Source organism: Oryza brachyantha, chromosome 3 (genome assembly GCF_000231095.2).
Source record: "Oryza brachyantha chromosome 3, ObraRS2, whole genome shotgun sequence".
Taxonomy (NCBI): Eukaryota; Viridiplantae; Streptophyta; class Magnoliopsida; order Poales; family Poaceae; genus Oryza; species Oryza brachyantha.
The window spans coordinates 8,319,189-8,388,679 of NC_023165.2; the positions used below are offsets into that span (position 1 = coordinate 8,319,189).

General features: G+C 41.7%; 8 protein-coding genes across 10 annotated transcripts; 3 read left to right on the forward strand and 5 right to left on the reverse strand.

The window, feature by feature from the left end:
- Nucleotides 1–6,593: 6,593 nt before the first annotated feature.
- LOC102701245 (50S ribosomal protein L10, chloroplastic-like) lies at nt 6,594–7,634 on the reverse strand. Its single transcript, XM_006649823.3, has one exon. It carries the CDS (start codon nt 7,563–7,565, stop codon nt 6,894–6,896), a length of 672 nt encoding a protein of 223 aa, XP_006649886.1. The 5' UTR covers nt 7,566–7,634; the 3' UTR covers nt 6,594–6,893.
- Nucleotides 7,635–8,331: 697 nt separating this feature from the next.
- Nucleotides 8,332–13,163, reverse strand: LOC102701523 (uncharacterized protein YKR070W). 2 transcript variants are annotated; one of them, XM_015834862.2, is made up of 12 exons: nt 12,662–13,163; nt 12,148–12,183; nt 11,611–11,684; nt 11,464–11,504; nt 11,262–11,333; nt 10,976–11,177; nt 10,676–10,771; nt 10,501–10,568; nt 10,074–10,094; nt 9,893–9,986; nt 9,550–9,633; nt 8,332–9,040 (listed from the first exon to the last, which is right to left on the reverse strand). In XM_015834862.2, the coding sequence occupies exons 1-12, from the start codon at nt 12,891–12,893 to the stop codon at nt 8,981–8,983; spliced, it is 1,080 nt and encodes a 359-aa protein (XP_015690348.1). In that variant the 5' UTR covers nt 12,894–13,163; the 3' UTR covers nt 8,332–8,980. The 2 variants fall into 2 exon arrangements, with proteins under 2 accessions (XP_015690348.1, XP_006649887.1); XM_006649824.3 differs by having other exon boundaries at nt 9,893–10,094; nt 12,662–13,160.
- LOC102712711 (DNA topoisomerase 6 subunit A3) lies at nt 13,086–19,128 on the forward strand. The gene is made up of 10 exons (XM_015834364.2): nt 13,086–13,406; nt 13,500–13,650; nt 13,756–13,801; nt 14,235–14,294; nt 14,744–14,780; nt 15,414–15,493; nt 15,568–15,659; nt 15,769–15,829; nt 15,969–16,004; nt 17,295–19,128. The coding sequence occupies exons 1-10, from the start codon at nt 13,196–13,198 to the stop codon at nt 18,681–18,683; spliced, it is 2,163 nt and encodes a 720-aa protein (XP_015689850.2). The 5' UTR covers nt 13,086–13,195; the 3' UTR covers nt 18,684–19,128.
- Nucleotides 19,129–19,667: 539 nt separating this feature from the next.
- On the reverse strand, nt 19,668–27,328 carry LOC102712978 (pentatricopeptide repeat-containing protein At5g02830, chloroplastic). 2 transcript variants are annotated; one of them, XM_040522658.1, is made up of 12 exons: nt 26,726–27,328; nt 25,412–25,499; nt 25,002–25,206; nt 24,066–24,173; nt 23,672–23,782; nt 22,980–23,534; nt 22,372–22,437; nt 22,203–22,283; nt 21,480–21,577; nt 20,927–21,128; nt 20,629–20,689; nt 19,668–20,523 (listed from the first exon to the last, which is right to left on the reverse strand). In XM_040522658.1, the coding sequence occupies exons 1-12, from the start codon at nt 27,246–27,248 to the stop codon at nt 20,213–20,215; spliced, it is 2,409 nt and encodes an 802-aa protein (XP_040378592.1). In that variant the 5' UTR covers nt 27,249–27,328; the 3' UTR covers nt 19,668–20,212. The 2 variants fall into 2 exon arrangements, with proteins under 2 accessions (XP_040378592.1, XP_015690809.2); XM_015835323.2 differs by having other exon boundaries at nt 19,669–20,523; nt 23,618–23,782.
- Nucleotides 27,329–28,595: 1,267 nt separating this feature from the next.
- LOC107303928 lies at nt 28,596–31,454 on the forward strand. The gene is made up of 2 exons (XM_015835325.2): nt 28,596–28,940; nt 31,018–31,454. Exons 1-2 carry the CDS (start codon nt 28,832–28,834, stop codon nt 31,284–31,286), a joined length of 378 nt encoding a protein of 125 aa, XP_015690811.1. The 5' UTR covers nt 28,596–28,831; the 3' UTR covers nt 31,287–31,454.
- A 23,891-nt stretch (nt 31,455–55,345) lies between these two features.
- LOC102702265 (L-ascorbate peroxidase 1, cytosolic) lies at nt 55,346–58,524 on the forward strand. The gene is made up of 9 exons (XM_006649827.2): nt 55,346–55,563; nt 55,672–55,846; nt 55,938–56,003; nt 57,170–57,218; nt 57,575–57,660; nt 57,747–57,826; nt 57,915–58,017; nt 58,104–58,162; nt 58,246–58,524. Exons 1-9 carry the CDS (start codon nt 55,445–55,447, stop codon nt 58,259–58,261), a joined length of 753 nt encoding a protein of 250 aa, XP_006649890.1. The 5' UTR covers nt 55,346–55,444; the 3' UTR covers nt 58,262–58,524.
- Nucleotides 58,525–61,149: 2,625 nt separating this feature from the next.
- On the reverse strand, nt 61,150–63,605 carry LOC102702542 (mitogen-activated protein kinase 5). Its single transcript, XM_006649828.2, has 6 exons — nt 63,412–63,605; nt 62,996–63,125; nt 62,753–62,890; nt 62,271–62,603; nt 61,989–62,172; nt 61,150–61,505 (listed from the first exon to the last, which is right to left on the reverse strand). Exons 1-6 carry the CDS (start codon nt 63,561–63,563, stop codon nt 61,333–61,335), a joined length of 1,110 nt encoding a protein of 369 aa, XP_006649891.1. The 5' UTR covers nt 63,564–63,605; the 3' UTR covers nt 61,150–61,332.
- Nucleotides 63,606–67,762: 4,157 nt separating this feature from the next.
- Nucleotides 67,763–68,894, reverse strand: LOC102713256. The gene has a single exon (XM_015834365.2). It carries the CDS (start codon nt 68,882–68,884, stop codon nt 68,021–68,023), a length of 864 nt encoding a protein of 287 aa, XP_015689851.2. The 5' UTR covers nt 68,885–68,894; the 3' UTR covers nt 67,763–68,020.
- Nucleotides 68,895–69,491: the final 597 nt, after the last annotated feature.

Genomic DNA, 69,491 nt, shown 5'->3' on the forward strand with positions numbered 1-69,491 from the left:
AAGTGAGAAGAGTTGCTGAGATGAGAATAAACAACAGAGGGGTGAGAGAGATCGAGTGATCAAATTGTGCCAGTCTAAGTGATCAGAAGCATCCTCCCCTGCCTTTTGTTTTTCCGGTTTGTTCAGATGATACTCATTTGATAATTTACAAAATTGAAACTTGTGTATAATTTGGATTTTCTGTTTACTTTGTTTATTTAATTAAACAAATTAAACTTCACTGCTATCGATATTCGATACCAGTACCAATCTTCTATTGAAGTGACTTAATACCTCTTTCCAAAAGACAACAACTTAATACTAAATATGAAACGTCTGAGGAATGTTAATCTGCACATATCTTATTGTCATATTCGTAATAATTGAATATGTTTTATTCAGTAATAGGTTTCTTTGGTTCAAAATGGACGAAGTAAATTCTAAATCCAACATTCCATCAATTTTACTTATTCTTTTTCGGGCCCATGACGTACAAGATGGGCAAGAGATCATCCTGCACATTTGATCGGTTGATCCTCCCGCGCCGTTGCATCATTGCTGTTATGTAAACCCGTTGCAGCTTACGAGTATTTTGCTAGTAATAGAATAACTTTATTATTTTCTCTTACATCTTACTTATGTATTTCACCTTATCTTTTCGCTTATACTTCTGCTTTTAAGCTAAAATTTAAATTTTCAACATTAAATTTAGAGTTGATTTTGTAGTTTTTTAATTAAAGTTTATTTTTATCATGGACTTTTAGATCGTTGAGAATACGTACATAATTTTTTTATTCACAAACTATTTGTGTTTCTAAATATGTTATTTGGTTTTTTATGAAAAAACAACAATCACCCCTTTAACACAACTAGAGTAGGTGTACAAATAGCTCTAGCCATAACTCATTTTTTACGTTCTCTCTACTTTATAGCATGGTAAAAAAAAACAGACACACCAATGGTTACACTTGAAAAAACCGGAACCGGTAACCTTGACCGGTCGGTTCTGCTCAAGACCGCCCCTGCAATGGAACCAGTAAGAAACATATGAACTGCTTAGTTTTCCAGTGACTGGCTGCTTTGTTGGTATTTGAACCAATTTTTTAATGTATCCTATAACAATATTGCATTATGAACTTATTAGTTTATCATACTATAATTATTTTTTGATGTTGTAGCCATATATTAGTTTATTTATATATTTTTTATAAGTTTGTGAATGTTTTATATTAAAAACAATATAATAAAAAACAATATAAATATAATATTAATAAAAAAACTACGGTTTGACAGTGAATAGGTGGCCAGAGCGGGTCAAACTCTGGTATGATTTTTTATTAATAAATAAAAAACCGTGATTCGACAGGTGAATAGGTGGCAAGAGCGGGTCGACCTCTGGTCCAGTTTGTTGTACTATGCTTTGTGGCTTATGAGCTACTATTGTATTTGCTATTATATACTTTGAAATAAGGGGCATTTAACTTTTTTTTTCACTCTCTAAAATTGGATGATAGCAGATTTGTCACCTGATATCTGTGACATTTGAACCCAATATCAAATCGGTTATGACCAAATATAAGAGTGACAAAAAGTTAATTATTCATCGGAATAGGGCGAGTAATTTGCCAGTTTCGTGAGTGCTCACCCCATTGGATGATTGGCTGGAGTCGTCCGAGAGGTCACAAGGCCGAAAGGTGGCAGCCGTCCGATTTGATGGCGATGCTATCCAGACGATCTAACGGGCTAGCTAGGACGACCGATTGAGCTTTTTTTCTGCTATCTATTGATTTTCGTTTTTCCGTGTCCAACGTTTGACCATTCGTCTTATTTAAAAAATTATATAAAAACTTTAAAAAATTAGTCACGCATAAAGTATTATTCATGTTTTATCATATAGGAAAAACAATAATATTAATCGCAAAACTTTTTCAAATAAGATAAATGATCAAATATTAGACACGGAAAAACGAAAAATAATCTTATTTCGGGACGAAAGAGGGAGTAGGCAGATCAGAATCTGTTTCCTTCCACGTGACATCTCCCTCCACGCCCTTCGTCCACCCGAGGCTTAGCATATGCCTTTTGGAGAGCACGAGTAAGTATATCCAGACGACCAGATTCGTCTACTTCTTTTGCCTCTTGATCGATAAAGGATCTTACTTGCAGCTGAAAAGCAGATCGATCGACGGCTAGCGATCGACACATAACAGCTGTGCACGGGCCGAGAAATTTAACAGTAGCTGGATTTATGCGTAGCTTAATGTCCAGAGCTCCTTTCCGGTGCTCTTTGTAAAATTTAATCAATATATTGATCTTCTTTTAATTAAATAACTGTGATGAAATCTCTACGCTATCCTAAGAGATCTTTTAACACGTTTTTCTTATTGTTTTCTCTCTCTTTTTTATGCATGATCCGTGCAGACAAACATTGTACATGCACCGAGAACGCGCTCCAAGTTGCGGGAATCTTTCCTCCTGCTTTTGAGTTGCATCAAGAAAACATCAGCCATAAACCAATGGAAATGGAGATATATATTCTGGCTACCCCACCAATCCACCACAGCATGTTGGGCTGTTGCCATCACGTGCCGCCTTTCGACCGCGACCGCCGCTAGGTTCACTGTTAATACATGTTCGTTGCAAAGCAGTACCTTTTTTTTTAACTTAACGTCACTGAGTTTTTTATTTTGATCATTCGTTTTATTAAAAATTTACATAGTTATTAATTATTTTTTTATAATTAGATTTATTATTACAGATGATTTATACATGACTTATAATTTTACATATTTATATAAAATATTAAAATAAAACCAATGATAATTTAGAATCCACGATATTAAATAAAGAAACGAAAGGTGGGTAGCAACGACACAAGCTGTATCCGGATTTTTTTTGAGAAATATTATTATTTTAATAGAATATCGCAAAATTATAGGCTGTTCATGGAAAGTCACAAATCTAGCATATATCGAACTGCCGTAGTATGATAGGGTCCATATCGAACGGCTAACGGTCGACTGGGGAGGAGATTAGACGGCTGCGAGTTTGACAGGGCTTGTCGAACTGCCCCTGTTCGACAGGCCCCTTGTCGTTCTTCCTCTGTTCGACAGGCCCTGGTGGGAGGGCCCACTCGACCTGCAGAAGTTCAATAGGGGACGTGGGAGGGCTCTGGGCGGCCAGCTGCAGTTCGACAGGCCGCGCTGTGCTAGGTGGTGGACCCAATCGAACGTTAGGTGTTCAATAGGCTCCCTGTCAAACAACAGCAGTTTAATGGGTCTCAATCGAACACCCACCGCCGTTCGACAGGGAGCTAGATTTGCGATTTTTCGCGGACGGTCTCTAATTTACGATTTTTCACTAAAATAATAATATTTCTCAGAAGAATTATCGTCCATGAATCGAACGAAACACATAAAGGGCCCTCTTTTCCAAATTATTGCCGATGGATAACTCAAAAGCACGACGATTTCCTCTAAAACTTGTTGAATCAGTATCGATTAGTTTGATCTATTCGTTTGCTTTATGATACAGAATATTTAATCTAATCTATCCATATAGACAGACAGCTGCATAGCATATCGATCACCACGACAGCATCGTGCACCTGGCCCTGAACCCAGCGCTGCTTTTGTGAAGAGCGCGAAACGGTATCAGGATGCAAGCTGCTTTCGCTTATCCCCGACCGGGCTCCCTGTGGCCGAGACGGCCTGCTTTTGGCGCCTTTGCATCGCTCCCCGGGCCCGGCTGCTGCTTTCCCTGTGTGGCAGCGGTCCGAGCCTTTTTTTTTTCTCTCTTCTGCCGCTGCGACACGCGCGCGCTGCCTCGCGCGATTTTGCTTGATTTGCTCCGGCTGCGTGCGGCCCGACGACGGATCGAGCCGATTCGCGTCGCGTCGCGTCGCGTCGCGCACCGGCCGGCCCGGCGCTACACGTGGCCGCGGGGCCATGGTTTCCTCGTTGCGGAGGGGAGGGAATGCTGCGGTGTCGTCTAGTGTCTTTCATCTCAGGGTTACTTCGGGTGTGTTTTAGTTGGTAACTGACTATCGTATCTAATATTCGTATTATATAAGCTTTGTTTCTAGCGGTAGAAAGTATTTGAAATTTATAGCAATTATAACTTGTTATTCACTTTATTTATTTTATTGTCTAATCTCTTTGTTTTATATTGTAAGCCTTTCTGGTTTTGACTAACCATAGACCAATATATATTTTGTGTACATGTGTCTAGATTTATTAGCATATAAATGAATGAACGTAGAACGAAAGAAATAACTTTGTTTAAGCTTAATTTGTTATTTTGTTTGCCTCAAAAGTAGAAAGAAAGTTAGTCACCTTAGTAAAAAAAATACGTGGTAATGTTAACTCAAAAAATGAGTTGTTCTTTTCTGTTTATGTCATATTATATTGGATGATACTCGCTTATAGAGTATTACCTCCGCCTAATAATAAATATAGCTTTGTAGTTTAAATTTAAACTAGATAGTTTCATTTATTACGAGAGGCAGGCATAGGTTAGTTAGTTGACGAGACAAATGCACTGCGGCACTGCCTGATCAAGCGACCGGGTGTGATCCAAACCCGTCTGCTCACCTGCCACCTGCCAAATGGGTGTGCCGTGTGCGGGAGGCACATCATTCTCTTTTCGTTTTTTTTCCTTATAAACCAAAATATGTTTTTAATCTTAATTTTAGGGTTGATTTTAGATATTTTTATCGTGGTTTAGTTTTTAGTTTTACCTTTAAATCACTAAGGACACATATATAAAATTTTATTTATAAATTATTTTTTATTTGTAAATATGTCATTTGCCTTTTTCGCTTAAAAAGCGAAACAATGACCCCCGCAGAGATCTGAACCCGAGTTCATCAGTCATAACTCAACACGTTTTGTAGGAAATTAGGAATATTGAGTTCATCTAAAAGAGAAGAAGAACAAAACAAAAATAGTTGAGCGCTTAGTTAATGAGACGACGACGAGTAAGGAAAACTTGGATCTCTCTGTATCGGCCCAAGCCTTTGCTAGAGGCCGCCGGTGCCGCACACAAAAGCAGCAGTGCCTTAATAATCTGGTCTTTTCAAGAGTTTCCCATGGCAACATCCCTTCGTCAGTAAATTGTAACCCCTGCATCCAAATTGGGGGAGATAACGGGTATGGCATTTTGCAGTCCGTCAGGCGGTCACATTGTGCGAGTGCACAGCGCTATCAATACTATGAACAGAATCAGAATTAATTTATCTTATACATATAAACGTAATATTAACATGCATAACTTCAGACCTAATTAAGGAAAGTAAATGCATTGCCAAGTTCATAAGAGCCAAGGTCAGTAGCAGATCGTTCATCAAGGAAAAACCTGCAGGCAAGCTTATCTGTTTGGAGATACTGCTATGCAAAATAAAGTACCATCCGAGGCAATAATTTTTCGGACCCATAAAATAAAGAAAAAATATTCATCTATGTCACTGATGCAATGCTGTGTCAGATACAACTATAGGGAACCGATGTCAAAGAATTGGTTCGTTTTTTTAGACCCTCAGGCCGGTGCACCTTTGTACAAATTGTGCTATGACAACTGGCAAGCAAGAGTAAATAAAATTTATTACACAAGAAGGTACCATTATAGCACATGATGGGATAACTATGACTCCGACTTGTGTCTAAGTATGCCATTGCAAGCAAATATCAAATTAATGTAAAAGCTTAAAGACAAGCATGATGAAGTTGCTGAGTAACCTGAGTTCTATAGAGTAGTTCAGAGATTGAGGAAACTAATTATCCAGATGATACTTTATTTCAAGACCGACTGATTACTGCACATATATTCCACTCCAGGACAAACATGAAGGAGCATATAGTAAATCCTAAGCAACCAAATCACAATTTGTTGCTAGAAGCAATCACTTATATTAGCATACAGACAGTTAAATTAGATACTAAGGTACTGTGAGAATATGTATTTATAGTAACCGAAAATCAACATCAGCAGGAATGGACCAAGAAATAGTTTCTAATACCAAAGCAAATCCACAATCGTAAGACTGCAACTTGCTACTAACAAGCTTTCCTCTGTATTCTCAAGAACCCGTCTGCATCCTTATCCATTGAACGAGTGATATTGGCATATTCACATACCTGGTAGTCACTTCTGCTGTTCTGCAAGACTGCAACTACCACTCAAGTACAAAACCTTAGCACAATACTATGATTACCAGATACTCAGTAGTATTAAATAAACAAGCAACTTTATTCTAAGCCAACTGCACGTTCAGATAAATGACAGTACGAAATAGGTACGTGGTGAGCTAGTGAGCAACAGGAAGATGCAGAAGCTAATTCAGAAGAATTGCGAACTCTAACTACTGTTAGTCTGTTGCTAAAATCTGAATTATGTTAGTTCTATTAGTGGAGTGAGGCTATCTGCATGGTCTGCAAAACTAAATGCAGCAGACTCACTTTTTGTTCACTGAAGGATGTTTTTGCTGTTAACAGAAAGAGCAGAGTTAAGTTTATGATTTGACAAAATCTCAGCATACCGTTTGAAACAACTTTGCTGCAAACCTGGATGCACTAATTGACTGATGTATGATACTGATACCCAAGCACTAGTGGTTAGTAACCATTCCAGTTGTGCATTGCCATTACCCCTAACTCTATTAAACTTGATGTACAAATCAAATTAAATCATCAAGACGCTAGTCTGGAGCAAGCATTCCCTACGTATCCAACCCAATCCTAATAACATCAGAACTCAGTAATCATATGTAGTAACAGAGACCAGCAGACATACCGCATACATTGTAAAAGGTAAAACTTTTGTGATTCAATCCAAATGGGAGGCAGTAAAAATACAGGAATTCTACAAGAAATGTGTGCGACGAGAGAAACGAAGCCACAACCATCTCCCAGCCGTCATTAGGCGGCGCCGTCCTCCTGCTCGAGCTTGCGCACGTACGCCGAGAGCACGGATACGACGTCCCTCGCCGGCGCCTGAAGCGTGGTAACGACGGAGATCGCGGGTCCCTGCAGCGCGCCGAGCAGCTTCGCGTAGACCTCAGCACGGCTGGGCATCGTCTCAAGCGCCTTGAAGTCCCCGGGCGCGTAGAACTTGCCCTCGAACACCGCGCCGACGAAGTCGTTGGTCTCCTCCAGCCGCTCCTCCTTCTGGAAGGCGCGGTAGGGCTTGAGCGCGGCGGGGACCTCCTCGGTGTGTACGAAGAGCCAGGCATTCATCCCCTTCATGCACGGCTTGAGCGCCTCCCAGGGGGTGCCCTCGATGGCCTTCCCCACCAGCGTGTTCTTCGCCACCAGCAGCCGGCACGTCTCCGGGAGCGAGTCGCGGATGCCCTGCAGCTGCTTCACCGTGAGGCCCTCGTAGCGGATCCCCGCCAGCAGGTAGCACCCCTCCAGCTGCTCGCGGACGGCGGCCACCGTGTCCTCCTTGCGGCCGCGGGTGATGGCCGCGCGGATGGTGGAGCGGCGGAGCGGGAGGCGGCGGGGTCGGAGTGACACCGCAGGCGCTACGGCCTGGAACGCCGGTAGCGGCTTCGCGGTGGGGAGGGTGGTGCGGAGGAAGGAGGTCTCCATCTTCGGAGGCCGGAAGCTATGGCGGGTTGGGGTCGGGGAGGACGGCGAGGGAGAAAGAGTGGAGTGGGAGAGCTTATCTGTGGGGAAGATGAGGGGGGCACCTGTGGACTTGGTCTACGTGGATCACTGGATTACGTGGGACCCCGTTGTCAGTGGTGGAGATACTTCGGTAATTCGGTGGAGTCCGCTCGGTCAGAACTCAGAAAGAAGTTCTCTCTATTGATATTGGCCTCGCTCGAGGATGGATTCCTAGCCGTTCGATCTTGATCCTTGGAGCAGCTGAAAATAAGCTAGAGTACAAAAAATTCTCCAGAGCTTTTTTTTATTTTATTTTATGTCTCTGGTAATTGCAAATTCTATCTTTAAGTTCACCAAACAATTCAGATTCTACGAATAGGTATCTATAGAATCAAAAAAATGCCAGACAAACTTCTAGTTTTTCAGATTCCAAGAAGGTGACCAACCGCTTTTTTTTTCAGAATTTTAACTCAGACCCTGTTTAGTTTCCAAATCACATCGAATCTTTGAACATCAAAACAAAACATTAAATATACATAACATTAAAATTAATTACACAGTTATGGGAAAATTATAAGACAAATCTTTTAAACCTAATTAGTACATTAGCCATAATAAATGCTACAGTAACCAACATGTACTAATGACAGATTAATTAGACTCAAAAGATTCATCTCACGGTTTCCAACCAGAATTTAAAATTTGTTTCGTAGTTAGATTACGTTTAATACTTAAATATATGACCATACGTGTCGATGTGACATCTCCCAAAAAATTTTATCATCTAAACGGGGCCTCACCAAACATGGCCCATGAAACAATGCAAGGATGCCAGGGGTGGAACAGCTGTGATGATCAAGCAAGCAACAGGTGAAGCTGCTCTGATGCTATAGTCTGGAGATGTTCCAGAGTAGATATGCTCAATGCAATTTCACGCAAGACCAAACGGAACATCCAACGCTTACTATTCTCTCCATAAATCGTGTAAACTTCAAAGCATCTTTTTTTTGCGGGGCCACCACAAAGAGTAAACTTCAAAGCATCAATAGAGCGAAATGATGGCTTTGATAATGGAAGTACAATTCATATAAGAGTGTCATTGGTAATTACTGAAATTCAATTTCAGCCCCGCTGATTGGTAATTACTGAAATTCAATTTCAGCCCCGCTGCCTTGAACCTCTGACGATTCTACAGGTAGATTGTCCTGCCTATCTCTCAGCAAAATAAATCTTCTCCAGCCACTAATGTTTCTGATGTCCCAATTTGTTTTAGTGGAATGAATCAGAGATGGAACTCCAGCAAATAATTGTTCCAAACTTGCTACACAAAACAATGGTGGCACAAGATGCATGACAAACAACATGAAGAGAGCATGCATAGTTTGCTTGCACAAGTGTCACAATATGCATTCCTTTTCCAAAATACAGTTAATGGCATCCTCAACAGTATCAACAACCTGCATTGCATAACAACTGTAAATAAAACAACAAGCAGATTAATGAACATAATGGCATGAGACCACGACAATGGATTGCTGATGCTTCTAGTTTCCCCTAGACACTGCGTTTAAAATTGCACCAAAGGATAAGCTTTTGACCAGATGACAGCCAATCACTAACAAGCATGTGCCCCAACAATAGTCCAAGACCGACATTTTTAATGGCCACAATATCAGTATATCACATGTACTAGATTAAGCGAAAAAGAAAATCAAATGATACATTTGCAAATGAAAAATAAATTATGAATAAAACTTTCATATACATGTTCTTAACGATAATAAACTACAATGAAAAAAAAACACAAATCAACTCTAAATTTAAGGTTGATAATTCAAATTTTAGCTTATAAGCATAAGGAGAGTAAAAAAGATGAGGGTGTAAACAAGCATTTATATGCATACTCGTAAACAATGCATGTGTTTATAAGTTTCAACCAAAAAATCAGCAATAAAACATAACATACCAAATCCGCGGGATACTGTGAATCATTTTCCTTTCCCCTAAATACGCCAGTCCTCGTGAGAACGGGTGACCAAGGCGGTCCAGCCTGCAAAGTGTCACTTAACGTCAGTCTTTTCCAGGAAGAAAGGGAGTACATGTTCATCACTTGTTATTGTTTTACTTGTAAGAGCTAAGCAAAGAGCGAAGGAATATAAAGTAGATGACTGTCATTCAACAAGGTATATCAATTTGTAGGATTATATGCTAACCATTCAGCTTCAGAAATATGTACTTAAAACTACAAAATTGCATCACACCATCAACTGTTCTATGCAGTGATTTTCTTAGAATTATCATAGGCTAACCTTTAAAGCTCCATTGATATCAACTTTAGGATTATCCCCAATCATGTAGATGGTAGAGAACCGATGGCCTTCTACTTCCTTTGCCGGTGGTGAACTTGGATGCATGCAAATAGCAAGTTTTTCAAGTATGTTTGCCGCATTCTTGAACACAAAAGGGTTAGGCTTCCCATATGATACGTACTTTAGCTGATGATCATTAACTCTGCAAATTTAAGTTAGCAGGACATGCATAAGTATTCAACATATATATTCCTAGACTCCAATATATATAAAAGGTTAAATTTCACAAAACTACAAATACTTTGACTTAACTGTCACAAAATTACAGATTTAGCACCAAATTTATCTTAAAACTACATATTTAAGATGGAGTACCACAAACTATAAAATTAGCAAATTATCAAAAACTAAATATTTAACACAAATTTAATCCCGAAACTAAAACATCTATAGCACCACGTAACATTAGTGCTAGGAACTTAAACTCTAAAACCTATAATTTTGTGATAAATTTGATGCTAATCAGTAGTTTTATGATACGACACCTTAAATCCCTTAAATCTGTAGTTTTATGGTTTTGTAAAAATTTACTCTATATAAAAACTTACTGATTGAAGATGCTTTCCAGTGCTATCCTGAAAGCACCCATTCCAAGACGCTCAGAAGGAAATGCTGCCTACCATAGGAGATCATAAGTTACTAATTTCCTAATGGTTATTGCATGTATGCACTGAAACAGTAACAAGCTCATAGAATTGATTCATTCTTAATACAGTATATTACCTGATATTCAAGATCATCAGCCGCGAAATACAAAGGAGGTTGATCTCTTCTTCCACTTCCAGGAAGTCCACCAGTTGATAAGATGTCACAGAGTACCTTTTATGTTAAAATGAACAAAATCTTGACTTACTGAACACCTGTATGTCAGACACTTCAACTAAAAAAACATTCATGTGATATGTTTATTCACATACATGTTTCATATAAGAGTGTGAACTCATGCATTTACTATTTTATACAAAGCCAAAATAATGGCATGAGAGGATTTCTTTTGCAATAACAAAACATGGAAAATACTACCTGTAGGTCTCTTCCCCAATCGACAGGGTCACTAACAATCAGAACTCCTTTAACTCTCTCTTCAAAAACATCATATGATGGGTGCACCTTTTCAGACATCAAGTTTTGATTGTCTGCTTGTGGCACTATCCATTTCTTGAAAGGAGCTAATGGGTCAATTTCTCTAAAATATGACGAATACTCATCTATAGATAGAACTTTTCTGCAAATGAAAGAGAACCATGAGTGTTGAGAAATATATACAGTATATTTGACCTGAAGTTCTAACAGAAGCACCCAGAATTACCTAAATCCATATTCAGCCAACACCGCTGCAGGCTCTCCTTTTCCTACAGCGATAATGAGGTCATTTTCAAAGCTGCAATAACATGAAAAAGGCACAGTTCCCTTGAGGTTCCAACATGTTAATGAAAAATTAGGAAAGGTGGAATCACAAATAGTCCCTCCATCCCAAAATATAGCTAATATGTAATTTAATGGTAATATACCGATTCACCAGCTCTCTGTAAGGAGAATGACCATGCACAACCTGCACCATCAGAAATTTTCAGTTTTTCAAAGATAGAAACTTGACATATTTACATCTTATCATATAGAGAAAAGGGATGGAATTTTTTATATTAGTTATCAGTTACCTGTGTTGGAGAGATATTGACTCCTAAAATCTCACTTAGCTCCAGGGCTCTTTTGTGCTCTGGAACACCACCACCTGAAAAATAGGAAGCATCAGATTACCATACTGCACAAACCCTTAGTTGTGGTGACCATATGTACCTGATATGAAAAGCTAGCAGTTTAAATAGATTTCATATATCAAAATTATCCCCAGCATTAAACATTTTTAACCATTAAACCATTCTCTCCGGCTACCCAATTCCTAATAAGATCTTCATGCAAGCCAAGGTAACAACTTAGTAGAAAACAACAAGATATATATCAAACAGTGCAAAACTTAACAAAACTATTTATTTTCCATTACAGTAAGAAATAAGGTGCACACAGTATATTAGTTATGAAAAGATTGTCAGCACAATAGGGGGACATGCCTGCTGCCTGAATACCTGATTATTAGTCTAGACAGTGGGATCAATATATCACTTGAAACTAATATGGGATCAATGATCATCATCACAGGAAAAACACATGTTTATAGGAAATAGTAAAGTACTCACCGTTGGTTAAAAACAGAAACGGAATCTTCAGGGAACCTGAAAAAAGAAGCAAGATCGGCTATCTGTAAGCTTTACACACCAGACGTTATAGATCTAACTTGGTTTTACAGTACGAATATCTCTTATGATTAACTTGGTTCCAATACGACATTTTGATTGTATCTAAGAGTTGAAAGCTCTGAAACTCTAATTAAAACCGTTGATCACCCTTATGAAAAAGGAAAAATATATACTGTATAATAAAAACCGATTATGCGTGTTTCAAAACTCTAAGCTTCAGATATAATCTGCGAGAAAATAATGCAAGACAAGGCCAATGCTCAATGCGAAAGACCTGCTTGACAATATGCTTCGAAGACAAGAATTATGTAATCACGTCCTAAAATGCTAAAACTCATCGCATGCGGCGATACAAGTACAACGAAGCACTCAACATAGTTCTGATACCTACATGCTTCCTTGACGAAATGCACCAATGCAGTATTGCAGTAGAGTTTGGGAAGAACGATGTTACCATCTTCGGAGTAGAGCCGGCGTATAGCCTGCGGCGAGCCTCCGATAGGGCTGCGGCCCCGCAGTATGACCCCGTCGATGTCGAAGGCGATGCCGAAGGACGGCCTCGCCGGCGCCGCTCCGGAGTGGGACAGGCGGTGGGCGAGATCCGACGGGTGGCGGCGCGGCGCTGCCTGCAGCTCCGCCCGCGACCTCGCCGACGCGCGGGCCAGCGCCGCGCGGAAGCCCCTCATCCCGCCGACCTCGCCGCCACCTCCTCTCCTCTACTCCACTACTACTGTCACCGTGTCTTCTCTTCGCCTCCGGCGAACGTGAGGCCCAAGTCCAATCCGCGGCCCGCGACGAGGCGTCCACGAGTGCGCGCGTGGCGAGTTCTAGTCTGCTTCTTCTACACCCCCACCTCACTGACATGTGGGCCACACGCCGTGCGCTTCGCCTTCCGAGGCTCGAGTTCTCGGCGCGGCCACAGCCGCAGAAACCACGCCTCGGCCGTCGAAGCCCCACGTAGCTTCCATCCAAGCTTGACGTCACCGTCATGGCCGCGCGCGCGCCGCTCGCCGTGCCGGTGCCGGTGCCGCAGGTGGCCACCAGCACCAGCAGCCCGCGACCGTCTGCGACGCCCCTCGCGGCGTCGGGCCTCCTCGGCGCGAGGGGACCTTGCGGCGGCTCCCTACTCTACCGGCGGCAGCCGAAGCGTCGCCTCCGCTTTCCTGTTGCGGTGGCGGCCGCCAAGCCCGACGCCGTCGGTAAGTCTACCGCCGCCGCGTTCCTCCTTCCCCTCCCACGGAGTATGTGGCGCCTCCTCCTCGCCTCGCTGATATATGCGATGGTATGTGCAGAGGGTGCCGCGGAGGCAGCCGCATCGCCGGTGGATGGGCTCGCGAAGTCTCTCCGGGGGGTGGAGGTGTTCGATCTGAGCGGAAAGGCGGTGCCCATAGTTGATCTGTGGAAGGACAGGAAGGCCGTCGTTGCTTTCGCCCGCCATTTCGGGTGTGCATGCCCGCTGATTCTGCCCGAATTATTTTTTTGTGCATTGGGCGATCGGGCGTGGCTGAGATGGTAAGATGATTCATGATTTCTGCTGGTTGTTCGCAGGTGTGTACTGTGCCGGAAGAGGGCCGACCTTCTTGCGGCTAAACAGGTTAGTTTGGTGACTGGTTCTTTCCTGCTGATTCCTAGGAACATATGAAATACATCAAATGCTCGAAGTGATGAATTCCTCTATTTTCAAAAATAAAACAGATGCATACTACCAGATCCTGTTAAACGAACATAAAATCTTTTCATTTCAAATGCTATGGATGACACCTGCTGAGTTGATGTTTCAGTCCCTTCATGGAATCCAAGTAATTGTACCTTGTACGTAGTTAGACAATGCGTAAGCATTTCTAATCTAATTAATGTGAAATTATATGATATTAGTTCCCAATTATTTGTTTTCTGTAGCTTGCGAGCTTTCATAATATTTTGTTGATTTAACTTATGTTGAGTTTTTTTTCCGTCTATCTTAATTCCTACCTTCATTTTTCAAAAAGTCTTACCTTTAATTCCGGTTGACTTACACGCTCATCCAGGATGCAATGGAGGCTGCAGGGGTTGCTCTTGTTTTAATTGGACCAGGTACTGTTGAACAGGTATTACTCTACAGTGTAAGCATCTCATTATTTCTGTGTACAAAATATAATCTGAAGGGTATGGAAAACATAATCTTTCCTGAAGTGAGCATTATTGTGCTATCTATATGATTGTATGTATTGATTGGTACCTATTTCAGGGGCATTTGTGATTTTGAATAATAGATGTGTCGTTTGATTCATGAGCAAGTTTGGTATGCAGTTATCTGAGTTGGTGTGTTTATTTTATTAGTTTGGTTGTCATTCTAATGGCCGATGATAAGTAGTTACTTTCAAGTTGAATTATTCCTGTGCAAAGCAAACTAGGTGTTCCTTGAGGTGCTCTGCAACCTCTGAATAACAGTTGCACACTTGCATAAAATTGTTATTATATATGTTTAGTTAGTTATTTGATGGATTCGATTCAAGCCTGCCAGTGGTTGATGAAATTTGTTTATTTCTTAATCCAGGCAAAGGCATTTTATAATCAAACCAAATTCAAAGGAGGTAATCTTTCTGAACTATTTTTACTCCAGTCCTTCTGACCTTTATGTCGATAACAATGAAAAACATGCAAGTATACACATGAAATAAAATGTTAAGAAAATATCAAATAAACTGTGCAGACTTCATTTTTATGATAGTATTGATGTTAATGTATTGTCGTTCCTCTGTATCTTAAAAGTTGGTCCACTTAGACCTTGAGGTACAAGTGCATATACCTTTTTCATGCAATTTTTTTAGTTTTTAGAATCACCCCCATGTTGCATGCAAATGAAATCATGTTATGATTACCAGATTATGGAACTGTTACTTTGAATTATTGTGTACTTAGCTCCTTAGATATTGGTATGTTTGGTTACTGTTGGCTTATCTGTAGCTCAAATTTCACATGTTAGTATGTTACCACTTACCAAATGTCAAGTCCAATAAGGTTAGATTAGTCGATGTAACACTTTGTTTCCTGGTAGTCATTCAGATCACATTTTTCCACCATCTCTCTAGAAAATGTAAATTGTCTGCATCCCTCAGTTTCCATGAAGTCATTTGACTCTGTTAAATGTGGATTCTGATTTACATTTGTGTTACAACACGGCAACTATTCTATTTTGGATAACGATGTGTGACTGCACAATGCAGAAGTATACGCTGATCCAAGTCACTCGTCATATAATGCCCTTGAATTTGCATTTGGATTGTTCTCCACATTTACTCCATCGGTAATTTCTGCTGGACAAATTTCTCCTTTGTAGTTACTGCTCTTCAACAAATACATAAATATCTGTTTCCACAGGCCGGTCTGAAAATTGTACAGTTATACATGGAAGGATACAGGCAGGATTGGGAACTGTCATTCCAAAAGACTACCAGAACGAAAGGTGGATGGTAAGTTTGCGTCCTTGCTTACAATTTCTGTAACTGTCATTCCTTTTGAATACTGACCTTTTGTGGTCTGAATTCAGATCGAGTAATATAGTTTTCATCTCCTTTTTAGGTATCAAGGGGGACTACTTGTTGCAGGACCAGGCATCGACAATATTTCATATATTCACAAGGTAAATTGTAAGAATAGTTTTCTTTTAGGGAATTTAGAAAGCCTAGTGTCATTATATCCCATTTTTAAGTCTTCAATACGATCATACGATGGGCACCGAATCACTGAGTGCGGTTTTATGTTTGAACCTTTTATTACAGGACAAAGAAGCAGGAGATGACCCTGATATGAAGGATGTGTTGAAAGCTTGCTGTTCCTAGGTCACTAGTGTCTTACTATGGATCATTTCTATTAACCTCCAATCCTATAATCCTAGAAGACACGTGAATGTAATTTTTTTTTGTCAAGTAAAAGCATGTTATGTACATATTCACCACACAAGTTATATATGTCACCGTATGTATATCTACCTTGCAATACGATATTTCTCTGATGCATGCCACAGGAATTGAAACTGGTAGGTCTATCGAAACATATTAATAACAGCAGTGCAAATAGAGATTGTTTTTTAAGGTAAAGCACCTCGTGTTTAATTATTTATGTAAGTTCCAAAAAAAAATCCATCACAAGATTTTTGAGTGGAAAACTTTAAAATGTAGCTATAGTACTTCATTTGAAAATATAAGACGTACTTATTTTCCACAAAATCAATATTTGAAACTTTTGGTTAATTATTAAGCTACAATATGTGTTCTGTCATTTTGTTTTATGCATGCAGTATCATTCTATTGGTATTTGAAAATATTTTTATATGGTGTTAATTTTATAGTTATTGATAAATGAGAATATGTTATAAAACAAAATAATAGTCAAAAAATAAGATTGGAGACAGTGTAGAAATCTAACATTATATTTTTCAAACGAAGGGTGTATTATTATATTTATAATTATACTACAACTATATTATAATTTTTTATTTCTAGACCATCATATTACAACGAGATTTTACGGATAACTATCCTACTGTTACATTTAATAGTTTCTTCACCTAATAAAGCTGCAAGGTTTTTCTAAGATAGTACCTTTATTTATTCTCTCCCAGAGTAATAATCTCTGCGATTTTTTTCAGTTTCAACCCGCCATATAAAGTTTATAAAACTATACCATGTCAATATAAAAGGCACATTCCCTTAAAAGGAAAATATTCAAGGGAGGTCTCTCAACTTAACACCGAGTTTGTCTAAGATCTTTAACTGTAAAACTAAAGAGAAAGAAAAGAAGAAAAGAGGAAAAAAAACTAACATGTGGAACCCAGAATATGCCACGTCAGTAAAACTGGATGAAAAATAAGTCAATGCTGACTAGAGACCTGTTTTAAGTAGTTTATGTGAGTTTTAGAAGTACACATTTCTGTTTTCGGGGGGGGGGGGGGGACAGACTTACGCTTAGTTAAGGGATCTCTACTGAACTTGTTGCTAAAAGGAACCTCAGTGTTTCTACCAGCCCATCTGGCCTTTTTAAAATCTTCCGGCCCAATCCCTCTCCGCTTCTGCTGCAGCCACACGCCCACACTACAGTGTCTCTAGTTGAGCCGCGTCCCGCCGCCGTCTCCGCCGCTCCCCAAATCCCCTAGTTTTCCCCGCGCCCCCGCCTCCGAATCCCTCGACATGTCGGAGAAGAAGCGCCGCGCCGGGGCCGCGGCGGGCTCCTCCGCCTCCAAGAAGCCGCGGGTCTCCTCGGCCACGTCCTACGCCGAGTCGCTCCGCACGAAGCTCCGGCCCGACGCCTCCATCCTCGCCACCCTCCGCTCCTTGGCGTCCGCCTGCTCCAAATCCAAGCCCGCGGGGTCGTCGTCCTCAGCCTCGAAGGCCCTCGCCGAGGACGACCCGGCCGCCAGCTACATCGTGGTGGCCGACCAGGACTCCGCCTCCGTCACATCCCGCATCAACCGCCTCGTCCTCGCCGCGGCGCGCAGCATCCTGTCCGGCCGGGGGTTCTCCTTCGCGGTGCCCTCCCGCGCCTCCTCCAACCAGGTCTACCTCCCAGACCTCGACCGCATCGTGCTCGTCCGCCGTGAGTCCGCTAGGCCCTTCGCCAACGTCGCCACCGCGCGGAAGGCCACCATCACCGCGCGCGTCCTCTCCCTGGTCCACGCCGTCCTCCGCCGGGGGATCCACGTCACCAAGCGTGATCTCTTCTACACGGACGTCAAGCTCTTCGGCGACCAGGCGCAGTCCGACGCCGTCCTCGACGACGTCTCCTGCATGCTCGGCTGCACCCGCTCCTCCCTCCATGTCGTCGCGTCCGAGAAGGGTGTCGTCGTCGGGCGCCTCACCTTCGCCGACGACGGCGACCGGATCGACTGCACGCGCATGGGCGTCGGCGGTAAGGCCATCCCGCCCAACATCGACAGGGTGTCAGGCATCGAGAGCGACGCTCTCTTCATCTTGCTGGTGGAGAAGGACGCCGCATTCATGCGGCTCGCCGAGGACCGGTTCTATAACCGCTTCCCGTGCATCATCTTGACGGCGAAGGGGCAGCCTGATGTCGCCACACGGTTGTTCTTGCGGCGGCTTAAGGTGGAGCTGAAGCTGCCGGTGCTGGCACTGGTGGACTCCGACCCATATGGCCTGAAGATCTTGTCAGTGTATATGTGCGGTTCCAAGAACATGTCATATGACAGTGCCAACCTTACGACGCCGGATATCAAGTGGCTCGGAGTGCGGCCAAGTGATCTGGACAAGTATCGGGTGCCGGAGCAGTGCCGGCTTCCGATGACTGATCACGACATCAAGGTGGGAAAGGAGCTGCTTGAAGAGGACTTTGTAAAGCAAAATGAAGGATGGGTGAAGGAGTTGGAGACGATGCTGCGGACGAGGCAAAAGGCTGAGATACAGGCTCTCAGTTCATTTGGGTTCCAATACCTCACTGAAGTCTATTTACCTCTCAAGCTGCAGCAGCAGGACTGGATTTGAGAACTCATTTGAGCATATGGATGGATGGATAGGTGAATTTTCTTGCATTTATCTGACTATTTCTGTATGCATTAGATTTATTTGATTTAAATTAATGTACCTTTTAGGATCGGTAATCAGTATTCAGTGCACCTTAGTTTAACTCTGCAGTCTGCATACATAACGGAACAACCTCTCCCATGACTCGAAGTTGAAACGCAGCTCCAAGGTGTTGGGTCAAAATGCATGCCAAATCGCAGTTTATGGTAGTTTTTGGGATGATCCTTGATAGCAAGATCAATTGTCTTGTTGTACCATCGGATTTACAAATTTCCTTGTGTCACTATAAATTTGAACAAAAGCTGCTGTGTGTATTCACTAATGTTCAACATGGAAACGATTGCTGAACAACATGTATCCAAAGCGAAGTATAATGACAGGAAATTTGAATGTTGGAACTTGAAACCGCCCAACTACTCATTCTGTACTCCTTATGTTCCAAAATATAAGATATAGCTTTTTCTCTGTTCTATAATATAAAACGCAATTACTTTTTTCATTGTCCAATTATAAGGCGCGCATGCAGGTATGTATTAACTAGCACATCTCTCCGCTAAATTTGATTTGTTTAAAATTATTCATCATCAAAGCATCCAACCATATTATATGCATGTATATATGCACAAAGGCAATCCAAACGAAGATGTGGTTATAAATTTTTCTTGGTCTTTATGTTAGTGGTAATTGTGTTTTATATTTTAGAATTGAGAGATTATCCTAGAACATGTTTGAGATAGATGAGGTTGGTGGATTCTTTGATTTTTGTGATAGCTATTTGAAGGTATAAACGACTGAATTAACTAGTATAAAGTGAAAATCTTATTTTGAAAATATCATATGAGTAATTTTTATATAGAAAACTTTTGCATAAAATGTACCGTTTAAGAGTCTGAGAAAGATGCCTGCAAAAATCTAAAATCTCTCGTAAGATTAGAATGCAGCTTATTCAAAGCAATGTATCTCAGCATTTATATGCTAGCTCAATGTTTGGATCAGTCTACAGCTGGAGCTATTCTATGCAACCAAGCACATCATGACATGTTTCGAAGAGGTACAATACAACAGTGCAGCTATGGGGTACTCTCACTTGCTCAGTTAATCTCAGAGAAAAATGTCAGCACCAGGAGAATGTTGCTTATTCCGATCAGGTTTCAGATCATGAGTGAATAGACTTCAATTTCTATGAAGTGGAGTATAATTCATTGTACTCGGTCAAAATGTTTATGTTTCTATGGAAGTGCAGTGATTACAAGTTTACAGCAACCACCTAAGCACTTCAATTCTGATGTTTTTAGCGCATCTGGAATCTGGATGGCCTGGAGCAGTCACATTCCAGTGGCCATCCACTAATCCTTTCTTATGTAACCCACAAATCCTTTCATATGAAACCGCGTTGGGTTGATGTCACTGAGGAGCAGCAACCTGTATGGCTGTATATGTGTACACACCGCCTTATCCCAAGGATGACTGCAAAAGTTCCTGGGGAACTATCACTGTACAGTCCTCACAGCTTTCCTCTTCAACCAATGATTCAGAGAGTTGATCGGGATCTTTATCATCCCCTGCGGTCTCCTGGAAAAATGTTTAGAAGCTTGATCCAAATGACTCCTAGAACGAGCGGGAACTGTGGGTTTGGATGAAGCGGGACGGCTTCCAGGCCCAATTAGAACCTCCAGGCCCAACTCATCCGTCAAAACAGCAACTATCGCATGCTCCACGTCGACAACACTAGTTTCGGCCTTGGTGCTTGACGCCTTCCCATTACCAGTGATGATTACCACATCATCCTGAACTGCTCGTCCTATTCAAGGTAAGAGGGGAAGGTTTAATTGGAAGTATTGTCAGCAAAAGTCTTTCTATTAGATAATGATTGTAATGCCCGTAAACTGACATAGCTGAACATTACCTAGTATATACTTCTCTTTGATCTTCCGGAGAACTGAGAGAACAACGATGCGAGCTTCAACCTGTGAAACATGTAGTTGAGTACATGAATAAGGATGGACTGTGTAGTGGATGGTGTGGCAGAACACAAAGCATGGCATGTTCTCATGCAAAATAAGCCATCATATTCATGTGAGATGAGAGTTTGCAACAGTTTGTAAGGTCTGTGGGCTGGAAATTGGAAAAGGTAAGCGGACCTTTCGTAAATTTTCGCAAAACAAACAAAAAAACCATATCATATGTAATAGTTGCCAAATTACCTTTGAAAGCCCACGAACATCGACAGTTTGGTTTTGATCAACATCTTTCTGCAAGAATGTTGTCACTTTCTCAAGAACGAGTTTGAATGACTCTTTCCTCTGATCCAACTGGTACAATTCTCTATTTCCATTACCACTAGACAAAACTCCTTCACACCATTCCACAATCAAATTCTTGAGGTAATAGTCATTTGCTTGATACCTGTCATGGGTCAGCTGCAAAAAATTAAAACCAGGAAGAAGCCTACAGAGACATACCCTGTGTAGTGATAGTACGATTCTATCAGCCATTAGATTGTCAGCATGTTTTCTACAGTGGTACAACAGAATTAGAGACAGCGAACACCTATACATGAGATTTACATTTAGGATATATTTGTAATGAAAAATCATGTATGCTCAAACTTGTTTTTTTAATCTAGTACAAAGTTAAGCCTTTTGTTTACTCCTTGATGAATCACCATTTTCTCAAAGCAATAAGGTTATAACATAATCTAGAGGAACTTCAAAGAGTGACAAAGAAACTGTTTAAAGATGTTCTAGTCAGCATTACCCAGCCTTTCTCATTTCTTGATAGATTGCCAAACATTGCTGGACTTCCTGTAATGATCCATATTTATTTCGTGCTGTCAAAAGAGTTCTGTATGTGACCTGAAAAAAAAACTTGAAACTTAGTAAACTGCGTGTATGAGTAAAACTTCAAAAGTGCAATAGTAGTATTATCTAACAATAAAATGATTTTTTTTTAAAAGCAAGTATGCCATGTGTCATATCCTATTGCCTACCAATAGACATTAATCAAGAAATCAACCTGAATAATTACACTGAGATTTCAAGACAAGATCACAAAGGAACTGAGTACAATCAACTCAAGCAGCAAATATCTCTACTCCTATAAAAAGTAGTGGTGGTAAATCTGCCACCTACCCCACCACCAACTCCCTTATATTTTTTGAAAGGAAAAATAAATAACTAAGACCTATATATCAAACCACTTTTATTAGCTCTACTTTAATAATATGTAATGATATTTTTAATAAAATCCCGTTGCAACGTATGAACAATATGCTAGTACCATATAAGAATGAACAGGTCAAAGAGATCATATTAGTACAGAAAATAAAACAAGTTTCTGCACAGAAAATAGAACCTATCAGGTGCCTAGTCATGGGTAACAAGACTCAAAATTTACAAATTTTAACATCACAAAGCACCACAGTTTTGTCATTTGAAAAAAAGATAACTGTCAGTTTTTTACATACGTTCTAAGACTCACCAAATTGGGCTTCAGTTGCTGTGCCTTCATTTCTTCAAACAAGTGCAGTGCCAACTTCAAACCTTTGTTTTCAACACATGCCTGTAAGAGAAAAATGAAACATAATCCTACTGGCAAGCTGCAACATTTTTAATCTTAACTGGGTACACTATGTTACCTAATAACCAACCTTAATAGCAACAGTATATGCAGTGACATTAAGTTTCATTCCAACACGTTGCATTCTTCTGAGTGCCTGAGCACAAACAAAAAGGATAACATCATTGTTCAAACAACTGCAATAAACTATAAGGTAAAAACATCATAACATTTAGCAAGCATAGTAAGCAACATATTATATTTACCTATAAAAAGTGGTTTAATTCTAAGCCAATTCTCATAATTCATATCTAATTGCATATGAATTCTTTAGGGGTAATCTTTATTGTAGGATAGAACATGAAAAGCATTGAAATGCGAATCTATGGAATTCAATTTAGACTACTATGTAGTAAATAGTTTGCACTTGATCCATAGATGGGAGAAGGATGAAGGATTGTTTGTAAGGAAACCCAAAAAACAAGAATACTGTTTAACTGTACAAATAAAATACTTCAAGATCTTCCACATTGAATCTACAAGAGGCATAGTCAGTTGTATAGAATGGAAAATTTCAACATGGCATTGAACGACAAGACCCTATTCAGTTACAGCAACAGGAGTTATTAGGGCAAATTTAATATCAGCATATAGTGTGCACACAAAATATCAACTTCAAGCTTTAGCTCTGGTAATAACCTGAATAGCTCCGTCCCTGTTTTGGGACGAACCATAAATATTCATCAGAATAGACCAGCTAATAAGGTCCGGGCAAAGGCCATTTCGCCTCATTTCATTCATTACAGATTTTGCACGTTCTCCGTTTGTGCCACAGGCCTTCATGAGAATATTATATGTTGTAACTGTTGGCCTAAATGGAACCACTAACATAGTACTGCTGTTACTTGTATATTCTTCACAGAATGTGAAGTTGTCGCCAAAACAACCTTTCTGTTCAGGAGATAGAGATATCCTGACTCCATATTCTTTCCAGTCATGGAACAAGCGGAAAGCTCTATCATACTGGCATGAGTTAACACAACCAGTAAGGATAATATTGAAGCATGGGGCAGTAGGTTGACAGCCATCTCTTGTCATTTCTTCAAGTATCTCTATGGCACAGTCAACTAAACCAGAATTTGCATAGGCATTGATTAATGATGACCATGTGACTAGGTTAAGACGAACATCAGCTGTTTGCATATCCTCTTTGATGTTGGAAGCCAGTTTCCACATTTTTGCATCTGCAAACACCTGGAATTTAAAAGAGAAAAAAACTCTGGAAACCATAAAAAGGGAAGCAAAACTAATGGAAAACAACAACTTAACCTTCATACTTTCATCATTGTACTGTATGTAAAAACATCTAATTTTAAAAGACCGTCCCGTTCCTTTTTCTTAATTTCCTCATAAATTTCTTGAGCCAACTTATACTCCTTAGCATTGCAGCATGTCTTCAGAAGAATGTTATATGATGTCAAATCAGGAGGGACACCAAGATTCTGCATTGATGGAGTAAACTGGTGCATAAGATACACTGCACTTTAACTAAAGCTATCTCATTACAAATTAAGGTAAAAAAATGAAAGGCCTGACCAAATGCACAATGCACATAGTATAGCAAGTAAAAATTGTAAAGAAAAGGGCAGATTATAGCAAGGAAGAATATGGGTTCAAAAATGGAGATACAGGAGAAAAGCAATGACTATTGCAATGCAACATGTAATGAATTTGCTTAAAATGGCCTACCTATGGACAGCAACAAGAAGGTAGAAGGTGCATTACTTGCATATGCTTGTAGACTGAAAAGTTGTAGCTGAAACTATGGGCATTCACATTCATAAGGCTGTTGAAGACATAGACATTTGGTGTAATCTTATCAGCAAGAAGCCCCTGCACAGAAGTCAAACAGACATGAGAGAAGGTTGAATCTAGCTGAATTAGTGTAGCATCAGTGTACAAATAGTTGGTTAAACAGCAATATTTCTCTATTTTATTGGATATAAACCTGTTAGGTAGTTAGGTATTCATTTTCCCTGTTTTTTGTGATTTCCCCTTTTTGTTGTAACTGACAAATAGATGTAAGAGCTTAAAGGAAAATGGAAGAAAGGGAATGAATGGAAGACTTAAGCGTTATGTCCAACTTTTCTAGCCACCTCTAATGAATATATGCTGATTTCCCCCTAAAAATGGCTCATATTTGCCCACTGACATGATTTTGGGAGCACTGACTCTTTCATGTAACATCCTAAAAATAGGTTAGGAACATATTATCTAGTATCTACTCCCTTCATCCAAAAATATAGCTACCTTTAGCATTCAAATTTTGACCCAAAATATAGCTACATTTCCTCCTCTCAACCAATCACAGTCATCTTTTATTTAATTTCTCCACTTACTCTCTCATCTCAACCAATCACAACCATCCCTCACATCATTTTATTTTTCTCATTGATACCCGTGCCAGACTCTAAAAGTCCTTATATTTTGGTACAACAAAGGGAGTAACTGATTTATGAAAGGAGTTTCCGAATTGATAAATCACAACGGGAACATGTTAAAAGCACTTGTGATTTATGGTAGTTTCAAATGTTTTCACATGGATGTGATTTATGGTGGTATGAGATGTTTTCACATAAATTTTCCTGTAAACTTTTCACTTCTACTTAATCAAGGAGAAATGTAAATCATGATCACAATTTCACAAGGGATAACTCATACCTCAAATATTATTCGAGCCTGCACAGAAGAACCACAATAGCCACATATGTCAATTATGCTTCGGCATGCAAACATATTGAGACCTCCAAACTGATCCTTGAGTGCCCCAAAGACTGTTAGAGCATGTTTCAATTCCTTTCTTTTCCCAAACGCTTCCATTGTATTGCACAGCAAAAGTTGGGATTGAGGAAATATGCGTGCATACCTACATCAAAAATATATGCATCAGCAGGTAGCAAGATAACCAAGAATTTATGCCATCTGATACTAATATTAATGGTTTGCAAAGATTTACAGAACACTTCATGGGAAGTATCTCAGATATTACAAACAACCTTGAAGTTATCATAGTTTGGGTAAATTATCAAAAGTCAACACATGATGAAGAGATATGCAACAGGCAGCCTCACCTTATTGCCATATTTGGGTCACGCTTCTTGACAAATATTTTCAGTACATCCATCGGATCCACAATGCCTTGAACAAAGAATCCACACTCTAGGCAATCCAAAGAACAAAGGAAAACCTTAAAATGGTAGATTCAAGCTCAAACCAAAACAGCATATAAACATCCAAAACATGGGGTATGAAGAATCCACAAACAAATTAAACATGAATAGTGTTGAGTGTGAATCAGGAAGCATGCTGTACAGGAAACAAGATAAAACATACTATATATTTATAACCTGTAGGTGATCGCAGTCCATCAGTAATTAATCATACTCACATGGCAGTATTATTGAGAAATACACAACCAGAATGCACAAAGAAACCAACAGCAAACATTAAGGGTCACAACATGTCCACGCTCAAGCATACCAGGAAAATATGTTACTGATTACTACCATACAAATTCAGAGAGCAATTTTAAATAGAACTAGAGCTAGTGGCTCGTACTAGTAATCCAACAGTTGAGATCACTCTATACTAATAAAATCACTCTCGTAGTGCGGGTTGTATACAAAAGTAGTATGTACCTGTACAGGGTATTGTGGAGAAAAATCATGGCATGTATGTAATTTTGTTAGATGAAATTTAGGATATGTGAAAGGATTAACCAAAATCTCACATCTCCGTATCCGAAATAATCACATCATTTACAAAAATACCCACACGAATGAACAGTTAGATTTCTATCACTAGTATGGTGTACTGTAAAATAACCCTATAGGTATATCAATAATATATTAATCATATATGAAAAGAATAGCATCATTAAACTGAAGAAACAGTGCATATTAACTAGTATATCATACTAAAAGCAACACAATGGGAAACGTACAGTAAATGGGAAACACGGTATGACTGATACTAGTCTAACTAACAGTTCTATTCTCCTAGAAAGTAAAATCAGTAGAAACACACACCAATGTATAATGCAGTAGGTAAACATCATGAACAAAAGCTACTTAATGAGAGTACATGTGAATATGTGATGATTAACTAATCGACCACAAATGACTTAAAGCAGCAGCTGTAGCTAATGGTACGACTAAATAAACATAACCAATCAAATCAAACAGATAAATGAACTGTGGAGTGTGGTGAAGTTTACATTAGAACCACAACATAAGTACTTAGCTTTACACACCAACTAAACCCACTTCCAGACACTGATGAGGCTAGAGAAATTACTATTGGTGAGTACGAAAATGGAGAACAAAATCGCGTTTAATAAATGGAGCAATACTAAAAAAAATGGAGGTTTGGTCCGACGACATTACGAGCTAGCGCCTCCACGGCCTCAACGAACTCCGTCATGCTGCACTCGCCCAGCAGTAGCCGGCAGGCCGCCGCGACGGTATCGTAGGCGTCAGCATCGAGCATCACGGCGGCGCGGATCCCGACGCGGTCGGCGTCGCGGAGGAACTCGAGCACGTGGGGGAGGCCGCGGTCGCAGAGCGCGGCGGCGACGCCTCGCGAGAGGAGGCGCCGGCTGATGCGCCCCTCGAAGCCAACGTCCCCGGAGGCCGCGCGGAGTCCCTCGGCTGCGAGGAGGAACTCGCGGAGCCGCCCAGCGCCGGCGAGGTTGGAGGCGACGCGGGAGTAGTACTTGATGGCGGTGGGGTCTCGGCCGACATCGGAGAGGAGCGGGAGTGCCGCCCTGGCTTTGGGGCTGGGGCTGGGGCTGGGCCTGCAACTGGAGCGCGGACTGGGTGCCCCCGGTTGCAGGACGCGTCGGCGGCGGCGTCGGCGGTGGGAGGGAGGCGGCGGTTGCGGCGAGGTGGAGGTCATGGCCAACGCCATGGCCGCGTGGTGGGATTGGAGAGATGGAGGAGAGCCGTTTGAGTGGCGCCGTAGGCGCGTCTCTTTTTGGCTTTCAGATATTTTTCGTTCGGATAGGAATCCGACGGTGCGTGAAGGTGCGAGAAATTTGATAGTATTATGCCATCATGGGTTTAGTTTCTTTCGCTATTTTGAATTTGGGCTTCGACACAGTACCATTGTCGAAGGAGGCTACGTTGGTTTGCTATTTTCTTTCATTTCTTACTATTTGAAAATAATTTTCTTTTTTATAAGTTGCATGATTGTTTTACGTGAGGTACTCGTTGACGGCAATTACGATAGCGTTAAAGTTTATCTCTGATCTTATGGTATTATTCTCTATGTGTTTTGTTCGTCAAGATGTTATGTTTTTAAAAGACACCACTCATTCCACATCATATAACTAGCCTCGTGCTGACGTCATTGGACACGTTCGATGTCACAGCTGTTTAAGTAGAGCCTCACCGCATCCCCCGGAATAAGCCACAATGTACACAGACGACATGTGGTTCGTGACATGGGAGCCGATGAGCGATGTGGTCACGCGGCTAGAGGCACTAACGACCAAAGGACCAGATTTGGCATCATCGTGACCGTCGCCGGTGAGCATCAAGGAGGCAAAACTGTCATACAACACATAAAAAAATATAAAAACATTTTCAAATCATGAGAAATAGAGAAAATAACAAATAAGCGGAGCGGTCTTATTTAATAATGGCATTTTAGCAAAACTTAAATCTGAAATGGTAAAAATAGAAAAAAAAACCCACCTTTGACCGTGGCAGAACAGCAAATTTCTCGGCAGTGCAGCCGCGTTCTGCCGTCCACCGTAGTCCGGCACGGCGGCGTTCGCCGCTGCCGCAGAATGCGGACTGGATCAGTAGTCCGCGGCCCGGCCCATCCACCGCGTTACCCGAAAGAAGGCTTGACGGCTGCTTCGCGACCAAAGATGATGTTTAGATTGAGAAAATATTTAAAAGAAATGTCACATTAAATGTTTGACTGGATGTCGAAAAGGGTTTTCGGATATAAATGAAAAAACGAATTTCACGGCTAACTTAGAAACCACGAGACGAATCTTTTGAGTCTAATTAATCCGTCATTAACACATGTTGGTTACTGTAGCATTTTATGGTTAATCATGAACTAATTAGGCTCAAAAGATTCGTCTCAAGATTTCTTAACGTGTAATTAGTTTTTTGGTTTATCTATATTTAATGTTTTATTTAGGTGTCTACAATTTCAATACCATGTTTTTGAACAAAAATTTTAGGAACAAGGCTAAAATCGAGAGCCAAAAAACATGGCGCACCAGTCCACGGCACCGGAGTCGCCGTCGCCTCCTCTCCTCTGCGTCCACGCAACCGGGAGGAGAGGCGATTATTGCAACCGCATCATCGCGAGAGCCTTGGGCGAGTCATCTCCCCAGCCACGACTCTTCTCTTCCACATCATCTCACCTGGATAAAAAAAAAAAAAAATCCCCGGAGGGGAGGGGAGAGAACTTCAGCGCGGCGGCGAAAGGAACAGAGGCGTGAAAAGAATCTCGGATCCGGAAGCTGGAAGATGGATATACTGCTGGGCTCCGGGAGATTCTTGGCGCGGCGTCCCGCGCTCGCGCCCGCCCCTCGCTGCTCCCGAGGGTCCCCGGAGAAAGGCAGCGGCAGCGACAAAGGTATTAATATGCGAAGCCATGGTAGTTTACGTTGGGTTGCTCACTGCTTGTTGAAATGCCGCTGTGGGAGTAGGCTGTTAGGTTGGCGCTGCCGATTAGCCCTCATCTATGCGTGTGCCCGTGCTCAGGAATACTGCGGTGTTAGCCCGGCGTCACATCAGATTACAATTGTCTGCTTTACTCAATTAGAATCGTTGGATATGATCTGCGTCACTCAAGCAGGGTAACACGAACACCTCTTACAAGACTTGCATAGTTCGCTTCTATTGACTTCGAGCATAGTGATGGCTCTTGTTCCTGCGTGCAATTTTGCATTCATTGGTCACAAATTAAGTAATGAATAGAACTATGCCGATCATGGAACATGAGTCGTCTATTATTATTTGGATGGTAAAAGGCGGATACTGTGCTTTTGCAGGATCTTGTTACATCTGCACTCATTTACCTCCTCCTCAAAATTGAGTGAAACAGTGTGCAATCCTATACTTGTATACTTGATCTGTGAGTAGGCGTTTGCTGCTGCGATATTGCTATCTGGTGTGTGGGAACATTTTTACAAACCCTGTTTAACAGACCTTAAATCGCGCAAAACCTGCAAACCTGGGCTTTTTCAACCATCACCAAGTAACCACGGCTTCTAGCTCACACTAGCATTTCTCTTCTTTTCTGGGCACGCCTCCACTAGTTCCTTGTTCCGGATAGTTTTTCTCTATCTCGAGAAGAGCAAACAACTTTTCTTCCTTGCCAAACAAACCAACTGCTTCTTTGCTCTGAGAAGGCACACTTGATTGCCAAATCCCTGCATGTTATCAGGTGTTTCTGCAATCAGGGATTTTACATCTGGAGTTCACGATATCCTTTATGTTCATAATCCATAAAAATCAATTGTTTATTCATAATTAACTAGTCAATATTGGGTATTGGCGTCATTTGTCCATCCATCTGATTATTGAGTGATGTGATGTGCATGTATTTCTTGAGGATAGATTGGAAAAGAAAATCGTATAATATAAAATGATACTAGGCTACTGCTAAACCTGTGGACTTCGATGGTAGTATTAAAGGAGAAAAGAATGTTAGAATTTGATGAAAAATCACTATGTTCACACAACCAGTTGTTTTCAAGGGGTGCCATGCTCAAAGAGATCATCCATTTGTGTTGAACAAATTTGTATATAAATATTTGAGTGCTCTAAATATTTCTTAATAAGTGAAAGTCCAGGAGAAACAAAAGGAAAGAAGCATTAGTTAAAACTAGAGAGTCTGTTAGAGCAAGAAGTTTCATCCTGTTGGCTTCATAAAAAGGAAGAGCAGAATATTCCTTGTTGGTCTGAAGTAATGCAACCATATTGTGAACATTTAAATGATTATAATAGGGCTTAGTGTCCCAAGTATTTCCATGGAACCTTTGTATTTCAGATCTATGAAATTCCTATAGCAAAATGATTACATGTTTAACTGATTCCTCCAATTTACTCTTAACATTATTATGGTAGTCCAAGTGTCCAGCATGGCAACATATTTGTCTGAAGGGGCACTGAAAGAAGGGGTGATCGTTTGGTCTTTTCCGGGAAAACTAAAACGACATATTTGCAAACAAAAAATAATATGAATAAAAATGTTATATACGTGCTCTTGCTGATCTAAAAGTCGAGGCTGAAAAATAAACTACAATGGAAAAAACTCAAAATCAACTCCAAATTTATGATTGAAAATTCTAATTTGGGCTTGTAAGCATAACCAGAAACGAAAAGATGAGGCTGGAAATTTTGTTTTCAATCCTTGCTCTGATTTAGTTGATCTCTCAACAGTCAATGTGCAGACCCCATATCAGCGAAGTCAATTGAACAAGGACTTTCCTGAAGTACCATGTGGATTTGATCTTGGGATTCTGCACTGTTGTGCACTTCTTCTACCTTTTTTTGTTTTGTTCATTTTTTTAAGATGTTGAAGTACGCTAATTATGCAGTAAAAAGGAAAAACTATGCACTTTTACTTGTCAATTTTCAGGTAGGATTGTTCTAGAAACAATATAGGAGTATGGTTTATTGGCTAACCATGTCCATTGACTTGTCAGGTGACACATCATCCACTGACTGGGACAAGGCTTGGTCTACATTTAAGAAGAAAGGCAAGAAGACCCTATTTTCAGAGTTCTCGCCAAACAAGTACGTGAGCTGGAACCCACGACGCAGTGAGTATCCGTTGTCAGAAGAGGTCGATCCAATCAGAAGAACCGAGAGGTCTAACCTGATGTTGTGGACAAGTCCAACATTTACCTTGGTAGGGGCAATTATCATCGTCTTGACATTGCTAATCTATACATTAGTTGTTCCAGCCAAGTAACTGAAGAAGTGACAGACATCAGGTGAGCTGTAAGACAAACATTCTACTTGCATGTCTGTATTGTACATGTGTTTGTATATCAGTATATACCAACTGTAGTCTATAGTACCATGGCTTTCTATTGCTTCAATAGCATTCAGATAGACCACGATAGTGCATCTTTCACTTTCTTTTGCTGGATTTCTCTGTGTTGTGTTTGCATTTGCTCCTCTGTGGAATTTTATTACATCCCTTTATTATTGAGACTAAGTAGAATATCATGTTGATCAATACTCAATCAAAAATGCATAGCCACGTTTCTTACTGAGTTACTGCAGGTGGTGATCATTGGGTATCTCAGTCGTATGAAGCAATGGTGTGTACTAGAATTTATTAATGGAGTTGCTTGGGCAAGTGGACATGTGCAAAGCGCCTAATGTAAACTGATGAGCCCATATGAAGCACGTTTTTTTGTTATAGACAATCTTAAGTCAAAAGACAGTCCATTAGCTTTGTATAATAGTAAGGCCTAGATAAACAGGAATCTTGCTTAGATGTAAAGCTATTTAACTAACCTTCTTGTCTACCAAATAATTAGCGCTTGTCGCTTATGTTGTTGGCATAGAAAAGAGTCTGTCCATACCTTATAGTTAAACGATTCGATGAAATGCGAATCTGGAAAAAACATGGTCAGGGCATCACATGTAATATTGAAGACTTGGTCGTGACATCTTTATATTCAGCATCTGTGATTAAGTCCAGCAATAGATTTGTCATCTTTGTGTACAACGAAAAGGATTCCTTTTGTGTACAACGAAAAGGATTCCTTTCGTCTTCTTAATAGTAGAACAATGCCCAAATTTTGACTTCCGTATGGATTGTGGCACTGTTTCTCCAGTGAATGCATTGTTCAGGAGTCATGTTTAGAGGAGTTTCAGGATTCCACGATTATAAGAAGCGGTTGTTTATGCAAGTTTAAGATTATGAGAAACAGTTGGTGAGAATTCTAAATAAAAGCTAAGTTTAACAGAATTTAGCTTCTAGTTTAATTTTTTAATTATACAATTGTAAATTTTAAATCTAAGTGATAAACTGTAGTTGACATGAGCTCTCCAAATCAGTTTGGGGCCTAAGATGGACTCCTTACGTTTCAGCAAAAGGGGCAGTGCATTAGCATGAGTCTGATTGATTATTACTGCAGTAAACTTCCTTTTCTGGTGATTTTATCAATTACTTTTGTTAACCTGGCATTGCCTTTGATTCCCGACAGTTCTGAACAGGAAATTTGTCCATATATAACAATATCGAGAGCGAAGACTTCTTCTCCCGATGTGAACAGGCTGGATTTTTTGGTCACGAGGTCCCTGTGGAATTCAAGTCAACTGCCATCTGGATATCTCAATAGTTTTTCTTATAACTTATCCTGTACAGTATTTTGCCTGACTCTTCTTCTTCTTTTGGTGCCTTGTCTCTGTGCAGTTGCAAAATCTGTGCCCAACGGATAACCGCCCCCATCATAATTTAGAAACTCGATTTCAATTAATCTCAATTTTCTTCTCCCACGGGCATGGATAGATTACTACTCCTTACGAGTACTGCCTAGGGTGAGTGATGGAAAAATATGATAAAGACCATGCAAAATGGGATAATTAGTAAATGATAAATTAAGTACTAGCTCTATTCTATAATTTAAGATTTTTTAGTATTGTCTAAATTCATATATATGGTAATAAATTTAGACATATATAAACAATATACATATACATAGATCAATAGATAAATCTAGACATAGCCAAAATATATAACAATATAAAACAAAGGGAGCATTAGCTATTACAAACTTGAAAATAGTTTAATATGATTTTCTTAAAAAACTTTAAATAACATTTACTACTAGCATTTTGTAAAGTATGCTCATGGTCACGAACGCATATTATACTGCTACTATACTCAGAGATTCAATCCAGACAATGATGTACATTAAAATTTCGATCCAGCTGGAATGCTGAACCCGTCAGAACCTGGCCAGTTAGTGCCACAATCCACAGTCCAGGCAATGTTAAGAGATCATTTGTGCACCAGCACCACCATTTTGTATTATCAATATTGCTAGCATAAACCTGCCGGCTGGTGAGCAATACAGTGTTTTCCGTTCGTTATTTGAAGGTAACGTGTCCGGGAAGCATGTCAGGATTGTGTCATGATCCTGGGAATCAAGCATTCCACGAGACAGAGCTCATTTACAGACAGTATTTTCGCTTCATCTTTTATACTTATAAGTTAAGATTTAAATTTAAAGTTGATTTTGAGAGTTTTTTCATTATAGTTTATTTTCAACATTAACTTTTAGATAGCTAAGAATGTACATATAATTTTTTTTATAAATTGTTTTTGTCTGCAGATATGTCATTTGTTTTTTTATGAAAAAACCCAAAAAATACCCTCAAGGTCTATTTGATTTGGAGTAATTTGAACTTGTGAATAGAAAAGGTATATGAATAAGAATGTATGTCCAAATTAATTAATTTATATGAATTTGTTTAAGATGTTTGAATAGATGAAACTTCCCTATGTTCTCTCTATATGTTTATGTTGTAGAAAAGAAAATTATTCTTTGATTTTTTTTATACTTCATTACTACTAACCAAATAACTTCCATAGAAACTAATCCTTAGGAATTCAATTAATTTGTTTTTTCTTCCAACCCGAACAAACCCATAGGCCCTTTTAAATAAAGCCTTAAGTTTCGTGTTTACTTGTAATCCCATAAATTTTTTTTAAAAAATTATGAGGTTGTCATTATAATTTTACTAAATTAAAAATATGTCGTTCGGACTTAAGCATCCCCTGCTAGAGTTCCAGAAAGACGTATGGTTTGGGAGGTGCGAACCGTAAACCCAAAAAAGAATCTAGAAAAATTCAAACCTTTCAAAGTTTAACCGAGGGCTAGTGGGCAACTTGGCCCCCAAGGAAGCTTGCCTCCTACACTACTCCCGCAGGCCGCAGCCAAACCTGCAGATAGCTCTTGGTTATAAAAAGGCACGCACCCTTCTGCCCTGTCACACTCCTCGCACAAACAGCAGCGACCAGCAACACACACACGCTTGTTCTTTGTTCGTTCTCGTCCCCCTTTCCGCAGCGGGCAGCAGCATCATCTCTCCGCAGCAGTGGCAGCAGCAGCAGCAGCAGCAGCCGCAGGCGCGAGAATGGGGCGGCAGTACGACACGAGGCGGCCACTGCCGCGCCGCGGCCAGGTCAAAGCGGGCATCTTCGCCAGCCTGTTCCGGTGCCTCTTCCCGGAGAAGAAGGACGGCGAGAAGCTCAGGGAAGGCGGCGGCGGCAGCCGCGTGGTTCCCCGTGGTTGATCGAGTCCGCGGGGGAAGAAGTGGCGCGGTGAAGAACAATCCGTCTGAACTCTGAACTCTGAAGAACCGAGAATTGGGGGTCGTTTCCGGCGGCGAAACGCGTGCTGCGGCGCCGGTTGGTTCCAGCTGAAAGAATAACCGAGATTGGGATTGGGATGGGTGGTGCTGCAGCGGCGGTGGCCCGGCTGGCCGGCCGCTGGCCGGTGGGTGGGTCGGGCCGTCGGGGTGTGTGTGCACAGTGCACGTGTAGTTCAATAAATCTGTGCTGATTGTGCGGGATTCTGTCTGAATTTCCGGGCCTTTTGGCGAGCGTACCTGCGTAATATTCATGGAGTCTGTAAATTCTGGGGCCGATTGGAACTTTGGAAGTGTTACTTGGCTGGGTGTATGATGATATATCATGAGCATTGTACTGAATTTCTTATTAGTATTTGCAAATTCCAATTGCCTGCATATTTCAAGTTTCAGGCTCCCAGTGCGGGTTTCCCTCTGTTTCTCGGTTTATCTGGCTGTATGCTATTACATTGCTACAGTACATTCGACTCTGTTCTTTCCCGATTTTCTCAAGCGCTCACGAAACTTGCCTTGCGAGGTTGCAGGTTGCTCTTCTGTCGGAGAAATAATTCCGCTTTTCTCATCTGGCTCCGATCTGCTTGTGAGTGAATGCACGATCACTCACTGCAGTTTACCCTAAGATACAGACGACCTCACTGCGGCAGCGCATCTTGAGATTGCGTGGTATCAATGCCTTCTCCTGCAAGCTGAATACTATAGTGATTAGGATTAATACACCGTACGTAGTAAAGCGAAGCGAGGCCAAGAAAGTGGCGGGCCTTTTGGCCGGGCCCCATTGGCCGCCAACCGGGGATCGTTTTTTATCCTCTCTTGCGGCGCGGCGCCGGAGGCCTCTGCTTTTTTTCGTGGCGTGAGGCGCTTTGGCACTTGGCCGGCTGTCCCTCTCCATCCTTTGAAGCACGTTGATCATTTTTAAGAATAACCGGCTAACTCAACTGGGGGAAAAAACGATTGTGTTTGTGATTGTTTTTGGTCTTTGAGATCACTGATTTCAGTAACCTTGGTCCGACCCAAAAAGCGCCGAGCTCTCGTTCTCCGTCACTCCATGCCCATTATATTCGTTGCGTTGCGTGCGTCAACAGGTTAACAGGAACTGTTACTGGTACTGATATATACCTTATGGAACATGGTTTTCGCGTGATGAAAGACAGAAAGAATGGCATTTTTCATGGCCGGATACAATGAACAGCACTCATTGCCATGGGTATGGCGCTGTATCCCCTGGCTTGTTTCCGGATCCGGATCGCTTCGTCGTCGCAATCCAACGGTGGGGACCTCGACCATTTGGCCTTTCTTGGGGCCTAGGCTTGCCTTGAGAGACTTCAGGGAGAAGTAAGAAAACCACCTCGTTGATTTCAGAAGAAAGTCTGCATTCTTGCCTTGCTTACATGAACGACATGTGCACGGCATGACGGCAGTGCTGATGACCTCCACTGCGTTCTTTAGTCAGAATTTTCTTAGATTTTTTTCTCCACGCACGGTTTTCAGAAAATTTCTTTAGAGATGTTCGTCTCACATTTTAAAATAGACTTTTAATTTTATAATAATTAATTTTATCCTTTATTATTAAATAACTATAACAAAATAAAATAATCTCTCATCTTTCATCAATAATGTTTAAAAGAACGGCACCTTCCTGCCGTTTCTGCCCCCCACACATCCAGCTGGGAATCCGGGATCCATTCCCACGGGCCACGGCCACAGTACCCAGTCACCCAAGACTCCCAAAGCAGAAAGGAAAAAGTCTATCACTTACAGCCGAGTTTATTTTTCGTCCTTTAACCGCAATATCAGAGATGTGTACCCCTAAACTTATGAAATCTATTTAAAAAAGTCCCTCGGCAGTATTGACCATTTTTAACCGGTTTTGCTGACATGTCGTCTGGTGGGTCCCATATGTCAGATTTTTTTATTTTTTCTCTCTCCTTTCTTCCTTCCTCTCCTCTCTCTTCCTTACTCTCCATAGCGCACCGGCGGAGGCGGGGGCGGAGCCTGTCCCGGACGGACGCAGTGGAAGCTAACCAGGTCCTTGGCCGCCGAACGCCACCACCGGGTCAGCTGCCGCTCGCCCGCGTCGAGATCAGCCTGTTCGGGACGGACGCGGTGGAAGCCGATCATGTCCTCGGTCGTCGCGCAGCCGTCGGGGTCGACCTCCTGGCGTGTGTGGACGACAAGCACCGGCGGGGTCATGGCCGCAGGACTTGCGTGGGAGAGCTCGAGGTGGCGGCAGCACACCGACCTGAATCGCATGATGGACTTCACGGGTAGCCGCGACAGCACCTCCGAGATGAGCAGGTCACCCGCGCCGACCGCCAAGGCTTTTGGCTCTGTCCTGCCGTGCCTAGCTTCTACTACGACAACGTACGCTAGCTAGCTAGCCTCGCAGCTCACCTGTCGCGTTGATCGCCTCGCCTCCAACAAAGACGCAATCACCGAAGTGTAGCAGAAGCAAAGAACGAGCTAGATCAACCAGCCTCCAGCCACGACGTCCTGACAAATTAGGTAGCTCTAATAGCTATAGATTATAGCATTCTGTGGTGTTATTTATCTCGTCAATCGATCGATTATGGCAATGGCAGATCGAGCTGGGGGTCATCCCACATTTCCACCATGAAAGTTCAAATTTCAGGTTTCAGACTTTAGCCTTCTTCTCTTCTCATTGAGTGTACTTCATGAGCAAATCACAAGGCATGCATGCAACCATATGCATGTGGTTCAGAAAATTCTCAAAGTTTCATCAGGTTCTACCAACCCTTGCTGCTCAACTACCACGCATTCTTTACAAGTTGCAACAGGATCTGATCAACATATATCCATCAGGCCAATATTGCAAAGCATCAGTAGTCCTAGTCATGTCATGCTTGTGCGTAACAGATACAACACAATCCATGTGCTTCCAAAGTGTCACACCAATGGCAGCAGTAGCTGTAGCTCGCCGCGCCATGCTCCCCCTCCGCACCACCTCAGGCCACCGACGACACCATCAAGCGCATCAAGCTCCGCCGCCGCCGCCGCTCCAGCAGAGGACAAACTGTGGCCGCCCGACGACTTGTTTGAGGGGCTCGCCAGGATGTACGCCACATACATTTCGGCGCACGCGCAGGCCGAGTTCCAGTACGACGTAGCTGCGGCGCCGTCTACCGCCCTCCCGCGTCGGCCGCCGCCTGCCGTCGCCACCAACCCGGCCGCCCCCGCCCCTACCGGCTTGAAGAAGGAGTGAAGTTAGGAAGAAGAGAGAGGAGAGCAAAGGAGAGGAGAGAGAAAAATTTTAAAAACCTGACATGTGGGACCCACCGACGCCACATCAGCAAACCCGGTCAAAAAATGGGTCAATACTGCCGAGGGACCTTTTCTGGACGGATTCTGTGAGTTCAGGGGTACACATTTCTGATATTACGGTTAAGGGACGAAAAACAAACTCGTCTTTAAGTTTAGGGACTTCTGGTAAACTTTTTCCAAGTATAAAATAGCTCTCTCCTTTACTCCCTCGGTCCTAAAAACAAACGAATCTTTCGTTTTTCGTATCCAGCGTTTGACCATTCATCTTATTTAAATTTTAAAAAAAAATTAAAAATACTAGTCACACACAAAATATTATTTATGATTTATCATCTAATAAAATAAAAATATTAATTGTAATTTTTTTGAATAAGACAAAGAGTCAAAATTATAGATAAAAAAATAAAAGATTAGTTTGTTTTAGGAGGGAAGGAGTACGTGGTTACTGGTAGTGCGGATTATTAATTCGATCGTCTAGTAGATCACTTTTCCATTTGCCCCCTCTCGCATGCGAAGCCAGCCCAAAGTTCAGCCAGCGTCAGCTCTTCGGTGCACCGTCCATATCGAGCAGCCGATCTTTAGCAGTTTAGCTCACAAGCCAAATACTCCATTTGTCTATTTTATTCTTAGCATGCATTACATATATCAATACAATGCTAAAAATTCAGAAAGTTATATTTTTTTAAAAAAAAACCTAATGCACATGTTACTACCTTTTGTCTTCAAATGACTTTATTTTAACCAATATTACATATACCAATACAAAGCTAAAAAACTAAAATATATTTTACCCTTATAAACACCGATGTAATTGTTCTCTACTATTTTAAAATATTAAGTCATTTATCCTCCGCTTTACTAAACTCCAATACAATAATTAGTAAAAATAAGATATTTATAAAATAAACAAGAGATGCTAAAGATCAAGTTTTTTTTAAAAGAAAGAGTGGATAAGCCTTATGTGCTCATGCGGCGGGTCAATAAATGGAAAGCTATGATTCTACGCACAACAGGAGTACCTGAACACGTAGCACCCATCAACCCGTCGCGTTGCCGCCGGCTCGTCACTGCTGGCCTACCGGGCGCGTGCGATGCCAGGGTCTCGGCTGGGGAGGGAGCAATCCTGCGACCGGGCGCGCGACGAGACGTTCGCCAAGCCATCCAACTCGCACAGCACATGTGCAATGCATCGGACGCCGCCTCTGGCCTCTAGGTGGGCTGTGGGCACGGCCTCGATCGGGAGAGAGTGGAGACGTCGGGATCTGGCGAATATACCCCGCACGAGTCCACAGACATGGCGGCCGCGCCGCGTGACGTGGTTCGGTGGGACAGGAATGAGGAATCACAGGATCGGGTGGGGGATCGAGCCGAATTTGGCCTCATCCGAATCGGAAAAAAAAAAACGCCAGACTGGAGCAGAGAAAGTTGTGACAGCCCACGTGTGGATGTCCAACTTACGATACGAGGTGCTCGGCACTGAACATCTTACACACGTGGACTCACACGATCCAAGTAAATGACTTGAGTGAAGTATATATGATAGTAGTAGTATGATAATGAAAAACGCTTTGATTAGGCTAAGGCAATGGTAAATGATAGATTAAATACTACTCCAATCCTCCCAATATAATTATATTTTTAACACTATAGAGACAAAATATTTTTAATTATAACATAAATGTCTCAGCGTAAATATCTATCATTGAATAAAAAACCATATAGAGTAAAATATAGCTAGGGATAAAATATATAGAGATTTAAATATGAGATGGTACATATGATACTTTATAAATGTACTCTTTGGAAGATAAATTAAACTTTATAAATACACTTATTATGGGACTAAAGTAATATCTATTATAAACTTAAAAATAGATTGAAATAATTTAATGAAATATGACCAACATGTTATAAACACATGTAGTGACAAATCGGTAAATGCACCATTTGTAACCATGTCAAAAAATTAAATAACCCTTCTTCAGCACACCCTAAAGCTTTTCATCAATACTTCATCCATCTCCATTCTAAGGGTCTATTTGGGAAACTTAGGGTCTGTTTAGGAAACTTAAGATTCTGAGAAGTAGCTGGTGGGAACCCAGTTTCTTAGAATCTAGAAAAATTAGGTTTTCCAACTTCTGGTTTTTAGTTTATTTTCTGGATTCTACAACTCTAGATTCTCATATATTGAATATTGTTTGGGAGGGCTTCTGACTTTTGGATATTCTGGGATAAGCTGTTGCTAAAAGCTCCCTCAAACATGCCCCCAAAAAAGGTTCATTTTTGTTCGCTCATTTGTACTTTCCTCTAAGTAATTATTGCATTATAGTAAGGCTAGGCAGGGAGAAAGCATTGGGATTTATAAAAATACAGACAAATATGTTAGGATTTAAGAGAAGGGGTGATTGTTTGATTTTTTATGAAAAAAGTCAAAGGGTATATTTGTAAATGAAAAATAATTTGTGATAAAACTTTTATATACTTATTCTGAGCGATCTAAAACTTAAGGTTAGAAAATAATCTTCAATAAAAACCCTCTAAAATGACTCTAAATTTAAAATTAGAATTTAAACTCTGGTTTATAAGTTTAAGTAGAAGGGAAAAAAGAGACTGTATTTAAGGGAAAAAAAAAGGGTCAAGTTTTGCCCGTGTCCGTGCCAAAAACACTTTTTTTCCCATTTCCATTTACCGGGTGAAGGTCGATCTGGCCTGTCCGCCCGTACGTAAGCAGGCGTTCGTCATCCGTATGACGCGTCCTCTGCGTTCTCTCTCTCTCTTGAACCGACTTTATTTAGTTTGTAATTTTTTTTCAAAAACATCACATCAAGTTTTTAAATACACATTTGAACTATTAAACGCAGTCTAATTATAAAATAAATTTCAGGTGACGAATCTTTTGAGTCTAATTAATCCGTAATTAGCACATGTTGGTTACTACAGCACTTATGGCTAATCATGTCCTAATTAGGTTTAAAAGATTCGTCTCACAATTTTCCTCATAACTGTGTAATTAGTTTTAATGTTTATGTATATTTAATGCTTTGTTTAGGTATCTAAAAATTCGATGTGATATTTTTGAAAAAAAATTTTTAGGAATTAAACCGGGCCAGTTGCGCCTCCGTTCCACTGTTTCCTCCACTGCGAGCCACCGATCTTTTTTTTTTTAATCAGCGGCTGGACCCCCTTGAAAGCTTCGTATTACGAGCAGATCCACAGCACAATAATCAAGTTTTCGTCGACTAGTCGCTGGGACGTGTTCGAAAAATTCGCAGGACAGGACAGTGACATAAAACAACTGCAATATGCGCCTCTATAAGAATTAAGATGGCTCCTCCGCTCTCAGCTTCAAGGATCGGTGGCACTCTCACGCACGCCGCTCTCTCGCCCACCGTTTTGCTGCGTGCGAGCGAGCGAGCGGCGCCATGGACGGGCAGGACCGCGACGGGGGGAAGAAGAAGACCCACGGCAACCGGCACCCGAGGAGGGGCGACATCACGAGGAAGATCGTAAAGGAAATCATTGGCAAGGCGGATCCCCCGGCGACGACGGCGGGATCCGACGTCGGAGGTGGCGGGGACACCGCCGCCGGCGGCGGCGGCGGCGCCGACGCTGGGAGCTACCGCGGCCATTAATTGTTACTGACGCACGTGTTAGCGCGCGTGCGACCGTGTGTGTATCTCAGTTGTAGATAGATCGAGTGTTTCGATCCAATAACCCTTGAGGAAATCCATGGTGTCGCACGAACCGGGCATGCTGTAATTGCGTGGGTCTTCACTCTTCGGGCAATCTGGCTTGCCTACCTGATCTAATGTAATGCATGAATCCCAGTGCTGTTGCTATCACGGGGTGTGGATTTTATAAACTCTTGATGTGCTGACTTCCTCGTCTATTGCATACTGTTTAAATAGTCATAAATAGTTTAGAAAACAATATAAAGATAGATTAATATAAGATAAGACACTCTATAAATATACAAGTTTAAATATGAATATATAATTTGTACAAAATAATAAATTAAATGATAAATAGTATACGTATATTCATATTCATATTTGTTATTTTTGTTATAATTTATATTTGTTATATTTAAACCTATATGTCTATGTAGTGGTATATTTTATATTAATATATCTTCTTATTTTAAAATATGGTCAATCTCTGTCCTAAATATAAATATTTATGATTGTTTGGCATGTATTAAGGTTGAGAAAAAATATGGTGATATTAAAAATAGATGAGAGGATATGGATGGATAAAATAAAAAGAATGTTAGATATGAAGTGATTGATAGGACAAATAATATTATAAATAAGGCTAAAATACTTATATTTGGAGACAATATTTAAATGCTAGAAATACTTAATTTTGGACGTAAAGAGTAGATATGCAATATATGAGATAACATATTGGTAGGAGTTTAGGGAGGTCATCTTTTAGCTTTTTAATGAAAAAAAAGGCAAACGATGTATTTTCAAACAAAAAATATTTTATGAATAAAAATATTATATACGTGTTCTTATCTATCTAAAAGACAAATCTAAAAAATAAACTATGATAAAAACCCTAAAATTAACTCTAAATTTAAGTTTGAAAGTTTAAATTTTGGCTTATAAGTATAAACACAAGTATAATTGAAAAAAATAAAGGAGTAGAATTGTTTTACGTCATCTCTGATGCTGCCTTTTGCTGTTCTCGTGTGCACGCATGGTACCAAGTTTTCATCTCAGTGCTGTCCTCGACTGGGTAAAGTTTCAATCATGCTTTCCTTCCATTTCTATCACTCTTTTTTGTTAAGGGTTTTTTTTTTGGGGGTGAGAGAATGCTATTCTGTATGGGAATGTAAATGTGTAGCTACCTGTAGGCTCTGTTAATACTCCTAGGTGAAGTATTTAAGTTGTTGTTTGGATTCATTAACTTTTTTATAGTTACTTGTCATATTGAACGTTTGAACGTTAATTAGGAGTATTAAATATGGACTGATAATAAAACTAATTATATAAATAAAGACTATTTCATTTGATAAATTTTTTAAGCCTAATTAATTCACGATTAGCAAATATTTTCTATAGCATCATATTCTCTAATCATAAACTAATTAAGCTCAATAGATTCGTCTCGTGAAATAGTTTAGAGTATGAGGTGTGTTTTATTAATAGTCTATATTTAATACTTCTAATTAGTATCAAATATTCGATGTGACATGGACTTTAAAAAAGTCAGGGAACCAAACACCCCTAAGTGTTGTTAACCGCTAGTTTTGCCCAAAGAACAAGATCCATGGAGATTTGTTCGCTCACTTTCGGGTACCTAAAACCACAGCTTGTTTGAGACGATCTTATCCATTCCACTTGCATTCCCCATCATTGTTGCCTTTATTTTGGTGCAAATAGTTAATTACTCCGTACTACACAACTTTACAATTGCCCAATCAGAGTGCGTTTAAATCAACTTGCTCGATCAGTAGCATGTGTGGGAGCTTCATATTTTTCACAGGAGCACCGATTTAATTGGGCTCACAAACCGATTTAACTGGGCACTCAGTTGTCTTTTTTTTTCCTCTTTACTCTTATAAGCCAAAATTTATAACTTAAATTTAGAGCTGATTTTAGATTTAGAGCTGATTTTAGAGTTTTCTAAATTTTATTTCGGCCTTGACTTTTAGATCGTTAAAAATATTTGTAAAAATTTATTTATAAATTATTTTTACTTATAAATGTACCGCCAAACAATCACCCATGACTTTACTCTAGAGGACCATAGCACTCTTGCTGGGGCTAGGGGTATCAAAAAAAAAAAGCTTGAACATGGCGAGTTGCTCGAGTTTGGTTTGTTCGAGCTCAAAATAAACTGAAACCTGAGCTTGTCTAAGCTATTGAGTTTTATCGAATCGAGCCTAAGGTTCAAACGAGGCTAACCATATGGTTTTTATTGCTTATTTAATGAATTAATTGATCAAATATATCACATTACATATTTACATGATGAACTAGTATGTGTTATATATTTATACTATTCCTTTTACTCCTCTTCCATATATAGAATTAACAAGAAATTAATTATTTATTAAAATATATTAGACAACATATAAACCAACCTTAGTAGTCGAGCTCAAAAATCATATACGCTTAGAGTTAAGATTGGCCTGAGCTTATCAACCACATCTTTTCATTTAGGCTTATGTTTATAAGCCAAAATTTAATTTTTAACCTTAAATTTGGAGTTGATTTAGAGATTTTTCATTATAGCTTATTTTTCAGCTTTGTGTTCTAAAATTCTAAAAACACATGTATAAACATTTTATTTATAAAAATGTTGTTTAGCTTCTTCCTTAAAAACCAAATAATAACCCCCTACATCGAGTTGGACCATAGGCATGCAAGCTTGAGCGAGTTTCGCTAACAGTCCTAAGTTGGACAGTAGCCAAATCACAGGATGCATGCCATTGATCAAAATTTACAGCTCAAGCCACTCAAACCGCCTCCATTTTGGAATTTCCAAATAGTATCTTGTAACGTATACACCCTCTGTCTAAAATTCTTTTACCGATACATTTCAATTCGGTCACAAATAACTCTTGGATGGTCGATGCTTTCGCCTAGAACAAACGAGAATTTGATATCTAGCACTGCACTTTGATAACAATACCATTAGGCTTGGCAATGGAGCAGGACGAAGTCAGAGATGGCAAGAATAACCCCGACTCTGGCACCAAACTTGAATTCAGGGGAAATGTGCTCCCCGGCTCCATCCTCGGCGAATCCTGGCCCCGAATGGCCCGTTGTCCTCGAAACGTCGGCGGCCCGCGTGGGCACTGGGCAGCGAGGTGTCGCACACGGGCAACGAGGAGGCATGTGCGGCAGCGAGGCGGCATGCACAGTCAGAGAAGCATCGCACGTGGATGGCCAATGATGATGTTTTATGTTTTTCTTAATTTTGGATTCCCCAGCGGTGAGTTTTATTCCCTGCCACTGTCTTCGAAAAATTTAGAGCCCCGATCCAAATCCCTGTGGGGGCAATTTCGGCCCCACCCTTGGCCCCGTTGGGGCAGGTCACTGCCAAGTTACCATCCTCGGTGGGGATTTTGCTTACGTACATATATATTCTTATAAAAAGATAAACAATCAAAAACTTTAAGAGGAATAGTGGCATGTTACCGTTATTAGAAAGGGAAAATTTGTTCTATGCTTCATAAGCCCAAGAGACGACTAGTAAAAAACAATTTAAGGTATAATTGTACACTTTTGCTTTTAACATTTAATTACTCCTTTCATATTTTTTAATATGACACCGTTGACTTTTGGACTATGTTTGACCCTTCGTCATTTTTAAAATACTATTGAAATATGTAGAATTATAAGTCATACTTAAAGTTTTTATAATAATAAATTAAATTATAACAAAAAAATAATAATCAATAATTATTTAACTTTTTTAATAAGATGATTGATCATACGTAAACTAAAAGTTAACAGCATTATATAAAAAAATAAGAAGTACTATCTCCGTTTCATATTGTAAGTCTTTCTGCCTTTGACTAAATTTATCGATGTATGAATGTATATATTTTATATATGTGTCTAGATTCAGTAGCATCTATACGAATCTAGACAATGCTAGAAAGACTTACATTGTGAAACGGAGGGAGTAATATTTAAAATTTGTTGTGACTATCAATGGTACGGAAAATGTATTGCGGTCAGACGGAGAGCGTATTGTTCATTAGCAATATACGAAAAAGTTGTTTGCAAATATATGTGTATATATATTTTATAGGCCGGTTCACAACCCGGGCCAGGATTAGAAAAAGCCGGGCCAGAAAAATCCATGCTTGTACCCGACATTTATAGCAAGGAATAAGTTCATCTGAGATCCCTTAGCTTAATGTCGAGTTTGTTTAAGGTCCATTGACTCCAAAACCAGAAATGTGTGTCCCTAGACTTGTAGAAACCGTTTATAGAACGTCCCTCGATAGTATTGACTCAAGTTTTGACCGGTTTTTGCTGACATGACATAAGGTAGATCCCACGTGTCAGTTTTTTTAATTTTTTCTTTTCCTTTGCTTTCTTCCTTTTTTCTTTTCCGGCCGCTCGTCGTTGTCCACGTACACAGCGCCCACCGCCTCCGCCTCCCTGGTGCTAAACGGGAACGCAACCACCAGCATGAACGACGTCGTCCGCGAGTTCTTAGAGATCGTCCTGCTGCACTGCATCGACAGGATCATGTTTTGGTAGACTGGTACACATGCATGTTGATCTCGTTGAGCCACGCGTCCGGCTTCACGAAGTCCGCGCCTGGCCTAGCGACCGAGGCCGCCGCCGCGTGGCTCTGCCGCAAGCTCGCCGGCCGCCGGCTGCGCTCTGAGTCTCCAGCCTACCTCGGCCGCCGTACGTCATCGCCGCTCGCCCGACTTAGCTGTCGTACGTCGTCGCCGCCCGCCGCCTTGGCCATCGCACGCGCTGATCTGCGCCTCTAGGAGTGTGCCTCCAGCCTACCTTGTCCACCACACGCGGCGTCGTCGCCGTGGTGAGCCTGATGAGCTTGGAGAAGTGCGCCTCTAGCCTGCCTCAGCCGCCGCATGCCATCTCGACTGCCGTGTGCCATCGTCGTTGTCGTGGTGGGTCTGATGAGCTTAGGGAGTGCGCCTCCAGGCTGCCTTGGCCGCCACACGTTGTCACGGTCGTCGCGCACCGTTGTTGTCGCCGTGGTGGGCCTGATGAGCTCGGAGGAGTGCGCCTCCAGCCTCGGCTACCACGCGCCATCGTCGTCGCCATGGTAGGCCTGATGAGCTTGGGGGACCGGGGGAGGCGAGGATGGCGGCATGGTTCTCAGGGTCCCATGAGCCCTTCTAAGGCGTGATAGGCTTGGCCTTGGTGGCCGGGTTAAGCGGATGGCAGCCGGGGAGTGGCTAGCTGGGCACGGCCGAGCCAAGTAGGGCGGCGACTACGGAGGAGGCGGCTAGGTCGGGATGGCAGCGTGCAGCGACCGAGGCAGCAGGACGTCGACTCTGGGCGACGACCACGTGAGAAAAAGAAGGGAAGAGAAAAAAATAAAAAACTGACACGTGGGACCCACCATATGCCACGTCAGCAAAACCGGTCAAAACTTGAGTCAATACTGCCGAGGGACCTATTTTGAACGGTATATACAAGTTTAGGGGTACATATTTCTGGTATTGAGGTTATTAAAGAGATGGCAATGGGGACCCGTGACCCGAGACCCGATGGGTATTTACTCTATTATGGTATGGGTATGAGCTAAATATATTATCCGTGGGTAAGTAATTGGACAAATACTTTCACCCGACGAGTACGCAGGTATGGAAATGTTCTTATGATCCCCATACCCGTTTACCCATGGGTAATAAATACCCGCAAGTTTAAATACATGTCATGGCCTAATATCAAATTAGCCTAGCCTAATTAACCAAAACCGTAGGTATTTAAACCATCCATACATTTTTCACCATACTATATGAATATGTGATGTCCTAAGTATCTAGCGTCTATGTAATATATTATATGGAAACCGTGATATTTAGATTGTTTCGAACTTTTGCGGGTATATGGGTGACCCGACGGGTAAGTTTTACGCAAGCGGGTATGGGTATGGGGAAATTTTCTTACCCGTGACGGGTATGGATATTTTAATGGTACGAAATTTTACTAGTGGGTATGAGTATGGGATAGCAATACCCGATGGGTATTTACCCATTGCCATCCCTAGAGGTTAAGGGATATTAGACAGACTCGATGTTAAGTTGGGGGACCTCAAGTGAACTCATTCCTTATAGCAAAAAACTGAGCCCGGATCTGATGAGATCCGAGGCTTTCTCGGGATTTTTCATGTTTTCGGGTCTCAACATCTAGGCCCAGGCTCGGTGCATGGTTGGGCCGGGCCGAGTTGAACATGTCTTATATTTTGTCCATCTTCGAATATATAAATGCATAGAACTAGAAAAATCATATACATTTGAACAATAACAGCTTGATATTTTTACTCAAAATACAGCTTCCAGTACACACGGTTGTACGCAAATAAGGATAGGTTTTTGTTTATATTGAATAGATAAAACTATAAATAATATAACAGGACATCAAAAGTTAAATATGATTGTCGTCGAGAACAATATACATACGATTTTTTGGGCTAATAAGTATAATAGGTCCGATTAGTTGCTAAAAACGGACTTTGAAAGTTATCACGTTAACAAAATGTTTTTCCTACCATTTTGGTTTATAATGTCATTTTCCACGGCTCTGGTGACTCCCGGTTACGATAACTGGATGCCTTGAAGGCATCTTCCTTGGCTGCCTCTAAGAATATGTGGATATGGATCTATCGTAGGGACGGCAGTAGGTCAAGTTTGGGATGGGTTTTGTAAAACTCACCCATCACAAAATCCGTGATCGTAAGATAAACCCAACCCATCAATCTTCATGGTGCAAAACTAAACCCGTACCCATACCCACCGAGTACCTGAAACCCAATGGATACCCACGGGTGAAACCATGTCAAACAAAAAATATCTTAATCGAGACATCTCCATGAGTATATTAAGGTTTTTCAATATTTAAATACAGGGAATAAGCAAATAGTCGATTGATTAGTATAGCACAAGAAAATCAAAAACTACAATAGTAAGCAAGTAAAACTAAGCTCGACGAATTCTAACGTTCAATCAGCCAATCATATCGACACAAACGGCCAATCATGCATCAACAATATTCTCATGCTCTCGGCTTATAAAACTAAACAATAAGCATGCTTCATATCGAATATTTTAAGGTGTCGCTAGATTTTTGGGCCCTAATGGGCACCCGCGGGTTAAATCTAAAACACGTACCCAACACATAGCTTCACGGGTACCATCCCCATAAACCTATGGATACAAATCTTCACCTATACCCACACCCATTGGATACAAAACCTATTGGGGTCCAGACCCGTGGGTCCAATTGCCATCCCTAATCTATTGACAATAACATCTACTATCTCATTCCTAAAATAAGTTTATTTTTCGATTTCTATGTCTAAGTTTGATCATTCGTCTTATTTTAAAGTTTTATAGAACAAACTTAAAAAATAATCACATGTAAAGTATTATTCATGTTTTATTATCTAGTAATAATATAAAAATATTAATCACAAAAAAATTCAAATAAAATAAAGAGTCAAACATTGCGTCCTAAAAACTGATAAATGAACTTATTTTAAAACGGAGGTATATATATTAGCTTATATATAATCAGACAATCTCAATAGTCAATCCCTATAAACCTGCCATAATCAACTGGCCAATAGAACACTACAGCCGCATAATATTCACCGGCACTTCAAGGGTAGATACACGTGAGCTTGGACGTCATAAACAGTTTATGGTTAGATTGGCAGACTGTGAAAACAGAGCCATATAGCCCATGCGTGTGACTGAAGCAGAACTCTTGGGCTTTTAAAGCCCATTTGATTTGACTTGAAGGAAAACCATAGAAACTTTAGAGTATTTTATTCAAACTGGATTTTTTCAAATGGCCTTTAAAAACAAAGGAATGATCTTTGGTCTACCCATTAAGGGCTGGCTCCGCTATGTAATAGGACTACTACTGGGATTATTCTGAATCATATGAAATTCTTATGAGATTTCCTACTCAAGGTAAGTTTTAGAGAAATTTAACACGAGGCCCAACTTTATGAAAAGTTTTTTTTAAGTCTTTACCTCCCTGCAAATCCATGCATTTTTCGTGCACTCTAATTAAACAGCCTTATTATTTGGCTTAGAATTATAATTAAAAATTATTTATTAGTAAAATTTGTGTATACATGTTCCTATAATATAAAGTGAAATGTTGTAAAAATAAACTACGATTAAAATTCCTAAAATCAACTCCAATATTAAGTCTAAAAGTTTAAATTTTAGCTTGTGATTATAAGGCGTTGACAACACGATGAGGCCGAAAGTATCCAACTTCTATTCACGTGCATATTCCGTTGTTTCCAATCCACTGTTTTCTCCTCATATTCCTACCAAAACTCTGCTTTCCAATTTCATCATTTTTTAATCATACATTTCAAATGAGCCGATGTTCTTTTCTCACGAGATTTTTATATTTCCCATACTACCTATGCGAGAGTATACTACTGAATTAACTAGTGCAATATTGGAATTATGCTTTATTAGAACGATAAGATAAGGAATTTTTTTTCTATAGACAAGTCTTGAAAAAGGGCTATCTTTAGAATTCAAAAGAGTGTGTCCATAATAATTCATAATCGATAACGAGAGGAATATGGCCCAGTGTCTAGCATTTTGATATCCTACTGCGTGGGTCGATGATATTTTGCGTCTGCTAATTGTGAGGCTAAAGGAGTAGAAGAAGTTTTGAGGACATGTTTCCTCTGAGTCTGAAGAAATCGTGTATCCGATGGCTCGAATCCTACTTGTGTTTTGGAGTGTTGACATCGGAAGCAAAAGATGAGCAAGCCGGGGGCCGCTACAGCATACAAAGGAATAGATCCATTTAAGATCAGCTTATCGTTCAGTATATTTTTTGTCCTTGGATCATAAAACTAGATACAATCGGCCCCTGAATTATCAAACCAACGCAAAAGAGATCTCTCGGTAGTTTTGAAGGCGGTTTTGGCTGACTGACGCCTATATGGCTAGTTTGACTAGGTCTCTGTTCCACGTGGCATCTACATAGTGCTTACGTGACAATTATATATCAGAAAAACAGTGGACCCACCTATCAGCTAAGAGGGGAGAAGGAATGACATGTGGACCCTACCATATTTATTTTTTTGGGTAGCTGACTGCGGGTCCACGTGGGTCTGCTATTTTTAAATTATTTGTTGTGTGCAGCAGGTGGGCTCACTGTTTTTTCTGATATATAATTGCCACGTAAGCGCCATATAAATTGGGGCATTTAACTATTTACCACTCTTACGAGTGGTCTTAACTTTTTGCCACTCTCATGTGTCTATGACATGTGGGCCACCCCACATGTCATAGACACATGAAGTTAAGACCACTCGTAAGAGTGGAAAATGGTTAAATTTCCCCATGTCAATGCCATGTAGGATAGAGACCTAGTAAAACTAGCCATGTAGGCGCCAAGTCAACCAAAACCGCCTTCAAAACCGCTAAGGGATCTCTTTTGCGCCGGTTTTAATAGTTAAGGGACCGATTGTATCTGGTTTTGCAGTCCAAGGATAAAAACAGACTGGACGATAAGTTAAGTGACCTCAAGTAGACTTAGGCCGCGTTCGGGAGATAAGGGGTAAGTTAACTTAACAGCGCGGAAAACGGAGTAATAGATACATGATTAATTAATTATTAATTATTAAAAAAATATAAAATAGATTAATATAATTTTTAAAAATAACTTTCTTATAAAAAATTTTTATAAAAAATATATCGTTTAACCGTGCGGAAAACAAGGAGCTAAGTTATCTTAGCTACCTTGGCGAACGTGGCCTTATTCCACAGACAAACCACCCGGCAGAGACTTTGGGCCATGGCGTCTTGCTAAGCCCATAAGACGGCACGGGAACGAAGCATATACAGCTGCATCGGCATTTCACATGGCCCTTGAGCAAAGCACGCAGGCCGAACAAACCTGTCACAAAACAGATAAGAAGAGCCCAATAGGCGATCCCATTACCGTTCATCACCAACACAAAGAGCTAGGTGCTCCTGGCCGAAATTTGCGTTGTTGGACCATTTTTTAAAGTAATAATAAAAATAAATTAGTTTCAAAATTTATTCAAAAATTACATTATTTTGCTCTGTGTCACTCTTGAAGACACGAAGGTCTTTCATTTCTGTGCCAAGCTCAGACCTTAGTAAGTTATTATTGTTGGTTTGTCCCATCAAGGTGGCAGGGACCTCCGTGTCAATCCCCTAACTCAGAGAAAAAGGATCTTCACGCCATTAGGATGACGCGGAGTGAACAGTTTATTTTTAAAATTAATTTTCAAATCAGTTTTATTTTCTAATTTGTTCTTGAAAGGGGTCATGCAAAAATCGGGCCTCCTTGTGCCTCCCATTCCCTGGTAGAGATGCCCGATCATGCCGTCGTGACTGCGAATATGCGATCTCGGGCTCAATTAATAAAACAAGGTAGGCCCGATGTACGTTGTCCTTCGGTCCTTGTCCGGTCGATCAGAGGAGCACGCACGGGAAGCCGGAGAAAGAGAAAAAAAAATGAAAAATAACAACTCGTTCTTGCCGAACGGTGCCGTGGTGGACTGCGTGACGCCGTCGCCATGCGACCGCGAAGGACAGCCAGGAGGAGAGCATGGTGCGACCCTGCGACGGAATATTTGACGTGGCCGGGTCACTTTCACATGGCGCACCGCCATCTCCCCACACCGCGCTGTCGCGTTTCATTGGCTTTGATTGCTCGAGTGCTTGATGCGGTTGGTGCCGGTGCCGGTGCCGGTGCGGGTGCATCCAAACCGGTTCGCGGCGGCGCAGCTCTCGCGATCTCGTCTTCCGTTTTCGCCGCCCGAGGAGCGTACCAGCCTCGCTCTCGCCGGCTCGCTGATAAATTGGTGATAGGATAAGCTCGTCGCCCTTGTGAACCCCTTTTCCCCGGTACCCTGGCTTTATTCTCGTCCTTTTCAACTGCTTTTTTGGGGTTTATTGTATGGCAGGTGTGCCACACATGTGTTAAGCTGCAGCTTAAAGCCTTAAACTAAAACTTGCGATCTAATATAAGCTTGGGCGGCATATAATGCTCGGCGACGGACAAATAATTTATGCAATCGACATAGGAAGCTAACTGTTAAAGAAGTTCATTACTCAATAAAAAATTGATGTGGAGTTGGAACCTAAATTACTCAAATTATAGTAGCAAAACAATAGTATAGGTACATGACGGATAACCCATCATTTAGCTTCAATCGAAGCTACCACTCTACCAGCACTTATTACAAGAAGACGCGACTACTTATTATAAAGTTTTGGCTTAATATATAGCCATCATAATGACAAAGGTAAGAAGATAATAAGTCTAAACATTCCAACACAAAAGAAGAAATATATCTTGGTCAATCCTATTTATAAATTTCCATCCAAAGTTGTCAAATATTTATATGACCGTTAACACCATATTTAGTCAGGCAGTATAAATTAATTCATCATCCTTGTCATACCTTTGAAATTGAGCCCATAATCTAAGCCATATATAAAATACAATTATAATTATATATGTTAACCGTTAGATCATGGTTGATCTAGATTATAATGGTTTATATTAAGATATAGCTGTATACAATACAATTATATATAGAAAAAAGAATCTAAGAGTTGTACATACAATCCAATCCAAACATATAAAAATATAATATAATAATTGTATATGAAATCCAAAGCTTACTGAAACAGAAGCCAATAGTTGTATATGAAATATATGTAATAAACAAAATCTAAAAGTTTTATATAAAATCCAAACCTTGAATATAATGCAGGCGTTGTATATCAAATCCAAATATACTTCTACATAGTGATATTTATATAAATAAAATTTTAGTGTTGCATATTCAATCTTAACTCTACTTAAATTATCTAGCTCCGTACAAAACCGCACGGCGGCAATGCGTTAGTTTTGATGAAAACTCTATCTAAAGATGGCATTTTCCTCATTCAAATGAATATGAACCATTTATGCAACCAAGTTGTGCCAATTAAGAAGATATTTACCTACTAGTCCTAACTAAACTTAGAACTGTTTTTCTCATCCTCTAAAAGAAGTTCTGCCGTGATGCATAAGGAATTAAGGACTCCATTGAACGTCCCTAAAAAAAGGACCATCAGTGTTCATCGTCAGCGCAAATGTCCATCCATTTTCAAAGCTCGTGATGAATGCGTAAGCGAGAGAATCTAGATCTTCCTTCGGATTAAAGAAGGCAACGCACCTGTAGTGCGGAATCTGGCTTTTGTTAGAGTTCCCTTTTGGGTGTGAAATAAACCATGCCATTCCACCTAAATGACCCCTTCAATGGCTACGACCGATGTTTTTTTTTATTTGAATTAGAAAGTGGCACGAAAAATATGGTAGTGGATCAGTATATAATTAATTAATTATTAACAATAAAAATCTTAGAAAATTGATTGATATGATTTTTTAAATTATTTTTATAGATTTATTTTCAAAAAAAACACATTGTTTAAACTTATGCCCTATTTCTTTCAGCTTAAGATTATTATAATCTGTAGTAGAATAAGCTGTGAGTTGTTTCTTTTCTAAATTATTATAGCCTAGATTATTAGATTCGCAAGTCTAAAAAGGGGGTGTGGTGGTATGGTAGGTACTTTTTCACCCAATAAACTAGAAAAAGCTCATCTGAATGAGCTTATTAGATTATAATAAGCTGAACCCCAGATTATAATAAGCTACTTCAATAAATTATCCGTTTCTTTCAGCTTACTTCTAATAATTTGGATTATAATAATCTCAAACCAAAATAAACAACCCTTAACCGTTTAGCAAGGTAAACAGGGAAGATGGGTGGACAAACATGGCCTACGGTGAACAACTGAAATCTCTAAACTCGACACGCCGGCTGACAATAGAAATCACACCCCGACTTTCCAAATGAGACCAAACCTCCGAATGAGAAAAGGATCGTGAGCAAAGAAGCACATGCCATACGACTATACGAGGATGAACAATTAGGACCAAACTTCCGAAATGAGAAACGGATCAGCTCAGATGTTCCGGTGTACCCACTGCCACTGCCAGGCGTGCCGTTTCAACCGTGTTCACCGTCGACAAAAAGGTACAGCGCTTTGCACCGTGCAGCAGTGCTCCTACCAAACACGTGCAGTCGTGTTGCCGCTGTACATACACAGATTGAAGTAGTAATTAAATGAGGGGGAGGTGGGCGGGTCCCACCTGTAGTTACTGACGGAAAGAGGAGGATCGGAAGGGGCACAGTGCCCCAGAATAGCAGCGCGGCGGCGTTTTCACGATCCAGCAATTTCAGGATCGATTTCAACGGGATCACCAACCGCGGGGCGCCACGTGTGCAGCGAGCCCGTGAAGGCGTGAACGGACGCCGTTAACCCGAGTGGGCCAGGACGACGCGTGGGACCCACCCGCAACGAAATGTCCAGTATGCCCATTTCACCTTCGCGCCGTTTGGTCGTAAGAGTAGGGACGAATATGTAAGTTCGTCCTCCCGTTTCGCGGGGCCAGGAGGACCAATCGGGGCCGTCCACACGTATCGCCTCTCCGGTCGCTTGATCTGGGAATCGACGGCCAGGAGGCGTCCTACTGGAAGCTTCCTTTGCCTCCTGTACCATACCAGTGGCACGCTCCTCCTCCTCCTCTCGCCATATAAACCCCACTAGGGGAGCGTGGCCTCAATTCGCCCAAGCCTTGTGAAGTCTTCTCCTTCGTCTTCATCATCTCCGCCCGCATCGCATTCCTCTCGATTCGGAGCTCGTCCACCGCAGCCATGGCGAAGAACTACCCCGTCGTGAGCGCCGAGTACCAGGAGGCCGTCGAGAAGGCTAGGCAAAAGCTGTGCGCCCTCATCACCGAGAAGAGCTGCGCCCCCCTCATGCTCCGCCTAGCGTAAGCGCTCGCCTGCCAACTTTCTCTATCTCTCGTGCGCGTGCGCCTAGGTTTATGGGAGGAGGTTCCCGTGGACTGATCCGGTTTTGTGGCTAATCGATCGTTTAGCTGGCACTCGGCGGGGACGTTCGATGTGTCGTCGAGGACCGGCGGTCCGTTCGGGACGATGAAGACCCCGGCGGAGCAGGCGCACGCCGCCAACGCGGGACTGGACATCGCTGTGCGGATGCTCGAACCCATCAAGGAGGAGATTCCCACCATCTCCTACGCCGATCTCTACCAGGTTCGCCGCGAGCCTCCGATAGATCTGAGTGGACGGCCTCGATCTGGTGTAATGGACGTTGTTATGATGTTTTTCTCCTTTATTTTTGCAGCTTGCTGGAGTTGTGGCCGTGGAGGTGTCCGGTGGACCTGCCGTCCCTTTCCACCCAGGAAGGGAGGTGAGATCTCCTACCACTCAACTCTTGGGATTTTTCTCAGGGTTTTAGTCTTGGTGTGGAGGGGATAAACCGGATTGCGTCTGGAGTAGTTTTGTGAGATTATGAGATTAGTCCCAATTTTAGTCAGTGCTCTATTGATGTCTGTGCATTTTATTTGTGGGGACTCGGGGTTGGTGGCTACTAAAGGGTTGATTACAAAGTAATCAACACTTATCTTTGGCCATCAGTATAATATAATATTTTAACAGTACGGACTTTTATATCATATACTCTGATAATACCGTCAGATGGCTTTTGTTCGTATTCGTGGTGGGTCATGTTCGTGTTGTTGACCTTATCTACCTCTCGTCATCCTTTAGGGTGGTTAAATATGCCGTGACTTGCTAATTAATTTAATGTAAGATCCCTGCTGTGCCATGTTTTGGTTCGTGGCAGTGAAACAGACATTCACAGCAGTGGTAGTGATACGTGCATAACAATAAACTTGTGATTTAATCTGTCGTTCCTTTGGCTTAAGTTATTGTTGGCTCATGCGTTTGTGTATAGTGTTTAGTGAGTCACATAGGATACACTTTTATGTATGTGGTGGTATGGTGTGAAGTTTGTTATACATTCATGCATAAGAATGTTCTTTGTTAAGGACGTTTCATACCCTTTTTTCTTGCATCGGGTATTTTTATTTATCATGGTTTATGTCCATGGGCATTTCCCACATGTTCCCTCGTACATGGTTTTGGTGGTTTCTGATCATCCAATTTATCATTTTAGTCTTATGACCATGTGCATTTTCCATATCACTGACTCTGTGGACAGGGATTAGCCTTTTGTTCTCGTCCAAATGTGTGCCATGTTCTAATCCGTGCCAAACAAACATTTGTTTTCTAAATTCATGGAAAAAGCCTACTATTACATTTGGGAACCCGGGATATTCATTGTGTTCTGTGAATTTAACATAGAAAGGCGCCCATTATGTACAAGTCTAGTTGGTTCGGATGTTACTCGTAATATATGTAATATAGTTGTAGTGCTGTGTCATCTCTAGTTCGACTGTATATTTATCATTTCGAAAGTGAAGAGATGGCTTAGCGATTTTCTTATTTGTTCCATTTTCAAAATCATTGTGTTGTTAATTGAGATTGCTAACATCCTGCACTGACCTTTTGCAGGACAAACCCTCTCCCCCACCTGAGGGCCGTCTTCCTGATGCTACCAAGGGTATGTTCCAGTTTTACACTACTAGTATCTTCCCGTAGTTTTAAGAAATATTCATCACTATTGCCGCCAAGATACACTTATAATTAAGGCCTCTCCATTTGATAGTACAAGTGTTGCAAAATCTATTGGCTCCCGCAATTTTTTTGTACTTAGATTAAACTGTATGTTGTTTACCTCCTACGATTTTAAATGATTTTGAACTATATCCACGTATCATCATTTCTAAAATGCACAATTATGGAAGCAAAATTATTCATGTGATTGTTGAAACCATGCTTAAGTTTTCTGTCTGCTTCATTACTGTTGTGATTCTGCTTTGACCTTATTTGATCCAACAAAACCTCATATTTTACCAGGTTCTGACCACCTAAGGCAGGTCTTCAGTGCACAGATGGGATTGAGTGATAAGGACATCGTTGCCCTCTCCGGTGGTCACACCCTGGTTAGTTTTGTTGTTCATTGCGTAGTATTCCTCTGATAGTATGTAGGAAATGTTCTAATGCTGGGCTTTTGTGTTTTGTTCTGCAGGGAAGGTGCCACAAGGAAAGATCTGGTTTTGAGGGACCGTGGACAAGAAACCCTCTGCAGTTTGACAACTCTTACTTCACGTAAGTTCTGTGGTTGGTTGTTCTTACTTATACAAAACAAAAGCCATCGGCAATAAAAATTTCACTCATTTGCAAACGATTATAATAGGGAGCTTCTGAGTGGTGATAAGGAGGGCCTTCTTCAGCTTCCTAGTGACAAAGCCCTGCTGAGCGACCCTGCCTTCCGCCCACTCGTCGAGAAATATGCTGCGGTATTCATCCTATTAATCGTACTCTTGTTCCATCTTTAACAGAGATGTGAGAACTTATATCGATTGTTTTAATCCCATTCTTCTAGGATGAGAAGGCTTTCTTCGAAGACTACAAGGAGGCCCACCTCAAGCTCTCCGAACTGGGGTGTGTATTAGTTTGGTGCACGTATGCGGGATGTCATCGTCTTATCTTAATCTATGGTAACTAAATCTCACTTGTGATTTCAGGTACGCTGATGCTTAAGAGGTTTCTACACTCCACTACTGCTATCACGCTGCCCGTGGTTCTTCTTTTGCATTAGGCTAGGGCCAGTGCGAACCAGCAGACTACCACTGCGAGTCGGCTCTGTAATAAAAGTTTGTTCGGCCTTTGGCCATCCTCTCAGTACGTTGTCAATGGTCCGGTGGGCTATTATGCTAGACTGCAATGCTGTATGCACTAAAACCTTTCTATATGTGTTGGTGATTGGTATGAAATGCAGTAGCGCGTTCCCGGTTCCTCTTCTAGCCTATCTTAAATCCGCCGTGACACAATTCTTATGTTTTCCGTGTTGCATTTTTCGTTTCGTTTTATTTTGCCTGTAATGACCACCTTTGAGTTGCTGCACGGGCTCACCGTGTATTGACTCCGTGAGCCCCTGTGATGGGTGATCACAGAAACGTGACCAACTCCAAGATGATGAAAGACCGCCTCGTTAACGTTTAACTACTGGGGGCGTTCTCTTTTAAGGACATCATCATTGTATGGAAGAGCAGGCTTGATCATTTTTGGGGATTTCGTTCGGCAGGCTCTTCTCTAGTTCCATGGTGCCTCAGCAGAGATGGGCCATACGACTAGCCCCGTCCCCGTTAATGGGTTAGATGGAAATAGGTTAAATGAGTTAGATGTAAATAAGTTAAATGGGTTGGTTTTAATTTGGGTTGTGTCTGGTTAGATGTAAATGGATTGTTACTTTAAATGATTTGAATTGAATTGGGTTATAGAGACAAATGGATTGGTATGAACTAAATTTGGTTAGGTATTGGGTTATAGAGATAAATAGATTGGTATGGATTGAATTTGATTAGGTGATTTTATGTTCTAGATAGATTTAACCCGTGAAGGGTATTTGGATCCTTTAATTGTGTAGTTAATGGACAAGAGAATAGACATACGTGGGATCCACATGTAGAAATCGATCAAAATTTACATAAAGTTGCCTTTATATATAATAAATTATCCCATCAAATTTCAGTCAAATTTTTTTATAGTATGAACGCGAGTTTTAAAATTTAGGTCCGAGTTTATACATATCAAATGAATCCATTTTAACCAAATAGTTTGGTACAGATTAAACTAAAATCAAAGTTATGATGTGGGTTAGTTTAATAAATTAATTAGTAAATAAATGGATTAGAGTAGATTTGGATTAGATTACAATCCACTAGCGGGCTTACGTACGACCAGCAAATTATTTGCCAGATGGTGTTGATACAATAATTGATCATCCAATTGTGTGGCGAGATCGATGGTAACGTATTAGCCTGTTTTAAAATATAAGTGTTTAGATCGATGGTAAGTATTGTGATGTTAAAAGATTCTCTTATAAATTATTCAGTGAATATTTTTTAAATTTTAAATTAATTAGATTTTTAAACATCTATTTGGTTTTAAAATTACTATAATAATTAAAATTATAAAAATTATATATCATATAAATACTTATATTTTGAAATAATAACAACGATACTAGTACTATACAGTGGAAAATAGAGGATACTAAATGCCACAAGGGGTGCTCCAGTGCCGGCCGGCGCCGGCCAGCACTCGGTATGTAGATATGGATACAAGTAGGTTGCGCCAGTGGGTGTGGACGCAACCGCGCAAGGAGACAAGGTAAGGGAGTCATGTTGGTCTCGTAAGACCTTGTTTAGCTCCAAAATTTTTTTTCTAAAAACATCATATCAATTTTTTGGACATCTAAATAAAACATTAAATATAGATGAACTAAAAAACTAATTGCACAGTTATAGAAGAAATCTTAAGACGAATCTTTTGAGCCTAATTAGCCCATGATTAGCCATAAGTACTACATTAACCAACATATGCTAATGACGGATTAATTAGGCTCAATTCGTCTCACGGTTTCTAACCTAGCCGTGAAATTCGTTTTTTCATTTGTGTCCGAAAACCCCTACCGACATCCAATAAAACATTTGACGTGACACTTCTCTCAAAAATTTTCTCAATCTAAACACCACCTAAGCTTCATGGACAGTGCATCCGTGCAGCCAAAATGATTGGACCCGTTAAAAGCTTTTTCACAATAACCCAACTGTTAGTACTATTTACTTTTGTTACTACCTCTATTCTGAAATAAGATCGTTTTTTGTTTTTTCGTATCCAACGTTTGACCATTTGTCTTATTTGAAAAAATTTTGCGATTAATTTTTTTCTTACCAGATGATAAAACATAAATAGTACTTTATGCGTGACTGATTTTTTTAAATATTTATACAAATTTTTTAAATAAGACAAATGATCAAACGTTGGTCACGGAAAAACGAAAAACGATCTTATTTCAAGACGGACGTAGTACATATTATAAGGTTTTCTGATATTATCAAGATTCATTTATATACTAATAAATCTATATACATATATATAACATATATATTGATATATGGATGATCTAGATAAGTTTACAAAGTCTTGTAATACGAAACGGTTAAAGTATCATTTTGGATTGGATCTGCTAGGATTTTAGTTCGAAAGGCTGTCCTGCTTGAGAGTTCGTTCGAAAGGCTGTCCTGCTTGAGAGTTCAGACAAAATACACCCTTGGTAGTCAGTGCAGCCGACACTCATAATTCACTACGTCGATGAAATTATAAATAATGAGTTTTACTTCCATCCTTTCTTTTGTATCTCGAGTTACTGGTACCTCGAGGTATCAAATCATTTCTCATCATTGAATTTAGCTAAGTAGGATGTGCACTATTCGATTCAACGATTAGAAACGATTTGGTACTACGTGATACCGATACCTCGAGATACAGAAGGAAGGATGAGGGTAAAACTCATAAATAATACACACAATTTGGTGGCATGATTTGGCAATGCTGAAATCAATCCTCTCTCAAATTATAATACTATAATTCAAAAGTTCCAAACCCTTTTATTCGAACATAGGAATACATAACACAGAGCGTTCACAACTTGCAGAGAATGTGGGTTTCGAACATCAACAAACAAACAAATGCAATGTTCGGTCTACCCGGCTCTCGATCTTGATCATATGTACAAGCAGCAGGTATAGACGGCACGGTGATTCAATCTAGTACCGGAAGTTTGGGTTCATCTCGATCGCTTCGTTGAATATCAGCTGCTTCATCTGGTCCTCGTTTAGAGCTTTCTGCTCGAAGTCGAAGGAGAAGGGCTCCAGGCAGATGGGCTCATCAGCGATATCATGCAATCTCTCTAGGTAAGGATGCTCCAGTGCCTCTTCAACTGCATGGCAACAACGATAGCAATGAGAAATGATTCATCTAGTTTCGAAGCATATACCTTGTGTTATCCTGCCTAGTGTTTCAAACCGAGAGAGGTTGCATATATATCTTCCTAAAACGTGTGACCTATTTTATTTCTGGACTAGACATTCTTTTATCGTCACTTGAGCAATATGCAGAATTATTCGGTAGACCCAACGACAGCTAAAAAGCAGTTCCTTTGAAGTGAAGGGATCAAGTGACTGCATGCTCATAATCTCAGTTAAGTATACATAAAAATAGTTGGGATGGGTCAAACAATGGCGGCTTCATATATGTTAGTCAAAGAAGCAGTGCAATAGAATATATAGTACACCACACCTGCAGTAGCATACTGAACATGGTACTGTACGCAGTACACACTGAACTAAATTGGTACTAATTTAGTAATTTAGACGCAGAAGCAGCAAGCGCGAGTTGCACGGTTGGGTTGCGCTGCACGCACCTGTGATTCTCTGCAGCGGGTTGAAGGTGAGCATCCTCTCGATGAGGTCGAGCGCCGCGGGCTGCACCTGCGGGAACATGCTCGCGAACGTCCGGTGTGGGTACTGCGGCAGGTGCCGCATGTACTTCCTCGCGTCCTCGTTCCGGATGAACCCCAGCTCCTCGTCCGTCGGCGTCCCGATCACCTGAGGGAAGAGGAATGCAGAGTTTTGAGACCACCAACCCAAGAACAGGGATAGTTTTAGCGTGCGGGTTGGTTTGGTTCGCGTGGCCACTCACTCACCTCGGTGATGAGGCGCATCTGATGCATGTGGTCCCTGCCGGGGAAGAGGGGCTGGCGGTTGATGAGCTCCATGAAGATGCAGCCGACGGACCAGACGTCGATGGCTGCGGAGTAGTCCGTGGAGTTGAGCAGCAGCTCCGGCGCGCGGTACCACCGGGTGACCACGTACTCCGTCATCATGTCGCTCTCCGACGACGGCCGCGCCAGCCCGAAGTCGCAGATCTTGAGGTCGCAGTTGGAGTTCAGCAGCAGGTTGCTCGGCTTCAGGTCCCGATGGATCACGTTCGCCGAGTGGATGAACTTGAGCCCCCTCAGGATCTGGTACAGGAAGTACTGCAACAATACACAAGAATCAAACATACATACTACACACATACATACATGCCACGAGGAAGATCGAATTGGCGGCATAAATCCATAATCGTGTCGGCTGTATTGTACGATCGATCGATATAGGCAAGATCATCCACTTAGTCACTCACCTGGCAGTGCTCCTCTGACAGTTCTTGGCTGGAACGGATGATGTGGTGGAGGTCAGTATCCATGAGCTCCGTGGCGATGTAGACATCGTTGAACGCATGCGGGATCGGCGGCGGGATCACATCCCTGATGCCTACGATCTGCTTGTTGTTGTAGCAGTTAGTGACAGATTACCGAGTTCAGGTATACCCGCGCTGCGCAATTAGGCACGTAATCTTCAGTTCTAGCTAGGAGTATAAGCTTACGTTCTCGTGATCGAGGTGCCTGAGGAGCTTGATCTCCCGGAGCGTGCGCTTGGCGTCCATGTCGTTGTTGAAAGCGTTGGCGATCTTCTTTATCGCCACCATCTCCCTCGTCTCAACGTTCATCACCGAGCTGCAAGCGGCAGCACAAATGATTCAGAAGAATTATATTGGAGAAATTAACAGAAGTAAACAACAACCAAGAGTATTCAGGCAGAGACCAACCAGCACACTAATTACTAACTAAAAACATGATCAGCTGCAGAATCAATCATCCCAGTTCTAAGCCCAATTAGTCCCAACCTCTGAACCACTCATCGACGATTACCAATCAGAGAAGCTGATCGATTAACCTGGGCAAGAAATCAAGGACAGGCAAGCAGGGAGAGAGAGGGAGAGAGAGAGAGGCATCGGCGTACCAGACGATCCCGTAAGCGCCGCGGCCGATAGGCATAATCGGCGGCTGGTACTTGTTCGTGATCTCGAACTGGTTGCCGAAGATGTCGTAGAGCAGGTACCGCCCGCCGTGGGTCAACGTCGGCCGGAACTCCGCCACCGGCGCCCCGTCCATCCCCGACACCCCTCCTCCTCTTCCTCCTCCCTCCTCGCCGCAAACAGCCACGAGCCCGAAGGAAGAAGACGCCGCAACCGAATTGACCGACCTAACGACCTTATCTAACTCTCACGATTGGCAGAGACAGGAAGGCGATGAGGGAGAGGAGGAGGAGGGGGAGTGAGGCGCAGCCGCCTATTAAAAAGGATGGGGCCTGCTGCTGCTGCCGCCGCCGCCGCCTGCTATGGTAGTGCGCTCCTCTCTCCCCCGATCGATCGAGCAGCAGCAGCGGAGTCCACAGCCCGGCCGAGGAAGGAAGGTAGCAAGAAAGGCAGCGGGCCCGTAGACCACTGTACCCCGTTTCGCTCGGTAGCTGTGATCCGACGGTGGGGATGGGGGCGGGAGGGCGTTTCCACGGTCAAACCGCACATGCGGCAGCCGCGCGCGCACGCACCAACCGTGAAACGGATGGGCGACGCGGGGGGTGGCTAACGGGATGGGGGTGTGTGAGTGGGTCACAGGACTCACCCGCGTGTCAACGGGGGGAGGAGGTGCGTGGATTTCCTCGGGGCGAGGCGATGGGGACGGGGCCGACGCGGTCCGCCTTCTTTGCGTTGATGAGGAGGAGGGCGTCGGGCGGGGCTGGGCCGGGCGATCTCGGGTTTACGGCTAGGTGATGCCGATGCCGCGTTCGGCCGGTCCGTGTCCACGGCGGGTTGAACCGAAAGCGTAGCCGAGTTTTCGTTTCGAAGAACAGCTCGAATTTTTCATTCGAGTTGAGCAAAGATGAACAGATGACCCATGCAGTCTTCGGCTCTTTGCGTTGGTAGCCTGAAAATAGTTACGAAAAGGAAGGGCAGTGGGTGCTAACGCGGTAATGCTTTTCTATGCCGAGGGCGCTGTAAAAGTGGATAGAAACCGACGAGTTAAGTAAACAAGAAAGTAACACTTTACTGAAAGTCCGGTATAAAATATATGCCCAGTGACTATTATGACATGTGGCTGATGTATGAACTAGTGGGAGCATGCACTATGCTCCTACGTGACGAGTAGCTCTAGCTCGCCACGTAGGAGCTGATTCGCCATGTCGGCGTGCACCATGCCCTATAGGGGTGCCGGGTGCACGTTCCCTCACAGAGATCCGGTGGCTTCAACCCAAAGTGAGAGAGAGGAGAGAGAAACCGAGGAAGGAAGAGAAAGGGGACCGACGCCGGAGAGGGGATCGACGACGGCGACGACGCCCTCGCCCCGATGCTGGTGAGCTCCGCCCGTCACCTAGATCTGCCGCCGCCCCGGATGCGCCGCCTCGGGGAGGCGGCCAGCGACCGGATCCGCCGCCCCCGCCACGATGCCGCCTGAATCCGTCGTTGCCCAACGAGCCACTGCCGCCCGACGCGTCGCCGCTCCCCAGATCCACCGCGTCGCTGCGGGGAAGCGGCCGCCGCCGCCCGCCACGCCGTCAAGCTGCTCCATCGGCCGTCGCCGCCGGGAGAGGAGAGGGAGGGGAGAGCCGGGAGGAAGAGAGAGAGAGCCGGGAGAGAGATGAGGGAGGGGAGAGAGAGGGGTAAGAAAAAGAATAAAAAATAAAAGGTGAGACCCACTCGAAGCTTCATGCGCTGTGAGGTGTGTAGCTCCATCCTACGTGACACCTACCTTTTTTTCTAGGGAAGTGGTCTGCATAGTGCATGCCCTGGTACTAGTGTGCATATATTTCATAACGGAGACAGTCAGTAAACGTAAAAGTGCCAGGTGGAAGCAAAGCATAACCCCCTGCTCCTTTTTTTTTTTCCAAAGCGAAAACGATTTGACGACGAAAACGATCTGAGAAACACGAGTCTTGGTTTGTAGCTATGGACTTCCACAAGCAGTAAAGGTGACTCATCCCCAGTCCTCCACGGACCACGGCGACGCACACCAGTACACCACGCAACATTTTCCAGTTTCCACTGAAGCTGCCGCGTAATTTCGGAGGAACAAGTTGGGAAGAAACACCAATGCAGAGTGCAGCCGACACTATCAGGATCATGTGCTCGTTAAAACCAGAGAAGCACACCATTTTAATTTCATAGTCGATACGAGCTGTCAGATTATGGATTGAGCACCATGAGAATATGATATTTCATAGCACCGGAGAGAGTACTCTCACCGGTCTCCCTCTATATTTCAATTTACGTCGCTTTAACTTTTATAGACATCTAGTTTGATCATTACTTCTTTTAAAAAAAATAAAAAAACATTATTTATTTTATTGTAACTTGTTTTATCCCTATAAATATTTTAAGCACAATATATATTTTAGTATATATATATATTTTGAATAATATAAATGATTAAATATCGAGCCTAAGTTAAAGTGTTACTATGCATTATGCATTAGAATGCAGAGGGAGCGGTTTGCGAGAGAAAAAGAAATGGCGGCTCGATGCAGATTTGTTTTTCAAGTAGTTGATGGTGCAGTGCGCCAATGCTACAACTTTGCATTTAATTACCCTAAGGATGACGAAGAAGAAATCGTACTAACTAAGACTTGTTTAGTTTCTAAATTTTTTTAAAAAAATATCACATCGAATTTTTGACATCTAAATAAAACATTAAATATAGATGAATCAAAAAACTAATTGCACAGTTACGGAAAAAAATCTTGAGACGAATCTTTTAAGCCTAATTAGTCTATGATTAGCCATAAGTGCTACAGTAACCAACATATGCTAATGACGGATTAATTAGACTCAAAAGATTCGTCCAGCGGTTTCCAGGCTAGCCGTGAAATTTGTTATTTCATTCGTGTCCGAAAATCCCTTTCGACATCTGGTCAAACATTTGACGTGACACTTCTCCCAAAAATTTTCTCAATCTAAACACCACCTAATTGATGTGTACTACACTACTTAATACTCCCTCCGTCCCAAAATAAACCAATTTTCTACATTTTACCTTCAATTTTTAACTTTTCGTCTTATTAAAAAAATTTGTGATTGATATTTTTGTTTTTATTAGATGATAAATCATGAATAGTACTTTACGTGTGACTAATTTTTTCTAATTTTCTGAAATTTTTTTAAATAAAACGGATGGTCAAACGTTAGACACGGAATCCAGAAAATTCATTTTTTTGGACGGAGGGAGTACCTCCGCTTTAAAATAAAAATTTAGCGTTGGATTAGTATATCCCAGACTTTCTTTTTGATGCTGCGATCACGTAAAAACATAAACTTTGAAGCTCAATAGCTAAATACAGTACTTATGAATTTAGATAAAAAATATATCTGAATTTATAGTATTAGAATATATCTAATCTATTAAATAGGTTTTTGTATTTTGATAAGGATGGAGTACTGCACCAGTGGTATGATAGCCCTGCGCCTGCATTGCCCGGCTGATTGGAACAAGGAGGGCTTACAAAACCGATGTTACCTGATTGCGAGCTGAGCCTTTGCAATGCTTTGCTACGAAAATTCTTACATGCTTGTCATTCTTATTGATTAAGAGATGTGCACTTGTCTGAGTTAAGAACGCGTGAAACACGGCAACATCGAGGTCCATGGAGAATGATTTCTTGATCAATAGCAAATTATCAACTCACATCATTATGCTCGGTATTTTTTTTTGTGGGGATGTCTAGTGTCCTTGAGAAGATACTCCCTCTGTGTCTCTGTTCCAGAAAAAAAATGAACTTCACTTTATTTTTTTTAAGGTGTCACATCAATATATACGGTTACACATTTGAAGCATTAAACGTAGTCTAATTATAAAGCAAATTTCAGATTCCGCCTGAAAACCGCGAGATGAATCTTTTGAGTCTAATTAATCCGTCATTACCATATATTGGTTACTGTAGCACTTATGGCTAATCATGTACTAATTAGGCTCAAAAGATTCATCTCACGATTTTTCACATAACTGTGTAATTAGTTTTATTATTCATATATATTTAATACTTTATTTAGGTATCCAAACATTTGATGTGATGTTTTTAAAACTAAACAGGGCATTGGTACTACTACAACCGCGTTCGTTTGCCCCCGGTAAGTTAACTTACCCCTTGTTTTCGCGCGCACGTTTCCCGAACTGCTAAACGGTGTATTTTTTAAAAAATTTTCTATAGAAAAGTTGTTTTAAAAAATCATATTAATCTATTTTATATTTTTCTAATAACTAATAATTAATTAATCATGTACTAATCTACTACTATGATTTCTATGACAGGATAATTTATCTTGCACCCTCAAGCTGAACGCGGCCTACGTACCAGTTTGTACGATTGCTTTTCTTTACTTAAATGAAAAAGTCCACCAGAGGTCTCTAACCTTAAAACCGAGTTTGTTTTTCATCCCTTAGCCGCAATACCGAAAATGTGTACCTCTAATTTCATATAATCCGTTCACAAAAGGTTCCTCGGTAGTATTGACCTATACTTTGACCGGTTTCGCTATCGTGCCATCGAATGGGTCCCACATAACATTTTTTTTATTTTTTTACTCTCTCTTCTCCCTTCCTCTCCCCCGCTCTCTTCTTCCTCTCTCCAGAGCGCTGCCGGCGAGGGTGGGGACGAGCGGCAGCAAGCGCGGGCCAGCGGCGGCCGACGTGAGCGACGGTGGCGAGCGCGCGCAGTGTGCAGCGGTGGCAAGCGGCAAATTCCCCTCTTTCTTCTTCTCCTCCTCGCCGCCGCCGTTGGCCTTGATGAGCTGCTGCTGCTTCTCCTTCTCCTTGTCGGCCTTGAGCTCCTCAGCCTCCTTGATCCAAAGCTCGGTGAAGTCACAGTTCTTGTACCTCTCGAACCATGGCCCACCGGAGGTGTAGTGGATGGCCTTGGGCTGGGTGGACGGGTTGACCTTGTTGTGGCCGACGAGGAAGTGCCAGGCGAAGGGGATCTCGCCGATCTCGTCGTCATCGTGCCAGGCGAAGCGGTGGAGGAACGCGTCGGTCTGGGTGCTCTTGGGATGGCCGCAGTTGTAGAGCACCATGGAGGACCAGTTCTTGCGCGGGTAGACGGTCTGGATGGCGCCGTCCATCTTGGTTGGCTTGGTGGACGCGCACTCGTGCTTGACGCAGGCGACGGCGAGGCGGTCAGCGGCGGAGGAGGAGGCGTGGAGGCAAGCGAAGAGGGGCCGCGCTCCCGACGAACACCCGGTGCACGCTGCACGCGCTCGGCCACGCCTGATGCCGCTTGCCACCGCGGCATGGTGCACGCGCTCGCCACCGCCGCCCGCGTCGGCCGCCGCTTGCCTGCGCCTGCGGTCGCTCGCCCCCACCCTTGCCGGCAGCGCTCTAGAGAAACATGAAAGTGAGGAAGAAGAGAGAGAGGGGAGAGGGGAGAGTAAAAAATAAAAAAATGACATATAAGACTTACTGGACGCCAAGTTAGCATATCTAGTCAAAAAAATACCTCAATACTGCTGAGGGATCTTTTATGAACGGATTTTGTTAGTTTAGGGATATATATTTCTAATATTACGGCTAAGGGATGAAAAATAAACTAGGGTTCAAATTTAGAGACATCTGGTGGACCTTTTCCTTCATAAAACTAGCTGATGCTACTCTGTAGGCTCGATATTGCCCGACTGGAGAATAGGCCGATGAAAAGGTGCCGATTGCAGCTTGGGCTGGTCTTATATAATAATATAAAGTCCAGTCCAGGACGTGTGCCTGTTGGGTCATGGACCATGAGACCAGGTTGGTGGTGTTGGAGGAAAAAGTCCATTCTAGGTTCCTCGTGTCATCGAGTTTGAATTGGGCTCGTAAACCGGAAAATTAGAAATCTTGACACTCCAACTTACAAAAATAGGTTAAAATTAGATCCTCTAGTATTATGAATGGCCAGTTTCACAAACATAACATCCTTGTCAGTAAAATAAAATAAAGAATAAATAAAAAAGTATAGGGCTCACATGCAAGTCTCATGTCCTATCTCGCCCACGTAAGGCCCATACATCAGGGGCAGCAACA

What these genes read in the sequence shown, in the direction of transcription:
- LOC102701245 (XM_006649823.3), bottom strand. Translation starts at nt 7,565, where the DNA reads ATGGAGACCTCCTTCCTCCGCACCACCCTCCCCACCGCGAAGCCGCTA.
- LOC102701523 (XM_006649824.3), bottom strand. Translation starts at nt 12,893, where the DNA reads ATGAGGGGCTTCCGCGCGGCGCTGGCCCGCGCGTCGGCGAGGTCGCGG. An exon ending in CCGGCTCTACTCCGAAGATG is followed by an intron (nt 12,184 to 12,661) that starts GTAACATCGTTC and finishes TTCTTTTTTCAG; the next exon opens with GTTCCCTGAAGATTCCGTTT. An exon ending in TTGGCTGAATATGGATTTAG is followed by an intron (nt 11,178 to 11,261) that starts GTAATTCTGGGT and finishes TTTCATTTGCAG; the next exon opens with AAAAGTTCTATCTATAGATG.
- LOC102712711 (XM_015834364.2), top strand. Translation starts at nt 13,196, where the DNA reads ATGGCCGCGCGCGCGCCGCTCGCCGTGCCGGTGCCGGTGCCGCAGGTG. An exon ending in TCAAACCAAATTCAAAGGAG is followed by an intron (nt 14,781 to 15,413) that starts GTAATCTTTCTG and finishes TGCACAATGCAG; the next exon opens with AAGTATACGCTGATCCAAGT. An exon ending in ATGACCCTGATATGAAGGAT is followed by an intron (nt 16,005 to 17,294) that starts GTGTTGAAAGCT and finishes CAGTGTCTCTAG; the next exon opens with TTGAGCCGCGTCCCGCCGCC.
- LOC102712978 (XM_015835323.2), bottom strand. Translation starts at nt 27,248, where the DNA reads ATGGCGTTGGCCATGACCTCCACCTCGCCGCAACCGCCGCCTCCCTCC. An exon ending in CAAGAAATGAGAAAGGCTGG is followed by an intron (nt 21,129 to 21,479) that starts GTAATGCTGACT and finishes GACCCATGACAG; the next exon opens with GTATCAAGCAAATGACTATT. An exon ending in ATGTTCGTGGGCTTTCAAAG is followed by an intron (nt 20,690 to 20,926) that starts GTAATTTGGCAA and finishes CATGTTTCACAG; the next exon opens with GTTGAAGCTCGCATCGTTGT.
- LOC107303928 (XM_015835325.2), top strand. Translation starts at nt 28,832, where the DNA reads ATGGATATACTGCTGGGCTCCGGGAGATTCTTGGCGCGGCGTCCCGCG. An exon ending in AGGCAGCGGCAGCGACAAAG is followed by an intron (nt 28,941 to 31,017) that starts GTATTAATATGC and finishes TTGACTTGTCAG; the next exon opens with GTGACACATCATCCACTGAC.
- LOC102702265 (XM_006649827.2), top strand. Translation starts at nt 55,445, where the DNA reads ATGGCGAAGAACTACCCCGTCGTGAGCGCCGAGTACCAGGAGGCCGTC. An exon ending in CCTACGCCGATCTCTACCAG is followed by an intron (nt 55,847 to 55,937) that starts GTTCGCCGCGAG and finishes TTATTTTTGCAG; the next exon opens with CTTGCTGGAGTTGTGGCCGT. An exon ending in TCGTCGAGAAATATGCTGCG is followed by an intron (nt 58,018 to 58,103) that starts GTATTCATCCTA and finishes CCATTCTTCTAG; the next exon opens with GATGAGAAGGCTTTCTTCGA.
- LOC102702542 (XM_006649828.2), bottom strand. Translation starts at nt 63,563, where the DNA reads ATGGACGGGGCGCCGGTGGCGGAGTTCCGGCCGACGTTGACCCACGGC. An exon ending in GGCGCTTACGGGATCGTCTG is followed by an intron (nt 63,126 to 63,411) that starts GTACGCCGATGC and finishes TGCCGCTTGCAG; the next exon opens with CTCGGTGATGAACGTTGAGA. An exon ending in CCCGCTGCAGAGAATCACAG is followed by an intron (nt 61,506 to 61,988) that starts GTGCGTGCAGCG and finishes GTTGCCATGCAG; the next exon opens with TTGAAGAGGCACTGGAGCAT.
- LOC102713256 (XM_015834365.2), bottom strand. Translation starts at nt 68,884, where the DNA reads ATGTCATTTTTTTATTTTTTACTCTCCCCTCTCCCCTCTCTCTCTTCT.